The sequence below is a fragment of the Alosa pseudoharengus genome, unplaced genomic scaffold, assembly GCF_046254945.1.
Source record: "Alosa pseudoharengus isolate Yale_2024_CS ecotype anadromous, Long Island Sound unplaced genomic scaffold, YU_APseudo_1.1 YU_APseudo_1.1_scf_11, whole genome shotgun sequence".
NCBI classification, from domain to species: Eukaryota; Metazoa; Chordata; class Actinopteri; order Clupeiformes; family Clupeidae; genus Alosa; species Alosa pseudoharengus.
Genome location: NW_027468576.1, coordinates 21,401,005 through 21,473,093, shown reverse-complemented (window position 1 = coordinate 21,473,093; position 72,089 = coordinate 21,401,005). Strand labels below are relative to the sequence as shown.

Below are 72,089 nucleotides of genomic sequence, written 5' to 3'. Positions count from 1 at the left end.
GTGTGTGTGTGTGTGTGTGTGTGTGTGTGTGTGTGTGTGTGTGTGTGTGTGTGTGTGTGTGTGTGTGTGTCTATGTGTGTGTAATGGAGTATAGGGTTGTGCCTGCAGGCCTGGGAGAGACAGTGATATGACAGGTGCAAAAGCACACGCCTCCGTCACAGGAGCTGTTTACTGTTGTTTACTTTTACAAAAGGGGGAGCCATTGTTTGTTTTTATTTTCTGCTGGCCCCTCGGCCTGACCCTCAGGGCCCTGTGCTGTGATGATAACAATCATTGTTAAACCCAAAGTGGTGTGTTATTCACTATACAGTATCTCTATGACACACACACCCCCCCCCCCCGCCCCCCCATCAACACACACATTCATTGTCATATGATGAAAATTTCCAAATTTAGCTTCTAATGTATAATGGCAGCAAAAGTTTTAATTCCCTATGGGTACGTTCAGACTTAGCGTCTTTTTCTGAGAAAATAAGTTATGCAGACCGCTTTTCCAGTTTGGAAAAAATTCTGCCAGCGCTCTTGTTCCTAAAAGCTGCCGGAATTTTTTTTTTGCGATAGGAGAAGTGACTAACGTTACGTGTGGAACATATCGCGGAAGAAAAAATTGGAGTTGGCTATTGCTTTTGGTATGTTATGGTAAAGTTGTGAAGTCATGTCAAACAATTCCCTATGCTCAGACACTAAAACGAATCTCTCGACCGGTGTTCTGTCACCTCCATTTTTTACTTGTTGTCATGGGAAACCACAGGTCTCGGTAATCCGCTTGTCATTGGTCAGCTGTAAAAAAGACAGCATGATGTATGGCATTTTTCCGCTAGAAGTTGAATATTTCTCAACTTCTGAGCTGCAGAAAAAGACGGTTGTGGTCGCGTTTTAAAAGAAGCCGACGACTTTTTTGAAAACACGGTCTACTCCATAGGATTATAATGTAAAACGGACGCCGGCAGCTGCGAAAAAGACGCTTAGTCTGAACGTACCCTTAATGTGCGCATTTAGGTGTAGAGGTGAACCTGTATCCTGAGCTAAAGTGTTAGCGCTATTACAATGCCTCTCAGCTGAACTCCATACCTCATTGCCCTCATGTTGTTCGACTCCATCTCTAAGCCAGGGCTTGTGTGTGTGTCTTTTCTCTTTTGCAGTACCAGCTGCAGAGGCGGGCCGTGTGGAGAGCCGTGGCGCTGCAGTGGAAGACCTGGCCCATCCTGCTCTCGGCCGCAGCGCTGTTCGTCCTGGTGCCCTACCTCGTCTACCGCCTGCTGACCACGTTCCCGAACACCACTCACCACACGGTCTTCAGGGTGGCATCCGTCTGCTTCGGCTTGCTCTCCATCATCCTCCTGATCAAGTGAGTAGCCACAGCTGCTGCTGCCGGCGCTGCGTCGGCCATTTTGGCTCCTCTGATAAGATGCCTGACATTTAGTACACCCTGCCTTCAGACATTGTCCCCCATCATCCCCTGTTTCCACCCAGCCCAGTTCTGCCATTCAGCCTGTTGGGTTGGGAAACAAAAGGGTGAGAATGGCTTAAAAAAATAGAAAAGAGGACTGAGGCACAAAAATTAATTTGGGAATTGACTCAGAGGTCACCAAGAGGTGTGCACATCTACAGCGCTGTAATTGCAAGCAATGACAATACAGCATATGACAATCTCTCCTCCACACACACACACACACACACAGACACACGCACACTCACACACACTCACACACACACACACACACACACACACACACACACACACACACACACACACACACACACACACACATACCCACACGCATGCACACACACACAAACCCCTCCAGCTTGGTACTGTCCTGTGGCAATATGCCGTACGCAGATGAGGATTTTTTTTTTCTACTTGCCATAGGGTGCACAATAGAATGCAAAGAAACGCACCTGCCACTTGTGATAACGGAATCAGGGATAGAAAGTGTGGATTCCATGGTGTGTGTGTGTGAGAGTGTGTGAGTGTGTCAAAGCAAAGAATATGACTCACTACCTGGTCTGTCTCTTGAGGTTGAATTAAGCTCGTAGACTACACATTTAAATTCCAGTCCCATTCTCACCTATTTTCTCCACACCTAATTTTTCAGTGTAGTCCTTATTCTAACTCTTCCAAAGTGAAATAAAAGAACTAGTGTAAGCCGGTACCCATTGGGAGAAGTAAAGCAACCAAAAAAAACTAATTTCAACTCAGACCCCACACGTGTGATGGCTTCTCTTTATGTTTATCTGTGAAATCAGGTATTTATTTTGCCCAGATTTCAAAAAGCGTTCAATGCGCCTCTCTTAAATCACACCGTGATGAAATTTTTCAGAAATCTGATATGTGCAATGACTTTTTTCCCCCCTTTAATACAATCTTTCCAGCTCACAGAGCCAGCGCGTCGTAATCTCTCAGATTGTTTCGTTTTGGCCCTGAAATATAAAACGACTGGGAGAGAGGTTTTTTTTGCGCAATATTGACATAACCAATCAGGGGTAAAATTAAAAGCTGTATTGATCTCTGCCTTTCTCATTTTCCCTCCCTTTTGGCCCCTGTGAAGTATCGCAATTCAATTTTCAAGCTTAACAAATTTAAATACATTTTCCAATTGATGATTTGGTGTATTTAATTGGATGTTCGCTGGCAGATGGAGATGTCATCTGTGCGAGAAATCCCACCGACGGGCTGAGAAGTAATAAGAAATGAGAAACACCTCACCATTGCCATTAAACAACCAGTGTGTTCAAATAAGCCCTTTTATGTAATGCCATGCCTGTTATGTCTTTCAGGGGCTTTTTTGTCTTGATTATTTTCGGCAAAATCTCCACTATATTCTGCCAGCATCCTGTAATGATCTAATTAGTGGAATCTGGCTAAATCTGCGTCCCTGGAGTTAATATTAATCAGGAAGTTTGCCATGCAAGTTTTCTCTCTCTCTCTCTCTTCTCTCTCTCTCTCTCTCTCTCTCTCTCTTGCTGTCTCCCTCCATAGTCATATCTCACTAGTTATCTTCCATATGGCATTCTACAGAAGTTTATGTAGATGTATTCCACGGCTTGGCTTGTCATTCATCTAATGACAGACGCTGGCTTGAGGAGATTACAGAGCATATTAATGAAATTGTTTTGGTCATATTGCGCATATGCCTGTTTTTCTCCAAATTGCACAATCTGTGTAGTGACCACAGGGGTCAGCCTGAGGGTCAAAGGTTATGAGCTGAGATTCGATAGAATAGGCAGCAGTGGCGAGTCCCAGTGGAGAACAGCCCTGTGTTCTCTTAACCTGGTGAACAGCCCTGAGGATCACCCAGACATTGGAGGACATGTGTGTGTGTGTGTTAGATGTATGACTGTGCTCTGGTTCTGAGAAAAAGAAAAGAAAAAGTGAAGATCTGCACACTGGAGAGCTCCCATTTAAGTATTTTTTATTGGTAACGTTTCAAGCCCTTACGGCCCTTCCTCAGACTTCCTGTGCTCTGGTTCTGATCATACAACGATACTGAATGATGGGGCCGTGCCGGTACAGTTATTTGACAGGGGGTTCAGACTGCCTAGGTACCTGTATCACAACAGTGTATGAGTCACCACTATAAAATCAGCTTCATTCATTGTACTGATATGCGAAATGCAGTCATTTAATTCTTTTAATTATGTGCACTTTCCAAAACGTTTCTCATCTCACAAGAAGGACGATTTAGATTAATCATTATTCAAAACAAGGTGCATGCCATCCCAAGTTTGTTTTCTGCTCTTGAGGGCTGCACAAGTAGGGTGCTTAACCAACTCCCAAATTAAAATATGGTTTTCCTCATTTGCTCATTCAAACCTAATGCTCCCATTGTGTGGTGACAATGTGTGTGTGTGTGTGTGTGTGTGTATGTGTGTGTTTGTGTGTGTGTGTGTGTGTGTGTGTGTGTGTGTGTGTGTGTGTGTGTGTGTGTGTGTGTGCGCCCGTGTGTGTGTGTGTGTGTGCATGTGTGTATGCGCGCGTGCATGCTTTAAAAGTGCAGTAATCTGCTAATGACTTCAGCCTGACTCAAAATAAAACACTCCACCACTTCCTCTCCCTTTCTCTGCAGTCCTTCCTACTTGATTTTATTTGAGTCATTTTCATTTTTAATATGACTAATTGGAATAATGCCGGAGGTATTTTAAATCATTAGTAAATGAACAGCCTGCCTTTATTAGTGGCCCACTTGTAAATAATGTATTGAATTCTTGGCATAAACATGATCAGCTCTCTGCTGTATTCATTATGGGGTAGAAAAGTATTGCTTGATTTCCCCTCACTGAAGTCATTTTAACAAATCCAATGTGAAAGATGATATTTGTGGAAGCGGTGATACAAATATATATTCACCCGGGGCTTCTTTCCATGCTAACAAGGGAAATTAAAAATGGCGACATGTACTGTAATTCAGCGTGTCTCTTCTTCTTCCACTCTGTTTATTTTTTCTGCTTTGTTAAAAAAAAAAAAATCAAAACAGGCTGTTTTTGATTAAAGTCCATGCTCATTAAATGTCCATTTTTCTTACCTCCCGCCTTTCTTCTAAATCCATCTATTTCACTCTCCATCTCTCTTTCCCTCTATCCCTCTCTCATTCTTTCCCTCTTGCTCTCATTCTTTCCCTCTTCTCACAGGGATTGTGTCACATAGATTGGTAATTAATAATATGGTTGCACCCGTAATGTGCCATTAAGCTGTTGTTTCAGCCCTAATCCATGATAGCAATGAGCTGTAACTTTACAGCAGGAAATTGGTTTATATTTAAACAACAAGTTAAATTGCTCTGGAAGAGCTCCGTCATCTGTGCCCCCCTCCTCTCCCCTGCTTGGCCCTGGGTGCACAACTTGGGGTTTTGACCAGGAAACAAAAGGGCTATAAAAAATATGTAAGCACCTTGAGGGGAAGTAGGAAGGGTTGAAGGGAATGGGCACAGCTGGTGGAATGGCCACACTCAACTGGAGTGTTTGAGGTACACACAAGATTTATTCGGGCTCCATGGCTGCTGAAATGTGTTGAAGATATGTACACTGAACGCACCAATAGCTTAAAGAGTGCTCTGTAGTGTTACATTGCATTACATTACTTTACATTGCATTACATTACATTACATTTAGCTGATGCTTTTTAACCAATGCGACAAAAAGGGAAACAATCAAGTTACAGTGTGACAAGGACAACTTAGTGCAGCAATAAGTATTCCATAGAGTCAAGTGTCCGTTCTAGTCAGGTGGTAAGTGCTAGAGTTAGCGTTGGTAGCTATTGTAGTTGTGCCATTGCTCCTTGAGTTTCCATTTGATTAACAATACATTCTAAATACCTTTTATCCACTGTAACTTACTCCACTTCCAAAATGTCTAATGGCTGTTTATTTGGAATTGGAAAAGGGATTTAGTTTTTCGTGAGAATTATGAGAAGATGTGAGAATTGTGAGACGTTCCCAGTATTCCCAACCTCCATGTTCGCTAAAGGAGAGTCATCCTGAAAAGTCCCTGTCCATGTCAGCGACAGACTGCAGAGCTGTTAGGTTATTACCAGACTGTGCTGATTCATCGTTTACACCCACCACATGGACAGACCCTTCATTGTAGATGATTCACAGCGAATAGACAGTGTAAGAAATAAAAGTTAGAGGGAGGAAGAGAGAGAGAGCAGAGGGGGAAAGGGGGGAGATGGCTTATGCTGTGATGCAGCAGTTATTATCATGTAATCATTACCACACTTGTTACAGAGGCCACAATATTATCCAGCTGAAAGCAGCTTTACACACACACACACACACACACACACACACACACACACACACACACACACACAGACACAAACACACACACACACACACACACACACACACACACACACACACACACACACACACACACACACACACACACACACACATGTACACACTCACAAACACAGGCAGCAGAGCTGAAAGAGGCTAAGGGTGTGATGACATTGGATTATTCATTGTCTGTGGCACAAACTTAATTGACAGCAGAAACGGCAACGCTGGCGACATCTCTGCATGGACGCAGGACAGAGCAGAGAGTGTAAGCCCGAGAGCGAAAGAGGGGAGCTGAAATAGAATGGCTGCACTCTTCCACTCAATGGCTTTCCCACAACCCTCCATCTTCACATAAGACGTGGGCCTTTTTAAATGCAAAGTCCTCACAAAACCATACACTGCAAATCTCAGACATGAGTCAGTGTTTATAGCAGGAGTGACAAAAATAGACAGCAAGAAGGACAAAAAATCTCAGAACAGATGTCTGCGAAAAGGCTTAATTGTTGTTCAGTGCCGCTATTGTAAATGTGTTAAATTATAAGCCACAGCCTGTTCTCTAGTTCATATCTGTGTATTCATGTTGTTGTTTTCATTTGTGTATAACATATGTTCAGGTCCATATTCTGTATGTAGGCTATACGTTTGTGTGCCTCTATGTATATATGTATGTACGTACATATGGATGTATGTATGTATTCATGCTGGCATGTGTTAAACACATGGACAGTCGTGTGTGTGTGTGTGTGTGTGTGTGTGTGTGTGTGTGTGTGTGTGCGTGTGTGTCTCTGCCTGCCCTAAGCCGAGTGCATCCGCCTGAGTGCTGTTTGATACATTACACCCCAGGCACAGTCTATGCAAATCAGGCCCAGACAATTGCAGCGTGTTTGCATAACATATTCCTCCTCTTATTGATTGCAGGGGAGTTATCTATCCAGTGGAGCCCCCAAAAAAGCCCTGATATCTCTTTCTCTCTCAAGCACCTCTCGAATCACATGAATCATACGGAGAGCATGAGATATTATTACCTCTATCTTGGTGAAATATGACTGTTTGTTCCAGAGGTTCAGCACTGCTGGCTTTAAGGCCTGGGAGTCCCCCCCACCCACATCCCCCAGCCCATCACCACTCACCCCCCCCCCCCCCCCCAAATCCATTCCACCTGTTCCTGGTCACGGGGAATTTCAATGGAAACGAGGCCTAACCTTCAACGCATCATAGCACCCAGTGGATAACCATCAGTGCAGCCAGCTTAGCTTTCCACAAGGGAAAAAGAGGGCACTTGGGAGAGCTTCTTTGGAGAGAGCTGGGTAGTCACACACAGCATTTTTGCTCAAACAGATGAGCTGAAAATGTGTGAAGTTAATCATATTCTTTTGGCTACATTGCTGTAATGGAGGACAGCGATAATAGCAGGTTACATTACTGACGCTCCGGTGATTTGGCCGTCCAATTACACTGACCACGCAGGCTTCCAGCGGCCAATCAGGCAGTGAAGTGATGCCTTTGTCACCTGTCAAACATGCTGGGTATTTAATAGAGATGTCCGCTTGAATGTTTCCATTGACAATGATAGGTCGGGTTTTCCCCTCCACACAAAGCAATTTGTCTGTGGTCTTGCCCCAGCTCATTTCGTTCAGTTCAGTGTGTGTGTGTGTCTGTGTGTGTGTGTGTGTGTGTGTGTTTGTGTGGTGCCTGTGGTGGCACAGGAATGGATTTGCCCCCTGGTGCCCCTGTGCAGCCCGGGGTGTGCCAGCCTCCTGCTGCCCGCTGTCAGGGTGCGTCTTAGTCAGCCACCGACCCTCAGGGAGGAGGCCCCTTGGTGGGAGAAGGGTGGTCTCTGGGCCTGCCTGACATCCTAACCTTTTGCAAAAAAATGCTCGGAGACAAGCGTTTAGAAAAACAAAAGCCCACCAGCCTCCCTACACGCCCCACGCAACCTGACCTTTCGCTGCCGGTGCTATTGTGGCGGCTCCGTCGTCAGGGAGACAAATAAATAAATAAAGTGAAAACAGGAGAATGGATTCATTTATTTATTTGGAAGTGCTACTAATTGGGGTTAGTGTGGTACAGAGCTTGTGATTTTACACCCTCATACCGTTCGTTCTCGGCATGAGAGTGGGGACCGGCCTGTAGAGTGATAAAGAGTGAAAAAGAGATATGTAAAATAAATAAAGAATTCTACTTCTATCAAACCAAGTGTCAAACACTATTTGTTTACATTACTGTCAGAGATTTTAACCAAGGCATACTGCTGTATGTATATTGTGTATTGTACATCGATAGCATAATATGGTCCAAGAGATGAAGATAAATGCAAAAGGAACATAAAACAAACACTGTCAAATAAATGGCATCTGCCCTACGCTGCAAAGTGGTCTCTTATGTAATGGAACTATAGGAATTCTATGTAATCAGTATAGGACACTGAAAGCTGAAACAGCTTTGTTTTCTTTCAGATAAAAATTGATACATCTTGAGCACAATGTTAAGAGTGATTTGAAGATAAAGTGTTTTTAATCAAGCCGTCTTAGCAGGTTATCTCTTCCTAAGCATCACGGACAGGTCAAGTGACTGGTTCATTATGTCAAGAATTCCCAGGCACAGTTCAGCCTTTGATAACCCTCATTTGCATCGTCTCTCTATCTTTGAGAGACGATGGCTTATCTGCTTAAACCCCTTTTCTTCTATTGTTTTTAGCCCCAGCATCATCTCCACTGTAAAGGCAAACAACCAGAGAATGATGGCTGAACAGGACTGTTTGAAGCTTTTGTCACAGGCCAAGGTCCTGGTTTGCTCTGCCCTGGGGTGCGGGGTCAGCGAGAGATTGGGGGGGGTGTCAGGGTTGTTCCAGTTCATCCCTGCCGCCTTTAGTCCTGCTGCACCACACCTTCTGGCACAGTGACAGCAGACAGCCACGGGGCCGACACACTGTCCTCGTTTCTGTCAAGGGAGGCCTGAGCCCCGGCGCGTCTGCTCTCCGTCCGCAGCACACGCCGCTCTTTGACAGCACTGTGATTGGAGAGAACGCCAGGCTTTGATGTCTGATTTAGGGATTTTTCAGAGGAACGGATCTGACTGTAAAGCAAACTGATTTGCTTTTGTGCACTGCGCAAGCCAGAGATGTTATGGCTGCAGGGCAAACTGCTGGTTTGCAATAAAACGGGTGGCCCAGGCCCAATTTGCATTAGCCTCAGGTGTGATACAGGTAAAGAGTGTGTGATCTCTTATCAGAATGCAAATCACCTCTTAAGTGGTAGGCACCACAGGACACAAGTGTTGATTATCTGCCTGAGCTCCTCTGATGTGGGGCGTCACTTTGGTAGAGGCCATGTTTTATTTATACAATGTGTTTGTTAAATGGGAAAAAAAGGAATGTATTGGACAAAATATGGATGTGTTTCACAAAAAAGAAAAATATATGAATGTTGAGGAATACTATATTTTGTATTTAATTCAGAAAATTACAGTCATTATTTTGTTTTTCGTTTTTTTTTTGTCTGCCGAATTAAAAGGAACAAACAAAATACCACTGTTCAAAACATATTCTCACAAATAAGGCTGAGCTGAATTGGATTTGACATCACTTTCTGTGCACAAAGCACTTTTGACAAAGTGAAGTCATTCCATATTCATTGTGTTGTTGCAGCAGATTGCTGTTGACTGCAGAGACCCTTCGACTGCATTCATGGCTCACTCAGTTCTGCATGCACTCAGCGTTTCATAATAGTGGTAGCATGATTACAGGACGCAAAACAACATTAAGACAAATGTGTGCGGTTCGGCCTGCTTGGCAGTTATCGATGGCAACTGGATGCCCAAAAAGTCTGTCAAGTCTGGCGCCAAACCGAGTGGAGTAGCAGCAGACTGCTGCCACAGGTCGTTTTCGTCTCGCCGACCTGACTGTAAGTCACATGACATTTGTCGGTGCTATGCCACCTTCACATCCACAAAAAGCCCCTTAGTGTCACATAGTGTCATCCCCTTTCCTCCTCCCTCCCCTCCCTCTCCGACCCCTCATCTGCCATCAGGTTGAGGGAGGAGGATCCAAAGACTCTGTCTGCCCCGGCTGGGTCGTAGCTCGGCGTTGTGTGCTCTCGTACGCCCGTCGTCGCCTGGAGCTCCAAGACTCTCATTATGCCGCATGAGATTTATTAAAATAGATTAAGGAATTGTTAATTAAGTCATTAATTACATTATTTAAGCAGCATTGACAGATAAGGCAGCATGCAGGGTGGGGATGGGGGGAGGGTATGAAGCAGTGAAAGCATGGGGGGATAGTGGGGGGGGGGGGGATCTGGTGAGAGGTGTCAGGATTGTGCCGGAATGTCTTAAGAGGATTTTGAATGGTGATGAGGCACTTCGGAGTGTGCCCAACCAGAAAAGCCCAAGCACTAAAACATGCTCATACAGTACAAACCATGCAATACGTGACAGACATTGTCTTCTCTTCCTATCCTCTCCCCTCAGCACTAATGTATTAATAATACATAAATACATTAATCAATACCTCTGTAGCCGAAGTGCAGCTGAGGGTCCAGGAACAGATCTGGCCCTGGTCCGGTGCTGGCTCCCCAGACAGCAAAATATATTTGGGCCAGATTTGGTCCAGATCTTCATTAGCATTTGGCGCAGATCCTCTAAACGGACCTGCCCCGGGGTCATTTCTTCCAACGGGCCAATACCGGAACAGGTTGGATTTACGGATCAGAGACAGATCTGGGCCAGAACTGGCCCAGTACAGTTAATATTGCCATGGCATTTGGTGCGGATCTGGTCCAGACTCATATTCTACATCTGGGGCTCATCTGGCCCTGGTCTGTGATTCATTTAAGCTATCAGACAATTAAGACCCACACAATTTGTAATTTTCAAAATAGTTTTTTATTTTAAAAAGGCAAAAGAGAACACTGTGTCCGCTAGCCTGAGCTTAGGCCTAGGCTTACAACATAACAGAAACCAATATGTAAAATATAAGGCTTAGGCTATGTTGATAAACAAACTCCGCTAAACGCACTGAAAGAAAATGTCATGTTAACATAGTCCGTTGCATCTAACCGGCTGATGTCCCGATGATGATGACGACGGCGCTCAGCTGTGTCGCAGGAAGATTACTGGCAGTCTGGGGAGCACTGAAAGCACAGAACAGTTGGGCGATCCTGCAGATCAGCAGGTCGGTGGACTTTGACAGCGACAGTTTGTTGTTTCGTGAGAGTTCTTCGACGTTAGCTAGGCTACTCAATCCAGACTGCAGGGCAGGCTGCTATCATGGCAGCTCGCAGGTCAGCAGCAGTTCCTTGGTCGCGGCAGCGGCAGATCTCTCGCAGAGGCTAGTAGCTGTCCTGAGAAATATTTTCGAGCAGACGGTGAATAGCAGCGCCGTTCACGGATGGATGTCAGAGGACCAGGGCAAAAACTAGCCCAATGGACTAACGTTAAAGTTAGGCATCAACCTGCGATTCTTCCTCACTGCTCGTGTGAGACGTACAAAAAGCACACAAAGCAAAGAAACAAAGAGTAAATATTAGATTCAACATCCAAAGATTATTTATTTTATAACAGTAACGTTATAGTATGCCAACAACGCATTGCATCCCAAACCGGATAAACTGGAGGACAGCGACAATTCTTGTGGACCTTCGACAAAGGCTTTACAGCCAAGTTTTCCCAATCTAAAGCCATTTTAAACAGGCTTAAAAAACGCTGGCCGTCTAAAGCTACCTGCAGTGCTACTAGCAGCAAGGCAAGCGACAGACAAATGGCTACGAATTTGCAGCTAACACACAATGGACACGATATTAAGCGATTTTGGTGAATAATAAGCAAAGCTCACCAATTTAGCCTTAAAGCTCATGTTCACATACTTGTGGATGCATGTTTAAAAGAACCTAGACTACAAGCTAACCGTAGCTACTACCCAGCTTGTCTGGCACGTTTCAGGTTGTCAGAATTTCAGAGTAAACTAAGTTTGTAAACTTTCATGTTTAATACAGAACAGGCCTAAATATTTAGCAGACTAAAATGACATGAACACCAGTTTACATTTAAAATGATACTTGTATAATGTACTTACCAATAATCACAAAGACGGTGCAGCCTGTCTTCCACTCTGCATAATCACATAACGTAGTTGCAGTTGCTGGCTTATGTGGGGGAAAAGTGTTCCGTTAGTTGTGGCGCGTCAGGTCTGCGCAGCTCCTGAGGATCTGGCCCACACCCGCCGGGCGGACTCAATTCAGTTGTGGCGCGTCTGGTCTGCGAAGCTGCCCCGGATAGGCGCCGCACCCGCTGGATGGACTGTCACAGTCAGAAGCTACAGACAAGTCTGGCGCAAAGTTGGTGCAGATCTGCATAGTGAGTGCGACTGCTGCGCGAATCTGCCGATTCAAAAACGGATCTGGCACAGATGTAAATGCTGTCTGGGTCACCAGATCATGGTCTCCACAGCGGCCTGCTGCTGGGGACATACAGTCAGAAATCTCACCAGCAGGCAGACAATCCAATAATGCATTTAACACTTGGACCAAGGCTTTTCAATTAAATCGTAATTCTGGGCATATTAAATAATTAAGACACAGTATTGGTTTGCGGCTCTTTTCAAGGATCATACCTTTGATTTACTCTACAGTGACTAGGAGACGTTTATGCATTGTTCAAGTGTATCCGTTTCCATATTTAATGACCTTGACTCTCTGTTGCACATGTATTGACACATAGAACTGATACATAAAGCACAGACAACTAGGCCAGATTGTGCTCTAGTTCCTCTTTTGCAACTTTAAATCTTTCATTGTGTGAGCATTTGGAGGAAACATTTGGAGTGACATTTGGACGAAGGCCTCAAACCATATTTCCAAGCTGTTTAAAAAGAAAAAAGAGGGCAAAAAAACATGGGAGCGATCTCAAGATGGATTACCACCGAGGTGATCCTGTGAGCTTCCCTTATCTGTTGACAGCTTAGTTACCGTGAAGGACAAGAAATGTGTTTTTCAATTCACTGAGAACGGAGCTTTCTTTGTCCTTCGCAGACCTGCATTAAGGAGCTGGCCGATCGTCCTGTGATAAGTGCAAATAACTGGGCCCTGAAATGACTTGAGAGCTATGCCTGATTTGCTCCTCGCCAGTGATTATTTGTCTGAAAAAGTTTCCAGACTGTTTTGTCCCCTGTCCACCCAGAGTTCCTCTCTCTGGGTTTTATCTTTTATCTGTTTCTTGATGATTGGTTCAACTTGGCCACCAAGGCACTGCCATCCAGGGAGTTCTTGGATACCTCGAAACAGCCTTGAAAAACAGGGTTTGATATCAAGAAAGCTTAGTTTGCTTTATTTATCAAAGTTATTGATGTCTATAGATCAGTTTTTTATATGAAGGTCTATAGATGCATTGACATTTCTACTATACTGTTAGCGATAGAGTGATGAAAATAGGGCTTTTAATCCCTGTGTAGTTCATTGCTTTCTACAATCAGAATGCAATCATTCACTGAGGTAAATGCTTATGAAGAGGGAGGACACATACTCCTCTTGAACTTGAGAAAGGCCAATAGGTTATGTATACAGTATATTCACTCACACACACACACACACAAACACACACACACACACATGCGCTGTTACACAAAAGTTATATTATGTAAGTTTCTCAAAGTCATTGAAGTCAATTTGCTGTACATAATTTGTGCTGCGATGGAGGTAAACAAGTTATTCAAGCGATGCTGAAATGCCACTGTTACCTGAGGGCTTACAGCCTCGAAACAACAGTCCTCCATCTTGTCATCTCCACTACTTCAGTGAGGTTGCCGGGCAACCTGGAGTGACCCGACTCTTCATAATCAAGTGGCTCTTGATTGTGCGGCGGTTGACTGTTATGAAATGTGCCCTGGAGAGCACTGTGGTTTTCAGTGCATGCCGCCACGGCAACCAAGTGGGAGCCGAGTGTCCTTGCCCAGGTGAACGGAGTCATGAGATTTGATGACATGGCCATTTGAGAAATTGGTCTAGCGTTTTGAGAGTAGAGTAAATCAGTTAACAAAGCGAATTTGCACAAAGGCATTTACATGAAGGCAGGCAGTTGAAATCACAAAAGCAGTCAGCCAAAATATTTTTTTTTCTTCTCATGCTCTCTGCTTTTTGAGCAGTTTCTTGTTTCTTATCTTTGCAATTAATCAAATAGATTGGTAACTTTGAGGAATGTTCCTTTGTGGGCATCAATTCTACCCAAATGTCATAATGGTAGATTCAAAAACAAAGAGAGGAAGAAGAATATTCACACCTTTCAACTCAAGTCGCTATTTTTGTGAGGTATTCTGCCTTTGTTTTTAATGCAGTTTGACTTAGGTGCCGTTTACACGACGCCGGTTTTTGTGAAACCGGTGCGGTTTTGTTAACGGTTACGCCTTGCGTGTACACGACGCCGGCAGTTTAGGAGACTGAAACCGATAGCTTTTGAAACCGGCTTCCGAAGTGGGAACTTTTGAAACCGCCTGCTAACTTTCGCCATGTAGATGCCTGTAGGTGCGAAGCATGGTGCGAAGCCGGCAACTTTATGACGACATAGCCCCACCTCTCAACTCAGCCAAGGCACTCGACCTGACATGCTGCTTGTCAAAACAAACCAAACCATTTATTTATCATATTAAAATGTTTTTCTTTCCCCTGTCATGATTTATGTGCACAATGTAGCCTATCAGCCTTTAGTGGCTAAGTTAGAAGCACACGTTAGCTTAACTCAGTTAAACATTAGCTTACTGCATGTTAGTGTTTTCTCCAGTGGTGCTCAGACCTAATGCAATGCGTAGGCTAAGCATTTGAAATTTCACATAGCAGTCACATTCCCTGAAAATTAACTTTATTAGTTTAACAGTTGAATTGAAAACCAAATTGTCTGTAGTCTCCTTATTTCATGCGACTGCTTAACCAGAGCCCTTATTAGACATTCTCTGGCTTAACAAACTGTTTCAACAATGTTTTCTTCTACACGATTCACGCGAAATTATCGTGAAGCTTCTGCACAGCCGCGCCATCGACTGGTCTGGCATATGCACTACAGCACATTTAGCTGGTTACACCTCTGTGTGTACACCATAGACTGTGTACACGCGAGGTTTTTTCTTGCCGGTGTTGTTAAAGGTGTGAAAGCGGTAAGAGAAAATTCACCCGGCGGTTTCGTGTAAACGCCCCCTTAGTTTAAGAAGAGAATGTCTTATGTAGAGCTTTAGTGAGAATTTATAAGTTCTCTCCTCTTGACAAGTTTAATCACACTTCATAAATAAAGGCATTGGGAAAATGATTCATGTTTCATTCCAAAGGTGGTTTCATCTGATTAGATTACTCTGGGCTGTCACCTTTTTGTAACCACACATTCTTTCTGAAAATACATTACATGCCTCAGTTAATACTCAACCAATTAAATGTGTAAAAAAAATAGGAGTGGTGCTTGCCGTTTTGAACTGTCAAACTCCAATAATTAAAAGCACTTATGTAACACACTTCAGTCCAAGTAAGTAAAAACTGAAGTACACTTCACCAAAGTCCAGAATCAAACCAATAACCCTTGAAAGGTAAAATAGGCAAACACCATGCTTAACAATGCATGCCGTTGGTTTGGGAAATATATTTGCTGCTGCAAAACCATAAATGACTGCTTCACTCTGGCTCTACTCAGCAAGGGGTGCTGACATCTCAGATGAAAGCTTTATTGGCTGGGGAGTCTCTGTGATAAAAATGATTAAATATAAACTGATTAGTTTCAGAGTTTTGTGGCACAAGGCACTTATCTATGTATAATAAAGATATCACTTAATATGTAATTACTTACTCTGCATTTGTATTGATACATAACAATTTAGGATAATGCACATGACAAATTATCTCTATCATTGTGTCTAATGATTATACTTACTTGTGTGAGGAGAAATCCCAGTGCATGTGCTTTTGGACATTAAAGTTTAAAGATAAATATATACCTTGAAGCGGAGGTCAGATCTCTAGAAAAGCAGCATACAAAAGCAAAGGAAAATTCAAGCTTTTGATAATGCATAAGAATGACAATAATCGCTATATTTGGGAGTGCCACCTTACCATTAGTGAACCCTAGGTGATTCATAATGGATAATACCACAGAGAGCGGAAGGCTATCAATCACTGCAAGATGACTACAAGAATGTAAGTGTATACTTTTGCATGTTATATATGTAAGTGTATATATACACTTACATATATAACTGATTGGATTTTCAATTGGTTGCAAAGAATACATTTGATGAAACTGTTACATAGGCCATGAATATTGTAAATAGACTTCCTGTGTATATTCAAAGGAATACAGCTCTAATGTGGTTCACATTGTATGACAAGGTCCCAAGGGTCTAGGTCTCAGCATATGATTTTGCATATGTTGATGTGAAAAAAATGTCTGATGACATTGAATTATTTTATTGTCCCCATAACAGCAATAATCTCAATATGTTTGTAATTCCTTCATCAAACCTTAAAAAGACATTTGGCAAATAATTCAGCAAACACCATGATACTACAAAATGCATGTTCTGATGTTCTCATGACATGATTTCATACATGTGAGTTCTCACAACCGGTTTCCCCCCTTCCTGTCTCCACAGGTGCGTGGCGAGCTGCCTGGGCCGCCGCTACCGGCAGGCGCAACGCTCGGCGTTCAGCCTGCTGCCGCGGCCGGTGGAGAGGGAGGAGGGGGAGCAGGAGGAGAAGAAGAGCGACGTGGACCGCTCTGCTCCGTGGTGGGGCGGAGTGACCGAAGCCACAGCCGTTGCTCAAGGCTCCCGCACGCCAGAGGGCAAACAGGAGGAGGCCCACGCCAGAGCAGCCGGGTTAGGCCTGAAGCTGTGAGAGGGCTTCAGGAGGGTGGAGGAGGAGGTGAAGGGTGGGCTGGGGTGGGGGTGGGGGGGGGTGAATGGAGGTGGCAGGAGAAGTCCATTGCCCATCGCCATGGCCACCCTGGACGAAAAGGAAATAGCCCAGCAGCAAAGCAGCGTGGGGGACATGGGTGGGAGGGGTGCGAGGAAAACAGATTGAGTCTCAGTGACTCATTTAGCTTCTGGATCACACAGACCCGCACCCCTGCTGGCCATTCTGGCCATGTGTCAGTGGAACAGACATGTTGGAAAGAGGGCTGGGGGTTTTAGTGTGAGTGTGTGCGTGTGCGTGTGCGTGTGCGTGTGTGTGTGTGTGTGTACTGTGGGTTTGAAGGTTAAGGAGTAATAATAAGACTCAGGTGTTGAGCCTATGATGTACTTTTTGATTAACTGAGCTCATGGAAATTTGACAAGTGTTTCCATGATGTACACTTAATGCTCACTCAATGACATCCTCAAACTTAGTCAGTGCACAACTTATTCTCTTTTAAGTCACTTTGGATAAAAGCATCTGCCAAATGGGTAAATGGACAGCTCATGTAAATATAAAAATGCACATTTCAATTCAAACTATAATCAGAACACACAGTACAGCCCTAATCCATTTCAGTATTTTATATTTTCTACTTTTATATTCTGACATGATATGTAAAATAAATGTGTTTTTATTTTTATTTCTTGCTTTAATGCAAATATTTAACCCAGTTATATTATGCACTTGTCACTTTTTCTTTGTAAGTCATGAATATTTTTTTTTTGCACAGTGTGTTTCTTGGACTTTGCTTGGCCAGGTTTCTCTTGCAGTAGATGCATCAGTATGGTGGCCCTAAAGTACCTTGCAAAATTTACATTTCAAAAAACAAAATTGCAAATAGCAATACCATGATGAAGAGAGGATAATATGTTTTACTTTTAGTAAATTTACCATGTTCTGGTCACTACAGGATTAACATGTGTCATTTATTGTTCCTCGTAAGTGCAGTGGAGGTTCATAGTTGAGTTTGGAATCAGTAACCCAACACATCAGCAAGTCCCATTTCTAAGTAGACAATTCACAAACAACTGTAAAACAACTTTTCAGTGAAGTCTGATTCTACCAGCTCTTACCTGACAGCTGCTTAATTAGCCTGCATGCTTATGTTCAAGAGCTGCCTGTTCCTCTTACCTGTGCAATTACCCACTGAAGCCAAAAGGTCACTCTGCCTGTTTATCGGCAGTGGTGTGTGGTGTGGCAGAGGAACAACTGGATTAAGATTTCAAGATGGCTAGACATTGAGCCTTACACAGTCTTATAATCATATGAAGGTTGTTTACATACTGCTAGCAACCTAACTACATGTTGAGGCAATACCAAGTGTGTCCATGAACTCAAGCTTGGTAATGGTCTCTGAGGCATAAGTGTTTTTTTCTTGTGTTTACTTATTATACTTATACTCTAAGTACCACTTATTAGAAAGCCCTTGGGAGAGGTGATGGCCAATAACACAACAGTTGTGTTTCCGTTTCTATGCCAAACCCCATTACAGTGTTAGCAAGAGCAAGAGAGAGTGAGTGAGGTAGAGAGAGGGAGAGAAATGGAGAGGTGTGTGAATGGGCAGGGGACTAATATAAGAGAAGGTCATTAAACAGATTGGAATGTAGCCTGAATAGAATTTGCAAATGAAAACCCTGATAGGAGCAAATGGAGGTAACAGGTGAGAGAGCCTCCACTCTGAGTTCGGCATGGCCTCTGAAAGCATCCCCGCTGTCTGTGTGTGACAAAGGGAACAATAACAGCCCTGATTTTTTTGTCTTTTAATGCTCCTGTGACAAGCACTTCTCTACCTCTCTCTGTCTCCTTTTCTTTTCTCCTCCCTCGTCTGAAGTAGTTCACTGATGGTTCCTGTGTTCTCTCCCAGAGCTCTCCTCCTGTTTGTCTCTGACAACAAGCTCTGGCGATGCCTCTCAGTTCTCCCTGTTCAGATGAGAACTCAGCCTTGTTGTCACATGTGCTCCCCAACCGAATTCCCTCTATGTAAAACCACATGGGAATGCTACCCCAACTCTCAGAACCAAGCATGGTTCCCTTACAGAGATGAAGAGAGATTTATCCAATAACCAAGACCCTCACATAGCCAAAGTTAAGAAATGCCACAGCGAAACATCATTATCATGAACCTCAACAACAGCAGCAGCAGTGGGGAGACAGACCCCCGTTTGACAAAGCCAGTGCCAGTGTGTGGGTGTGGGGGATCGGCTGTAGAGGTGTGTGTGTGTGAGTGTGTGTGTGTGTGTGTGTGTGTGTGGTAGGAGGGCTTAGCTCACGCACAGAGGGCCAGATGGGCATGTTCATGAGTGTGTGAGCGTGGATTACTCCTGCAGCTGCGGCTCCACATGGCACAGCCAGACTGCGGGAGGCAGACACTGGGCACATGGACCAAGACCAGGGGGGTGGGGGAGGAGGTCGAGGCGCAGGACTCTCTCCCAAAGTCCTGCGCCCCCATGCACTGGCACAGATTGGGTCTCAAAAAAAGGGCACATGCCCCCACTATGCGCGCGACACACATGCTTCCGGACTCTTTGGGGCCGAAAGAGCAGCGTTTTGGAATGCTGCTGAGGGGTCGGACGCCAACTCTGAAGGTCTTGTTGAAGCTCTGAAGAGGGGTACTGTGTTTTATGCAACACACCCCCCCAAATCCAACCCGACCCCAGTTAACAGCCCTCTCCCCCTGGCTATGTTTGTGCTGGTCTTTTTTGAAAATGGTAATCTCACCACAGATGTGCAGCGATGCACACATGGTTCGGTGGTAATTGAAGACCAAATTAGATTAGACCATCTCCCAGTGAAAATGTATTTTGAGGTCGAACCTCTGCTTGTTTATTATAATGTCTTCCTCCAGTAGCTCCACTGAAATATTCTCAAGTGTATGCGTTCTTGTCATTTGAATTATGGGAGGCAAATGTCCAAATTATACATTTAGAGTATTTCAACGCAGCAGACAAGAGATGAAATGCAATCATCAGAGGATTTAAGAGGATATGATCCTGATATTTTCCTTTGTCCATGACACGATGAGTTATTATGTTAAAGCTCTCCGATGGGAATTGCCACTCACAACACGTGCAACATACCACTACAGCCCGCTGCGCTGCGCCATGCCTGTGCTACTGATAGGGCTGCATGAAGTGTTTTCGATTTACATGGGGGTCTGAGCGACCAAGCCTTACCTTTTTGGAAATGGAACAAAAATGCTTTCATCGTTTAAAGTCCGGGTCGAGCGTGTAATCTGCTCTTGGCCCGGCCAGGATCAGACATCATAACTAGCTGTTAACCCAACAGATGACAATCTGTCTCGGTGAAGGACAAAGCCACTCTTGTTTCCCCTTTCCCCCTGCGGTCATCCTCCTCCCTATCTATCACTCCTTCCCTCTCTTTGCTCCCAATGATCATGTTTAGCCAAGTACGCAATCACATCTCCAAAACATTTTTTTACACAGATATATGTATTGTGTTTTGTTAATAATATGTGTTAATAATAAATGCTGTGTGTTTCTTTGAAATATGTTTGTTGCTGAGAAACTGAAATAAAGTGTTCATACAGTAGAACCGAGTTTATTAGAGATTCTTTTCCAGTTATGTAATATAATATTATCTGTGGTGACTGTGAATTTCTACAGAGCCTGGCCAACAATACCAAGTTCTATGACCTTACGATCCAAGAATTCACAAAGAAAAAAATTTTGAAATATTTTGCACTTGGTCAGTAATTATAATCCCAATGACCCCGCTGCTCAGCCTCAGTTTCAACAAGGTTTAATTTGCCTCAACTTCAGTATTGCTATTCCCTAATGTCTCAGAGCTTAACCCAACCAAATAAACAACAACAACAACAAAGTCTGACTCCTGCAGTCGTTCCCAGGTCAGTGATCAGTACAGTCATCTGTGTGGGAAGCAGGGCCTGCCTTTTCAACAGTAATGAATTCAGTTCGTTTTCATGAGGTGGTAACGTGCCAAACACCTCTTGTGCTGACCACAGTCCAGGGGAACAGTCCCGCTGCTGCCCCTCATTGTGCACCAGAGCCCCATTCCTTTGAAGCGTCAGCGCCGACTTTGGCAGGGAGCACCCATGTGCCAAATGTCCCGTGACGTCCAGGATTTTTGATCTGCACGCGTTCAGCTACCTGATGAGTAAGATTAGACAAAAGCCAGGATGCCGTTTGCATATTGTGTGAGAAGGCCCGGCATGGCGCCGCGTGCCACTGAGGCACAGACTGTCGACGGGGTCGAGTGGCGGAGAACGGTTTTCAAAAAGTTCAGACAATTTCGGTCTGAAGGAGAAGTGTGCAGACTGTTTTGTGGCTCTTCTCTGATTGTCCCACCAGTCCAAAGCCCTGCTTGCCACACAAACACGGCAGATCAGGAAGCAGAGCTGATCCTTCTGCCATGAGGAAAATGTATCCATGCCATCATAAAGCTGCCACTTCCCGCTCTCTCTCTCTCTTCTCTCCCTCTCTCTCTGCTTAGCAAAAGCACTTATTGTCAGGGTTCTTAGAAAAAATAGGTAGACCCATAACCAGGATCCATTCTGGCAGCGGATGATTTAATGTCCCCCTACTCCTCCTCCTCTCCATCCCCAGTTCTCATCCTCAAAACTAATATCAAAATATTTAGCGTCAGGGTCTGGTGCACTGAAAAGGACCAATCCCTAATCCAAATTGAGCCGGTAATGTGTAGCCCAGACTGTCGAGGCAGGGCGACTTTAATGCACTGAGTTGCTCTAAATGCCTCTATTGTTCCAGGCAGCTGCATCTTTCCCTCGCTTTCTGTGGAAAGCCACAGATGCAGATCCAACCCCCCCCCCCCCCCCCCACCCACCCACCCCATTTTCTGCCAAGGACACAGCATCCAGTGGTGACATGGCAGAGGAACTATCTTCTAGAGCAGCGCCAGGTCCGAAGCCCCACAGGATAGCCTCTCCCTAGGCCCTGCCAGGGACGCTTATATGGATCTTGTGTGCTTGGGGGTTCTTCAATCTGGGAGAAAGCAGAGCTTAACACCCAATGCCACTGTGGCCTGGGTCAGCTTACGGAGAGCACGCTTACGGCTTTGGATCTGATTTAGAGTGCCTTTCGCTCCCCTCACTTATTTTATGAAACAACAAAGGCTCTGTCTTGTTGCCGTAAACTGTGGCAAGTTGGACGTCAGTCGGCTCTGCTCATGCCGGCACAAAGATGTTTTATGAGTTAACATCTGCGAGTCTCAAGCAGGATTAGGGTGTTTGAAACTTGTCAGAGCAAATCACACAGTAAACAGCATTTCGGAGAGAGGGTTGCTGGTGAAGTGTTGATCTTTCCTTTCCTCCACAAAAAAATATGTCACCAAGAAAATTTAGCCACGATATTAAGTTGTCATTAAAAATAAATTATATTACCATTCTTCAGACTGCGGAATTCTGGAAGATTCCACATATTGACACCAAAACTACTTAAATACAAAGGCACTTGAGCATGAGTACTCTAACTCTTGCCTCTGGCCTGAGTCACTTCCTGTCTGCATACAGACATAATAAATTCAAGACACACACACACACACACACACATACACACACACACACACACAAATCCCAATCATAGACTATGGTCTGTGAACTAGTGATGCAGTGTTGCTAGAATATAAATTGCCTTTGCGGTGGTTAACCACGCCAGACCACATTTCAGTTAACATGACCCTCAGGTCTAATGTATGTACATTTCAAATGCTACCACGACGCCATTAGCGGCCTACAGCATGACAAGCGCTGGCCGTCATTATTTCAAATATGCAAATGTCATAGAGAAAAAGGCCAACAACAACAAATTGCTTGTTGAGCACTCCAGACTCTGACCTTCGAATTGACGAACGTGTATTAAAAGAATTAGCCTTAGTGTTAGATTTGGGGATGTGCGGTGGCACAACCAAGACCATTACGGCGATGAGAGGACAACCAGCACCGCTTTGTGTTAAAGGAATTTCACATAGCAACCGCAGGCGTAGAGACACCATGACAGTTTTGTGCACTGTGGCAGCTTGCGGTGACAGTGAAATTGCGAGCCACTTCATGAACCACTGTCGAGCTGACCTCCATCCTTCCAGCGGTACAATTGGCCGTGTGGACAGGATTCTAAGAGCAGACCGCTGCCTCCATTGTGATGCAAAAGACCGTGGCATTGTGCTTATAGTGCGATGATGTGCGTGGCTGGCGGAGATCGTGCTGTGCCAGTTGTGGGCTAACGGAGGGTGATGTGTGGAGAGAGGGGCTTTAAAGCGATATGACATGGGGTCCTGACGTGGCAGAAAACTCCCATCCCCACCTGTCCTGTTGGCTTTGTTTTCCGGAAACAGACGAGATGGAGTACAAAGCTGCAGCTGAGTCACCGTTTGTGTGTGTTTGCAAAAAAAAGTAGTTTAAGTGCAGTCCTTAAGCTATGAACATAGTATACCATGCACAATACTTTTGCACGGAGAACTGTTTTCAGCTGCCCTAACACTGTCTCTGTGTTATGCTCTAGGGTATTGTTTACTCCTGGGACATTCAGCTCAGTGGAGGATAACCTGTAATCTGATGCAGTTGAGATGGGAGAGAGAGAGAGAGAGGGAGGGAGAGATGGCGAAGGTGGGCTCTGTGGGTGATTTATGATTGAGGACTCACTCATGAAAATATCAAAAGCATCGGGCCTCTGCCGAGGGGAGATACGGGCCCTCTGCGTCCATCATGGCCGACAGGCCTGCGCAGGGAGCCGCTCTCTGCCAATGATGCAATGCCTGTCCTCAGTCGCCGCCACCAGCCCTCTCCACGTGCCCAGAACTCTTCCTGCTAGCTTCACCTTCTGCACAAGGTGACCCTTCTCTTGGGTCACGTTCCACACAGCAGGGCACAACCACAGCCCCAGAGAGTGCAAAAACCGTGTCATCCTAAAACATGATGAGGCCCCACCAAAAAAATAGAGGAATAAATAGATAAATATCCTTTCTCTGAGACTGTAGCTAAATGTCATGTGCATTCAGAGCATTGGGGGCCTACCTGCCCTTTCAAAAATACTTTAGATTCAGTGAATGCCCAAGTCTCATCATCTTGTCCTGGAATATTTTGTTGTTTTGTGCTTTTTGACATTGAGGCAAGAGGCTCAGGGCAAGTTGTCCTGCTTGGTCCGAAGAGGCTATTTTTTTTCTGTAGAGCCAAAACATACATGGAGGTTCAAAGCCCCTGGTGGAACAGGAAGCATTTGTGATAGTCTCTCACAGGGCTTTAGAGTGTAGATCATCAAAATGGGATGTGTCCCTGATGGCTTTACATCAAACTTGAATAAAACGTCATTTAAATGTTAAAAGTATCGGAGCATGCAACGCTGGGTAATAGGCATGAAAGCATTCTGACTTAATTCCTCCTCCATCATTATTATTCCTGAAATCCCAATGATTTTGTGTCAAGTTGTCTTGCTTGCACACTGAAATCATCTTGAGGCAACTCACTCTGTTCTGATCAGACATTTTTCACTCAGCATGAGCTCCTTGACTTGGGCAAATTGTGTGAGTTGTGTGAACATCAGGAGAGATGTGTCAATTTATTTTTCTCCGTTTTCTCCACTAGTTCAGTGTGAAATTTGGTATTAAGTCAACCCCTTAATGAATTCTTTTTTTCTACACATGTTCATATCTTTCATCAATTAAAGAAATGAAAAGAGAAAAAAAAAACGACAGGTGCTCCAAAATAATCCACTGAGGTTTAGTCTGACACATTGTTCACGTTTCCCCCACTTTCTTCAGATGATATCAATGGTGTGATATCTGCGCACATATGCGAACACACAGAGACACTCAATTCCTTTGTTTCGTCTGTTCACCGCTGTCATAGTGGCCTTGGACCAACATCTGATCAGAGTATGAGTCAAACACACACAAACAAAGGCCCCACTCACTGCAACTTGACCATAACTCATTTGCCCTTAGAATCACACAAATGTGAGTACATGCCCCCACCCCCCCCCCCCAACAGACTAAATACAAAAATCAGACAAAAAAAACAGGGAAGAATGTTGTGTAATGAAAGTGCCTGCAAGGAACTCTCCAGGACGAGTGATTTGCAAGGTCCATTTCTTTCGAGGGATAGGCCAAGAATGAAGCCGTAATGGCACATTATTTACTATCTGAGCGGGAACTAGTTGCAGCCGTGTGGGTGAAGGAAGGGAAACAGCCTGGTGAATTCTTGCCTTTTGTGCGATTTTAATTGGCTGCACTGCGCAGCAAATGAGTGGAGAGGAGAGAGGTCAAGGAATGTCTGATCCGTCCGCAAACATCGGCTCTCATTAGGGTGGTTGGCAATCTTGCGGCTCCTTGCGTTCAGAGAGAGAGAGAGAGAGAGAGAGAGAGAGAAAGGAGGGGAGGGAATATATGTCTTTGAGTGTTTACTTGGCCTTGTAGGTTGAGTGCTGATGTTTTTCGTTATTTTTGAAGCACTCATGGACACCGGTGGGTTGATGGTTCACTCTCCGCCCGAGCCCTGCACATATTCGATGATGTTCTCTAAACCGCGGCGTTGAGTTTTGGGCGAGGTTAGGGGGCAGTGGTAGTGGAATGGAGAAGTGGGGTGGGTATGGGGAGGTTGTTCGTTTAACTGTCTCTTGGCAGTGGTGTGAAATACTTGTCTGCTGCGGTCATGGCTTCTCTCTCATTAGCCAAGCGAACCCCTCGGTTGGACATCTCCGGCTTCCTCAGCCTCCCCCAACCCCACCCCACTCCCTAGTCTGCATATCCAAGCTCCAAGCTCCAAGCTCCATCGCAGGCCCCTCTCTATAAATACCCTGGGTGGAAACAGGGCTGCTTGTGTCTCTGAAATGAAACCATTTGGCGGGTGATAAGGTGCTAATTAGCGGCTGTTAGTAGAAATACCACTTGCGAAAAAAGCGAAACTCACGTTGGCGTTGTCGCCGAATGTTCCGACGATGATCATTTCCCCTCTGCCAGCCGACTCCGCCACTTGAAAGATGTTCCTATTAACACTGGGAACCAGAAACCTGTTTCTTTTTTTTCTCTTTTTTTTACCTTGGCCCCTCCACCTCTCTCTTCAGACCAGGCTGACAAATTAAGTCCACAGAGTCATTAGATTAAGATAAGAACTTATCTTTTTACTTTGAGACAGACTTTTATATGTTGTATTTTTCTTCCCTCCTTTTCCCCTCTCTCTCTTTCTCTCTCTCTCTGTCTCCATTTGTGCTTCTTCCACCGTAATTAGAGGATGGTGTGTAATTGGAGTGCCTAGATTGCATTTTAACCCTGTCATGGGCCGACCTCAGCCCGAGAGGGTGAATAGGGTGCTGCTGAAAGACACCTTAATTTTCATTTAAGTGGAATAGAGAACAGACTGGTGTGGGAATAGCCATCATTCGTTTTTTCCCCCTCCTTTTTTCTCTTTCTCCTTCTCTCTTCCTTTCATTCTCTCTGTTCTTTCTTTGCAGGTAAATTTGCTGCGGACCCCGGCGGAATGGCTACTTTGTAAGATGCAGCCTTATTAAAGCGCAGAATGAATTCTTGGGGTCAGTGAGCAAGGCTGCCGTGGCACGTCCATCTCCACGAGCATCACTGAGAAATATTCAACAAGGGCCTCGCGGCAGGAGAGCCAAAAGCCATTTTAAATGCCCTTTTAGAGTTCAGCGCCGAGCATGCTCTGTTGCACTGTCTTAAATGGATTCAGCAGCAAAAAGCGCACCCATTCCCCATCCACCTGATTGTAGATGGATGATGTCGTACGCGTGTATGGGCAGCCGACACAACAAACAGCCATTTCCCCACCAGCCCGCCTTGGCCTAAACATCAATGCAGGCTAGAGCGACTAAAACTGCCAGATGTGTCAGCCTTTTAATTCATTATTAGTACTTTCACAAGCCATTCCTTGCTTGTTCGTATTTAAGTGCAGCTTAATATTTGATTATACGAGCCACACACTCTTCAACCCTTTTTCTGATCTATATTTCTTTCTTTTACCATCACTCTAATGCCAGAGGACCTCCATGCACTCCACAGCAGGGAAACTCAACACATTCTGACGCATTCAGATACTCCTCATCTCTCTTTCTTTTTCTCTGTCTCTGTCTCTCTCTCTCTCTCTCTCTCTCTCTCTCTCTCTCTCTCTCTCTCTCTCTCTCTTTCTATGTCTGCTTTGCTCTCTGTTGACATCAGTGAGCAAACCGCAGTCATTTGATGTGCATGTGTGAGTGAATCGCTTGACAGGGCGTCACGCGAGGCCGCGGAGCAGATTGGAGAGATTGGCGTGGCGATCCTCGGGCACCCGGGCCCTTTTGTCTCTGTCTGTGGTCATCGCGGCACCTTGTTGATATTCTGAAGCGGCAGGGCCAAGGCGGTATCTCTAATTACCACTGCATATACGAGGACGGAGCAGCGAGGAACACAGGAATCCAAGGCACTTGTTTACTCAGCTGCAAGATATCAAAAACTGTCCCTTTTTTAAGAGAAAGAGAGAAGCAGGGAGAAAGAAAGAGAGAGTGCTGCTTTTTTTTTTTTTAAAGAGACACATGGAGAGACACTCCTAAATAATGAAGCGCTGATAGAAAGAAGGAAAACACATTAGATTTTCCATTTTAACTGTCTTTAAGACAGGGGACGATGCTACACAAGAGGCAAAAAAAGCCTGAAAAAAAATTTAGCAGAAGGGAGAGGCTTCAGTGGGAGCTAAATGGCAAGTGTGGCTGGTGGGCAAGCCGATGGGCCTTTGAAGTACAGGCCTAACTAGCTTACAGCACAGCTCTGCGACACGACGCATCACACACGCATCCTGACTGATGAGAGCATTGTGTTTGTGCAAGTGTGAGGGTCTTTTTTTTTCCCTTCTCTTCCTCCAGCTTTACGTACCTCATTTGTACCTAATTTAATTAAATTTGACATTCTCTAATGTCAGAGACAGAGACTGCCCATTAGTGCAGGGTGGGTGTTTTTTCTCTCTCTCTTTTCATCTTCTTTTTTCTGTGGGTATTTGTTTGCTGGGTGGATCATGGATGCGGGGACTGCTGTCATTTATGTCTATACATTTTATAGCCTGATCAGAATCTATTTACATTTTGGATTTAAAAGCAAAAAAAAAAATCTGTCTGCACACAGAATTAAATATTTAAAAATCTACCCAAAGAATTAGAAAGATCACCCTATACTCTTCTTCAGTCACTGGTTTGATGTGTGTGTTGACTTAAAGGCCGTCGCCCCAAGTCCTGTAAACACCATTATTTCAATTTTGCTTGTCTTTTGGCTGCATGTAAAAAGGCTGACACTAAACTTGTAGTTATACTGCATCACAGTGGCGTAATGAGTGACAGAAGAGTAATGCAAGTAAAGTAACAATATTTATCCACTCGAAACACACAGACAAACACACACACACACACACACACATTCCCATTCTCTTTCTGGTATACATACACTCTTCTCATCTATCCTCTCATATACTCATACATGCTTTCTTTAGCACACACACACACACACACACACACACACACACGTGTCTTGCCAATCTTGTAATGTGGCTGTTGTGTTACTTGTGGTTAGTAAGTGTTTGTCAGGTAGGAGGAGCAAGGCTCTGCAATGACGGCCTTGATTGCTTTGACAAAGCTCCCTAAAGAGGTCACGGTCTTTGTGTTGCACGGTGCAATTGTGTGTCTGCCACGTTTGATGGATCACGCTGAATTGAGACTGGCTGATTCACAATTGGCAGTGAAATGCAGACAATTATACATAAAAATAAGACTCGGAGTGGACACAAAAGCAGCTCATAAATCAAACACAATCTTAAGTAAATATTGTCTTGTCATCGGCTATTTGCCTAGCAGCTGGGTGTGCGAGCGAGTGTGTGTGAGTGTGTGTGTGTGTGTGCGGGCACAGCATTGTGGCAAATTGATTCACAGTTCAACTGATGGTGAGCTTAATAAAACATTCTCAGAAGGAGAGGGAGCAAAAAAAATGAAATAAAGATAAATTCAAAGGAATCCTTGAGAGACATCCACTTTGTCCTCTGCAAGCCTCTATAGAGAGATAAGCAAATGGCAGATATGGCTGCACTCTTTTAGCAGGGCCCTAAATTGTAATTTGTATCTCGAGATGCTATCTATGCAAATTCCAGTCTGTAACGGCACGCAGATCCCCTTCTGCCACAGCTCCACAAAGGGGGGGGGGGGGGGGGGGGTAAAAACATACCCAGACTATCTGTTGTCTCGTAGTCCTATCCTAAAGAGAAGGCCATCAAACGCTTTATTCACGCCACTGCTTGTAAAAGTCACCTCAGCTGACCACCACAACCCACCCCACCACACCACGTTCCACCCAGCAAACGCAGGAATTTGCATTTGACAGTGCCCTTCTACAGTTGTCCACTCAGTCCTTATCTGTTTCTCTCATGCCATCTTTAAACACAGGCATGAGGCAAAAAGGAAAGAGAGACAGAGCACGAGAGAGCGATATGGACAAAGCAGTGTTGTGCTTAATTAGCCTCCTCAAACGATGAGCTAATGAAGTTTGTTTTGCAGATACGCCGGGGTGTATATATTAAGCATGCGGAGACGATGAGACGATAAGGGCGAGCTTTATAAAATGCAAACAGAGCCGTGATTTACGGCCGGCGAGCAGCCCTCCAGGTCAAAGGAGCTTCGCACCCAAACAGGGACCGCGCTGGGGAAACTGGCACACAACAAAACACATCACACCACCATCTCACTACTGGCGTTTTACATCTAGGCTGTCAATGTCATATCTCCTTCTCTTCCTCCCTCTCTCTCTCTCTCCCATTTTCCCATTGTATTTCTTATTCTTTCCCTCCGTTTTATGTTCTCTCTGTCTCTCTCTTTCGACAAATAGCTAGCAGTTCATACTGCGCAGCTAGGGCGCACAACTGCGCAGCCGTTAGCCTAAATAGATCTACCATGTTCATTTGGTACATTAAGAGAGGCACACAGTTAAAGAGTGTTCATTACAATTGTAAATTTCTACCCCGGGGCCCTTTGCCCTGTGCTAGATTACATGAGGTCTATGCTCATGGACAGTGCCTGCCATCTGATTGAGGGTCCAGCGCTGCTAATTAATTTCATTAGAAAGTGAAGTCATCTTCTAGCAGGAATTAATATTTGGAGCGTCATGTTGCTAATTCATTTCCAGATTTAATTAGCTCAGAGAAGAAATGTTGCTTGGGCAAGAGGACTTTTTAATTATCAGCTTGGATAAATTTGAAAATGTTGATGCCTAAGGGTTGAGTTAATTAAAACCTGCATTATTTTAACTTTAATTAGCTCCCATCTTTGTTTTCCTCCACCATATGGCCATGTCCTGTAGTCAAATTTAGTTAATTAAGCTAATTAAGCTAATCATTTTAATTACTCAAGACAATGTGATTGGATAGAGGATGACTACAAGTTTATGGCCAAGTACTTGTTTTTCATTAAGTTGAAGGGACAGAGTTATTTCTGATTGCAGTTGGCAAGCACAGCAGAGCGGTTCGGGGCTGTGACAGTCGTTGAGATATTAAAGCTGAAGCATAATTGCATTCCTGGGTAAAAACAACATGTCACTAGCACCACTCTTTTTAACGGGGCGAAATAATTTAGGGCTACATCCATTAGCATTCAGACAAGCCGTGCCTATTGGTCCGGGGGACTCCTTTGTCTCTGGCGGCAGGCTGGATGGCAAAGACCTATGTTGATGAAAGAGGCTCGGTGATCATGTAGCCCTTTTCAGCTTATGATCTATTGCCATGCTAAGGATACGCGGCCAAGTCTGAAATAAAATGTTATTGCTTACAGGAGTTGGGTATTGCGTGTACCTCAGTAGATGTGAGAAAAACGTGTGCCTCCACACACACACACACACACACACACATACACACACACACACACACACACACACACACACGTATTGCTGTATATATATTGCTGAGAGAGAAAAAGGAGAAAAAATGACATATTGTTTCAATTACATATTAATGGAACAGGCCCACATAGTCTAAAGATGAGTAGACAGGGATACTTGACAGGTAATTATATTTGTATTAGTTTGGATCATTTGCAGCCTGATGAGAGAATTCATATTCTTTATCTCTAAAAATAATTATTTTTCCTCTCTCTTGTTTTTTCTTCATTTTCTTGCTTCAAGTTGAAATACCCTTGATTAAATGAGATCACAGATTTTCCATGTCCCAAAAAGATTTACTGGACTTATCTTTCCTTAGGACTTATGTTTGGACTTATTTTTTGCAGAGACCTTTGGGGGGGGGGGGGGTATGCTGCTAGTTTGGGTATGTGTGTGTTTGGGGTCGGGGTGGGCATGAGGGCTGGGGGGGTCTTGCATTCCAGTACAAAGAGCGTGCATAGGGAATGGCACTCAACATAACTCGGCACTTGTCATTCTGAATCGGTCGGCTGGTGGCGGAAGCTGCCTGCTGCCACTCCAAATGACCCTGGTCTGGCATGGGGGTGGAGGAGGGAGGGGGGCAGAGAGGAGGGGGGGGGTGTCTCTCGCAGCCTGGGAGAGAGCAGCTGTGTGGTTGGGGCATACACATACACATGCACGGTCACACATACACACACACACACACACACATACTCCAGGCACCCATCGGCCGCGTCCTAGGCCGGACTGACAGATGCATCAGGGGCTAAAATGCAATAATGAAATAATACAGGCAGACATCATGTCCGTGGTTTCCATCATTGTTAAAGATTTTTGGTAGCTGAGTACCCCCACTTAGGTAATTTGTTTCCGTGTGTATAATCCTATTGCCCACTATTAAATTAAACCAACTGGCCATTTTGGTTTTGAAACCTATAAATATCCCAGTTGCCATGAGCATGGACAATATGTGGTGCGCCTCATCTGATTACAGGAAAAGCACTTAATAATTTCACTCCTACCCCACCCCCCCAAACATACGCACACGCACACACACACACACAGTCACATACACACAGCCCTTAAAATGTAATAAGTTAATAAATCTAAAAAGGTGACCCTCTGGATCAGGTGACCTTACTGCCCCCCCCACCGATCAAAAAACTGGAATGCCTCCTGTCTGACCCTAAACAAATGTCCTCTAAAAAGCACTCAGCACACATGGCTTCCTCCCTCTGAGCCACTACGCTGTTCATAAATGTGAAACCTGCATACACATGCATATACAGGAAATACAAATACTTGACAGTTATGAGCCTGAATGTGTTTGATCTTGGCTGTACTCATGGAATCTCCCTTTCGTTTGGTGAAAGTCTTGTGCAGAGTGCAGACATTACTTTTTGGCGTATTTAAATGATGAGAAACTATGAGGACTGCAGCTATAATGAAGCGTTTGGACATGGAACACTCCATACAGGCCCTGCTGGGAATGAAGACTAAGCTGGCATGAGTGTTACGGGAGGTGGACTGACTGGTCAGGGAACAGTGTTCAAAGGCGAAAGGTGATCTACTCACCTCAGCACTGACACGATGTACAGCACTCTGGAGCTGTTCCCAGTACAGTGAGCAGTGATTCACCTCTCCCTGCTTACACATCCAAAAAAGCTGATCTGAACTCCATCCCTCTAACCTATCTTTATTTTGAACTTAAATGCAGTGGACACATACTGTAGATGTTATGTCCTCAAACAAATACTACAGAAGTAAAACTTATTCCACACAGGGCTATCTGAGGGGGGTGTAAACACTGAATTATGGAGCATGTTCGTGCACACATTCATTTTGATCTCTCTGCACCCTGCAGCTTCTCAGCATGACCTGCAGTGTGAAGGTGAGGTAAATTCATTGATCAGTGGATGGAAAAGTCAGCCTGTCGTCACGACTCGCTGCTTACCAACTCCTAATAAATTTCTCTCCGTGACCACAGGGGTGTATTTGCGGCAGTGCTAATCCTTCAGAATTGAAAACAAATAGCTTAAAGGGACACCAGGCAACGTTTTCGTGTTAATTAATCATCTTTGTAAGTCGGCATATGGTTAAATGACTCATTACGGGGCGAATGAAGGCTCTCTTGCCCGCCCCTACTGCCTGTAGGAAGAATATCCCACTTGCAAGTTCGGTGTATCCTACCCGCCGACCGAAGCAGGGTCAGTTTACAGCACAGAGGCAGGCTAACGAAACGCTAGAGATTGTTGCAAACGTGTGTATAATGGCAGAGCCGATGAAGAAGCAGCGAAAACCCTTGACGGAAGACGCAAAGAAAAGGAAAAGAGCTTCAGACCGAGCGAGGGGGAGTTTCATAGAGAAAAAGCATCAGGCTTGCCTGGTGTCCCTTTAAATGTAAGACAGCGCCCATTATTGTTTTTTTTTCCTTTAAGTGCAGCGATTATTGTATCCCTCACATAGGCCTGTATAACAGTGAAGGAGTGAAATATAAAGGCATTATAATTACAGGGATTCATTTACACTTGACAGAAACTTTAGACATTAAAAGTTCATCAGAGCTGTGAACCCATTACACAGAGCTGCTTCAAATTCATTATCACCTGTAACACAAACAGAGAAAGAAGGGGGGAGGTGATCACGGCTTGGCAGCAATCTGAAGAAATCCAGGAAGAATTCACAGCCTTGTCATAAAGAGATGAACTCCTGCTCTCTCCTGCAGTGCCCCCAGGCTAAGTATAGAGGCTAATGGCTCGCTAACACAACAACAGCGCATGTAATGCTAATTGATTATTTTAGCATGGAGTACTCTGAAACAACATTTGATTCCAGCTATTGAATTTGGCGTATTTGTTGGAGTAGTTGTGCCTTAATATGAGATATACACTAATTTAACATTTACACATAGACTAATGTGTTTACTACCCAAATGTAGAAGTCCTATTTGTATGAGAGCTGATGTAACAGTGCAGACATCGTTGAGGTGCTTGTGTAACGCACAAGCTAAGCATCTCAGAACGCCTTGCTTAGGACAGAAGTCCCTTTCCAAGCTCTAAAATAAAACCTTGAAGAATGACTCAGTAGTTAGACTGCTAATGAGGTTTCTGTTGCATGAATCTCAGCCCTCTATGCTATTTATATGAACTGAAGTCATTTTTAGCTATCTTAAACTATTCATAATATTTCCATATGTTATGTTCTACTGTAATGTCTTACTTTTATATAATAATGGACACTTTTATAGTGTTACACTATATGGAGGCCAGAAAAAGAGGACTGATAAAAAACCTGATCGCGTTTATGAAAGCATTATTTCTTCAATGAAAACATTATGCTTTGTCATCATAATTCACTAGAGTCGTGTCTCATAATGGCTTTGGAATCCAATACATTACAAAGCATGAAGTTTCATACATGAGACTGCATTTCTGCAAGCAACAATGGATCCCAAAGCAGGCTGGGAGCACTTTGGCAGAAAGGCCGGTTTGGTGAGCTCCCATATGCGAAACGCAATCTATCTGCAACAGGCTGATGTGCCAGATCATTAGCCTTCGGTGGAGGCGAGAGGGAGCCACACCGCGACATCTCCCCATGCCAAATTCCGGTCGTGGCGCTGCTTCAAACCCGCCCCTCCCCTCCGCTCCTGCTTCCAGAGCGGCCCACGGGGCGCGGGGAGGGAGGCGCAGTGAGATGGGGCTTAATAGATTAGCTGACAGAAGGGCGACGCGGAGGCCACAGTCAGCGGAGAGCGCGGGCAGCATCTGCTCAAAGGCCATCTCCCCGCAACCAGGCCTCGGTCACCAGAGGAGCGCGGGCACAAAGCCTCCATCCCGGGCTGCCCGCTAATGCCACTCGTTCCTCATCCAGGCACACACACACATGCACGCACAGACACCCACCCAAAAACACACACACACACACAGACAGACACACACACACACACACACACACACTTACGCGCATAGACACACGTGTGCGTGCATAGAGAGGGAAAACTGCAGCAGCAGCCCCCAACCCTCCCACACACACACTCTCTCTCTCTAATTAGGAAAATGCATTTATTTATGTGCCCACTTACCAGGAGAGATGATGAGACCTTCACCTCACAATCTCACTGTTCCAGTGGTAAGTCTGTGTGCTGCAAGCAAGAGGTCTAGTTTACTTTCTGCAGTTTTCCACACTTACGGTTTCTGATGGTCAGAAGTCTCAAGGTCATCTCACCCACTGTTGTCTGGCATGATCTTTACAGCCACAGTTTACATTCATAATCAGTGCAGGTTTCTATAACAGCTTTCTGTATTGTGGCCTACAGATGCTAGCACACAGGACAGACCGGTGCAGCCACATATTTTGGCTAGTTCTGTCAAGTGCCAAGTTTATTGCTCTTTAATGCGTACTTCAGTTTCAAAAAGAATCTTCATTTGGCCATTTGTGAGTGGGTGAATGTCACCAATTTCGGACAATTTGGTGGTGTTGTCCTTTCACACCAGGCTATCACACAAAAAGACGAGACCAACAAACATCATCGAGGGAGATTTATCTTTGCCAAAGGATGGGGGGCGGGGGTTGCATAAACAGAAACTGGATCCCACAAGGGTGCAAGCGAACTAGTCTTTTAGTTATAAGTAAAGGTCAATGCATATGAGAGTGTTGAAATGCCAGCCTGGTTATTGTGGCGGAGGATCTGTTTGTGCTGTCGGCCAGATGGATTGTCTGCTCTCAAGTGTTCTTCCAGTCCCCATCGATCAAATGACAACTGCCTTGTGATATAGAGAGAGAGAGAGAGAGTTGAGAAATCTGGAGAGACTATTCTCTTATCAATCATTAAAACCAGGCTGGTACACAGGACTGTCTGAAACCTTGTGAAATTTGATGATCACTTGAAGTCTAATTCAAAAGAAACATGTGACAGTAACTGCACCATGACACACACACACACACACACACACACTCTCTCTCTCTCTATGTCTCTGTGTCTCTCTTTGTCTTAATCTCTCTAAACTGTTGCCAAACTTTTTACCCGGCTGTATGAGTAACGAGCAGGGGTCCTCATAAACGAAATGTTCGGCGTCCCTCTTCTCTTGGTCTCTCTCAGTCACCTACTCTAACGCCACACACTTTCCGTGCTCGAGTTCTCATGCTGGAAATTCCAACTATAGTACTCAGAGCGTGCCTGTGGATGAAGTGATAGTTCGTCATTCCACCGCCACACATTGGGTTACACGCACTACAGAAGGCCCGTGACGAACACCTTCTGTCCTAACGGCTGGCAGTCGAGAGCTTTTAAGTGTGGAAAGCATTAGCTTCCAGGGACATCTCCTCCTGACCTATGCAATCATTAAGCTCTTAAAGGTTGGGCCACGGGGCCAGGAGGGGGAACCCTTATGGGTTAAGGAATTCAGGCAGGGTCAAGTTCTGGCATCCAATAGATAAATGAAAAACATAAATTGTGCTCACGGTTCAGGGGATTCCATTGTACGGTGTGTGTGTGTGTGTGTGTGTTTTGTCAGAATGAGGGAGATGGAGCGAGAAAGAGAAAAGAGAAAGTATATTAGAGAAAGTGTGTGTGTTTGAGAGAGAGAGATGTGTGTGTGTGTGTGTGTGTGTGTGCACGCACGTGTGTCTGTCTGTGTGTGTGTGTATGTGTGAGAGCAAACATGTGCATGTTTGTGTGTTCTTTTAGAAGAAAGTGACTCTGTGTGTGTGTGTGTTTGAGGGGGGAGTGTAATGGGTAGGGGAATGGACGGGTAGATGTTGAACAGATCCCACTCCCTCCTATGTAATTGCACAGATAACAGAGCCTCATGCAGGCACTCTCGGAGTCGGGAGGCAACTCTGTGATTTACCGCACTTTAATGGCCCTGACTTCAAAGAGGCACAGGAGGGGAGAGGAGGGAAAAATCATTAATAGATACATTTAACAATGAGATGCATTGGACAGGGCCGTCTCCACTCACACTGTTGCTATTTGAGAGACATGCGTAGTGGACCCATTTCAAATGCTTTATTAATAGCTAATGAGATTACTCTCTCTCTCTCTCTCTCTTTCTCACTCTCTCTTTCGCTCTAGTTCTTTCTCTTCAGTATTTTGTTTTTTGTCCTTGCCCTTTCACTTTCTTTGACCTGAAGAAAGCCAGGGCTAAAATGATCGCTTGTAAAACACACCAATGCATTAGTTGAAGCTTTTAATGTCTTATTTCCGAGCCTGGGTTTTTAAAGGACTCGTATATCCATTTCTGATGTGCCCCTCTTTCCTGCTCTGGACTCAAGGTCTGTCATCTGTGCTTGGGGCGGCGGTGGAGTATTTCACTGAGATAACGCAACTCCACACTGAGGCCAACAAACACTTTGCTGCCACTTTTAAAGATGTTTGCCGACTGGCACAGGAGGGGGAAAAAATGGAAATAAAGAGACCAAATGTTTTGCATTCAGACTTTTAATCTGAGAAGCTGTTTCAGCATCTATTTCCTTACTAAGAGTTCTTGGTTGGCAATAATTCCGAGAACTCATTTCTTCAATCCGTTTTTTTTTTTAGCCAGCAGGCATCGAGATTTCAATGGCGCAAAATCCTGCCACTGTCAGACTACCAATAATGGGACTGACGGCTTGATTTCTCATGAGGGGGGCCATCAGAACACATTACGTGTGTCTCCCCCTGCATCAACACCAGCATATCAAAGGGAAGCAAAAATAGACACTGGGTGTATGTATTTATGTTCATGCTCATTAATGTATAAAGGCCTACTTCTGTAGGATGAAAGGCTGGGATGTATATAGGCCTTTGCCGTGTTGTGTGGTGTGCACTCGCAGTGCCACTGTGAACTTTGATCTTGCGTGTTTAATTAGGCTTGGCTCTGGTGTGCTGTGCCATTCGCTGGTCTCTTTAAGGGAAGCATTTGGTGACCTTTCCGTGTTAGCACGGCTAGTTCATCCCCTCTGCTTTGGAGACGCGCAGTACGGCCACACATTCGGCTTGGCTTGAAGGAAACACCACCTCCTGTCCTCTCTTTGGCATTAATATCCCCAAGAGCCCCCCACCCCCCATCCCACCCCTGTTTGTTGCCACTTTAATTTGGCCTTTAGGCTTTAACAAACTGACTAAGGTCCATGTTGTGAGAGCACTGTAATACCACGAAGACGAAGAAAAAGACGAAGAAAAAGGAAAAGAGACAGATGCAGAAAGAAAGAGAGGGTGAATATAAGGAACTGTTTTTTCCTTATCAGCGTTGGGTTGGCTTGTAGCACTGTGGTGTCTTTGTAAAAAGCAGGAGTGGCGATGCCTCTGGCTTGTGTCAGAGCATACATCAGAGGGGGTGAAGCAGCTGGCACTCTAAGGGCCTCTAAATGGCAAATGAATCACCACTACATCTGCCATTCGCAGCTCAGGGTCCACATCCAGGCAGGAAGATTTAGGTAATTTAAAACCAGGCAGAGCGGCTGGCCTGGAAGAATAACCAAAGGCAAAAGTTTTGACTTTTTTGCCAATTGACCAATTGCTTTTCAATTCATAGAACTCATTGCTGCATATTATGTCACAGAGTTGTTAAATCTCATCTTTTGTGTGAAGAACTTATCAGAATGCCAACTAAATATGGAATCAAACTGAACAGACTGTGACCAACAGTTTTAGTGTCTATGACCACAGAGCGATCTTGCATCCTTGCTCCTCTGTTGCTGAATATAAAATGTTGGGTTGCCAGATTGGCAGCTAGGGTTTTAGGGCCCTGCACTCCCTTTTGGCCTCCGAGGCCCCATGGCAGCAACCCCTGCTCTCTCCTACGTACTACACCCCATAGAGTTGGCAACCACATTACATTGGATTACATGTCATTGGTTCAGGTGAGTATCTCTGTGTTTTCACAATGATCAAATTCTGATTAAATGCTGCTTTGGCAGGCTTTACTGTTCATGTTACACTATTGTCATTCTGATTGAACACTTTTTCCTGAGTGGTGAAGAGATTAGTCTTTAAACAATCAAATTTCTGACTAGAAGAAAATTAATTTCAGTGTAATAAGCTCATGTGTCCTTCTTCTCTTTTTCTTATGTGCATTCACAATTTTAAGTTAATTTAGCTGATTTATTTTTTTGGTCAGGTTTAATGAACATACAGTAGTGCATATGGTAAAGGAGAATTACAAATCCTACAAATCCACTTCTAGCCACGTGTATGGACTGTCTGTGCAAATTAATGAATTACTGCACCAAACCAAACTACCTGAAGTATCACTTCTATATGTTAATTAAACAACAACATTCTGGTAGTACCATGACTATGGTGACTTAAAATGAAAAAGGCAACAAAAAAACCCTAATGATGTTTTTTGAAGGTTTGCTTTCAAAAGGGAGCTGTAGTTTGAAAAGGTCACATGGCCTTCCATATGTCTCTCATGTGCCATTTGTGATGGTTCATTATAGTGTCTGACCATCTGAGTCAGCTGTGACATTTGTCAGAAGCCATAAAATCTACAGCCATTACCGCAGAACCAGAAATGGAAAACATCTTACACTTGCACAACTCTGCATTACATTTATACATGTGTGGGGGTGTGAGTTCGTGAGAACTTGTACATGTCTGCGTCCTCAAGTGTGTATTTGTCTGTGTGTGTGTGTGTGTGGGTGTGTGTATCTGGTCTTCATCTGTAACTGTGTGCTGTCTCTGTGTGAGTGCATGTGTGTGCACTGAAAATGTGTGTGTGTGTGTGTCTTTAGGCTCTCTGTAGGAGTCTGCGAGCTAGCGAAGGCTTTCAGGAGCACACCGCCGGGCCGTGCACTTAAGAGGAGCGCAGAGGAGTGCAGGAGTGTGTTTTCGGGCCCTGCCGCCCGCTTAATGCATTATTATTGTTACCACATTCTTACGCACTGCGCTGCGAAGGGGAAAAAGTAGCCTGGAAATGGTTTTCAAGACCCCGGTCGGAGAAAATGTATACCACTATAAATACCCACTTAGAGACGAGCATGGTAACCCCCACCACCATCCACACCCCCACCCGTCACACCCCCAACCGATGCTTTGCTCATCACAGCCTTGTCTGATGTGGTTGGGGGGAAACTGACTGGCTGTTTGAGACCCATAAAGCTCATTTGCTCTCAGACGTGTGAAACAGCTTTGTGTTTTTAATCAAACATACACCAAAGAGGGCTAAGGTCATTTTCACACAATGAGCCAAAATAAACTTCTTCACCTATTGACGCTTAGGCTTAGTGTTTACTTGAATTCCTGCTCTTCACTAATGGCCTCATATTGTTTCAAACACACACACACACACACACACACACACACACACACACAAGCGTCCCTGGCTGAGTTTGAGTAAATGGCATTTCCAGGTTCTTGTTTAAGCGCTGTCACTCTCTGTGAGGGCCAGACGGCAAACCCTGTCCAGGAGCAGGTGAGAGGAGAGGAGAGGAGAGGAGAGGAGAGGAGAGCCTCACTAAGAGGGAGTAGGGTTACTAATGCGGGGAGGGTGACTTTTTTGAATCGCTGTTTGGCTGAAAAAAAGGCCTGTATCCCGTAAATGCCCCTACCTCTGAGAGTCCATCAAAGGCCCCAGGGGGGAAGAGGAAGAGAGGGAAAAGGAAAGAGCGAGAAAGGGAAAAGAAAGAAAGATACGGGCGGTGCCCCCCCCCCCCACACACACACACACACACACACACCCTCCCAATCTCATCGCATTACAAGTGCTTTTACACAATAGAAGATGCCTGTGCTTGAAAAGTGACCCCCCCCCACCCCCACCCCCCCACCCAGTAGCACCTCCCTGATAGCCTCTCTTCACCCCCCCACCACCCACCCCCAGTCACATCCTCCCATCTTGCGAAGCTAACCCTTTTAGCTGAGAAAAACCATACCTCTTTAGAGAGGCACGCAAGCAGGCGCTCAGAGTGAAAACACATAATGGCCAGGATTGGGTTACTCTCTACTTTAGGGCAAACAAGACTGGCCCCTTAATTGCCTTACCAATATTTGCATGTCCCTCTCCATGTTACTGAAAACCCTGCTAAGTAACTGAGCCCCGCCGGCCCGGCACTATTTTAAGTTGTTTGCGGATGCCTCGGAGGGCCGTCGAAACGGGACAATTACGGGCCAGATTTTCGCACCGTAATGGACGGGGTGGGTTGGGGGGGGGTTTTGGCTGAGTGGGTGATGGTGGTGGAGGGCCCTCTCGCTTTCCCCGCGATGGCCCTGCGATCTCGAGTGACAAGGAGTTGCCTCGTGTCATCTCATCTCACCTTGTCCTGTCTGCCCCAACGCCACATCCTTGATTACTGTCTGCAATTTACACACACACACCACACACACACACACACACACACACACACACACATACATACACCATCAGCATGGCTCTCCGACGTGGTCCTAACATGGTTTAAGAATGTGGAAGAAGAGACAATCTCCATAGGTTTTAATTATTGAGCTTTCCTCGTTAATAATTCACGCCCATATTATGGGCTCAAGCCGAAGACGAGGAGAAGGTAATATTCACCAGTCTGTGGATTCTAACCCCCTCCATCTCTTTTTCACCCCCCCTTCTTCCATTCTCTCTTTCTATTTTAGAAGAACATACCATGCCACTCAGACAACTGGCTCTAAGTGTATTAGATCCAAGGCAGAGTTTAGCTGGTAATGGTAAATGCTTGTAGCTTTGGGAAGCTACAGCTCTTGTGGAGTGTCCAGGGAGAGAAGTCCCATTATGAGGTGGTACAGCCTGTATTTACCCCTGAGTGAGGCACTCTGCTACTCTCCCACTGTGTGAGGGAGCCATTATGGCGAGCAGCTCCTGAGGTAAATGTAAGCCTTTTTATGGATGTCATGATATGCATGTTATTACTAAGTTTCTGGTGGGTTGTGTGCATGGTAAATGTAGTATTTTCTGTCTTTTGAAGCACAAGTGAAAATAAACAGTATCACCTATCTTAGTCACTGTGGTCTTTCTTGCCAAATAAGAAAGCAGAGGAAAAAATGGAGGCATCTGAGATAAAGTCTGTCTCCTCGCCAGCTGAAATAACAACCTTGAAGAGATTCCTCACCTGTTACTTTAAGTTTGAGTCAGAGTTCAAGTCAGAGAGAGAGAGAAAATCATACCTTTTAATGTTTAAAACCCAATGACATATCTCTGAAGGGACTGAATTGCATAGCATTCCTGCCCGATCATGACCCTGATAGCGCTGAAATGTTGGCCCACAATGTGACAGCGTTTACTCAATGAGCACATGACACACCCACAGAGTCACACATTCAACCCTCAAGATCCCCACAAAGCCTGAGGACATGAACAAATAATCCATTACTCAGTTCAAGAAAGATGACACACTATTGTGGCTGTTTGTACTTCACAAGTCTTTCTTAACAAGCATAAAGAATGTCTTCCTTCTCATTTTGCAGCAATGTTTCATGATTGTTTGCTCAGCTTTGCAAGTCATGATTAAAGACATTAAAGGTTTCTGCGGTCAACATGCCCCTCCAAGCAAGTATAATATTAGCTTTTATCGAGCAAATCCTTGAACACGACATATTCAGCCTTGTGCCTCCAATAAAATCAACTGTGGTTGCCGTGGCAGTTCTCTGGCAACTACTGGAGACATTTTGTTCTGTTTATCTGATCACTGATTGGGAACCAAAATGTGTCCCCTGAAACATCGAGTCTAACCACTATTCAGCGCATTCTGCAGAAGCTAATTTGGGGAGCATCGGTGACTGTGATCCTGGACCCCTCAGAGGGAATCCAATCAGGACCCCCAAACTTTGTATCAAGGTCTAACATCCAGTTTCGGTGAACTCCGACTGAAGCTCTATGTTGTTTTTCCTGACACTTTCTCTTCTCTTCTCTTCCTCTCTCTCTCTTTCTCCACCTTTGTTTAAAGATTTGCAAGCAGGCAATAGCTTGAGTTTATATCAGTTGGCAACAGGCTCAAACCTGCACTGACATTCTGTAGGGACAACTATTAGGAAACACTCTTCCTCTTGCTCTCTTTCTAGCTCCACACACTCACCTGCATAACACCCCGCCCCCACCCCCTTCAGCACTCCATCAACCTCATATTGACTTATTGCTCAATTCATAGTCACATCCATTAATTTTCACTTGTCACTCTCGCTCTGTGTCTGTCTTTCTCTCCTTCGTGCCATCTTACCCTCTGGTTTCGCTTTGGAGGTTGTTTTTGCTCAGTTCCTTCCACAGGAGTAGGGCTCCTTCCCTTAATGGCTCCAAACTGAGCCTTGGCTGAGGGGAAGTGGCTAAGTGACTTAGCCTTGTTTCGGTGCCTATTGAAAAGAGCTTTTTATGGGCAGAACATAAAATAAAACAAATGGCAGAAATGAAAAGCAACGACCCAAAATTAGCCCCTTTTCCAACCCAAACCACGACCACAAACCCACCCACATCGCACCGCGCATGATCCTCAAGAGTGAGTTGTTTGGGGCTTGTGGCAGGGCTTGTGATGGTGGAGGTGGAGGGGTGAGCTAAGGCTGTTGGAAAGTGTTTTCCGTCCCTGAGCTACAGGCCCGCTGTTGAGAGTGAGAGTCGCTCTTCGCTGTGAGTTCCATTGTTGTGGCTGAAATCCATTACAGCCTAGCTTTTGTGTGGCACATCAAAGACGGGGCCTGGCATATGGATTATGAGCATGGAGAATGACGACTGACAAATCTGTCATTTCGTGGCTCTCCCTGGTATAGGCTATTGGTGTTTAATAGGAGCAGATTAGTGCCGACTATCACTCCTCTTTATGCTTCATGGAAGATAAAAAGGAAACATAGCACGAGAGAGGGAGAGCAACAGAGAGAGAGAGAGACAAAGAGGGTAACAGATATGTAAATGGAAAATGTACTATCCCTATATAATACGCTCACATCATAAACGTGTCATGTAAGTCATGTAATAACACTACGACAGCAAGTTCATAATGAAGGCACTCTCGACAAAAGGTACGAACGGCCACGCAGCTCACTTTAATCACGGGTGATTAGAAAAGCCCCCATGATGATTACTTCAACATTATCATGAGATTGCTGGGAGACGGCTGCCCCTGTCACGAACGGAGCGTTTTACGCTGATTGGCAAACCAGATGTGTCCGTGGAGCCGCCGCGCTGCTAATTGCAGAGAGAGCAGCTGGGCCCTGCGTTTCATAACGGCCGCTTTATTTGATGTCGGCCCGCCGACGCGGACTTCAAAAGCCACTTGCTGCCATTACCAATATCAGTTCTTCTGCACATTCATTTCATCACTGATCATAATACTCGATTATTTGATGGAACTGATGGGGCTGATTGAATGCCCATTTCCTGATGGGGGGTGGGCGGCTTGTAGCCGGCCAATGGGTTAGTTTAGCTGACGACTCATCCCTTCGGCTCTGTTGCTAGTCTGATTGCAGGGGAGGATGGCTGGGCCCAGGGTTTTTAATGGCAGAACCAGCTGCTCTGTTTCGGCACAAACCTCACCTGTTGCTCATAAATGTATTTTTAAGATCATCTTCGTATCCATTACACATTTCGCTGGCAAGCCACTAAAGGAGGCAGAGGCTGTTCCAGGGGACAGTGCTCTAATGACCAGAGGGGAACGTGCTTGTGTGTGTGTCTGTGTAGGAGAGAGAGAGCGAGACAGAGAGAGAGTGGGGTATGGAAAGACAGAGGGAGAGAGAGAGAGAACACAACTGCGACCACTCGCGTCTGTCTGACAAGGGCCAGGTCACTGTTCATCTCATTGTTTAATGTAATCGGACGAAGGGCCAGGTTCTGTCCGAAGAGCCCCTGTCGATGTTCCGCGCTCTCTGAACTGGAGACATTCCACGTGGCTTTTACAAGTGTGGAACGGTCCGGAAGTTTCTGGGGAAACGCTTAGCTTAGAGATCTGTGTTTAATGGCGAGGCTTATTTCAATTCCTGATGCAATTGAGGGGAAGGGTTACCGCCACACCTGTTCTGTGGGGATTATTCCAGTGTTATCCCTGACAACGGCACAGAAATGGGGGGAAAAGGAGCCTAATTTTTACAGCAAATGATAGCATGGGGTAAACCATTAAAACCCCCACACTATATCGCCCCTGCACACACATACTCCAACCATTTCCATATGATGGAAAATGGTAAAAGGCTTCATAAAACAGATGGTCAGTTGTTCCATCGGCATTGTTCAAAATCTTTGCCAAAGAAAAAACAAACAAAAATAGAGCTAAAAGAAACAAAAACAAAATGAACAAAAGCAAACCTGTAATAATAACAGAGTTAAATTCAAGGCCTCTGATGTTACAGCGAGCTTCTCTAAATGTTTCCCAGAATGCCTTGAGCCTTGTCTTCTTCATCCCCATTATTGCTCAGGGCTTCAAATGGTGATTTGTTCGCCAAATAGTCCATTCACTTTAGAGCAAAATGGGAACGAACCCCCCTCTTTCTTTTCAGAGGTAATTAAATCTTCAAAGGACCATTTTCTGTCCATCTGTATCAAGCTCAGGCTGGGATAAATAGGAGCTACACGTTCCCAATAGAGGGGACACAAGGGTGATGTAGGAGGCATGCTTATCCTTCCTCAATTAGATGGCCGCCATCAGCATTCATAATTGTGAATATGTGTATACATGTACCGTGTATGTGTGTGTGGAGGGTGTTAGAAGGTGATATGGCTTGAGAGAGGCTGAAAATAAGAGCCTTTATGAGGACTTTAATAAGTTGAAATATGTATGTTGCTGGGTTAATAACACTCCACCTGAAGACAAAAACATCTCAAAAGGGGAATGTGATGAGACCAGGTGAGTGGCAACATGGGCCCACGTGATTGTATATGTGTGTGTGTAAGAGGAGCGAGGGAAGAGATCGGCGTCTTTGTCGCAAAGTGCTTCCCAGACAGGTAATCTAAGATGTGCGGTGCCACAACCGGGCACCAAAGAGTACAGGAATCGATGGAGGCAATTAAAAGTGAAAAGGAAGGACATTTGACGAGACTGCCGCTACGCCCGCCGCCGGAGTTTAATGTCAAAGGCGCAGAGCCCTGTCAGGCTGAGGGGGTCAAGTTCAAGTAAACTTGTCATAATTCCTCTCTGTTGGGTGACAGCCAAATGGAGGACTTCATATTCAATTTTTGTCTAACACACATACACTGACACGCACACAATGAAGTTGGCATCAAGCGAGCGAGGACAACAGTTCCTTTTGTATCTTAATTTTTATTAATTAAATACACCATACTGGAGCAAACGTCTCTGAAAATATCACAAATAGATTTCTCTCTCATTCAGCATTATACGTTGGTGAAAATTTCTACTTTACCAACTATGATCTTCATGTTTATATGTCTGTCTGTCTGTCTATTTGTCTGTCAGTCAGTCCGTGTGTGTCTGTCTGTCTGTTTGTCTGTGTCATGTTTGGAGTGGTTTCAGGATTGGAAGGGGGAGGGGTATGGCTAAGTTGTGTTTACTGGGAGCAGACTGTACTGTAGCCACATTGGACGAAAAACATTTACATGCATACATACATGGTAGTTTTTTTTTTTCTTTTTTTTACAAATACACCAAGAGTGTTCGTGATTAGATTTTCGCACAAAAGAAAAGCCACCGGGACTTCTTGTTAACCCAGTCTTTTGTTTTTTTTTGTTTTTATATCACCCCAAAATGAAACACATTCCCTTTTACAACACTTAAAATATAGAGCGAGAAGATACCATGTCATGAAAGAAAAAGGAGGATAGATAAGAAAGCAAAATGGTTAAAAGGAAAGGAATATGGTACAGGACAAGTCAGGTCGCCCCACCCCGAACAATTTTCAAAAACGGACACAAACAAGCAATTGCAGATTTTTGGGGAAACAAAAAGAAGAAGAAAAAATGCTGTAGTTGATTAGCTTCTTTTGTCTTCTATTTCCTTCTGCGCACTTCTTTTTCACTTTCTCTTTCTCCCTGCCTTATTTTCTCTCCTTTTCTCTCAACCAGAGATGTCCTGTTGTCATCCAAGTCTGGATCTCCATCCGTCCATTTATCTTCCTCTTTCTCTCTCTCTCTCCGTGTGTCGGAGTTCCTCTGGCTCTGAGCAGTCTCTTTTGAGTCCAGGTTCATGGAGTCCTCAGAGAGTTCTCTCCAGTGCACATTTGCACAGAGCCTCATGTGGTGTGTGTGTGGGAGGGGGGTCTGTTTGCGATTGAAAATGTGTGTATAGTTGGGGGGGGGGGGGGGGGGGCACTGGGAGAGAAGGAGGGGGTCAGGATTCTGCTGGACCTCGGCAGGCGATGGGACTCGGGGTAGTTGCCTGGGCGGCTCGACTGCTGGGGCTGCTTAAGGTGCTGAAGCAGCGGAGCTCTGTAGGGCCGGCTCAGGCGAGTGGCCTCTGGAGGACAGAGATTCTGGAGAGCGAGGATTTGACCAGAGACCAGGGCAGGGGGCAGGGGGAGCAGCGGATGGACTGCCAGCGGGCAGGCGGGCAGGCTGGGGTGGGGGGCAGGGGGTTCCGAGACGTCTTGAGCACGAGGGTGAGCGAGGGCTGAAATGAAGGCACACATCCTGCTTCCTGCTGCAAGCCTCCTCCTAACAAACCTGAGAGACGGACACAAGGGACAAGATGAAAAAGACGTCAGCGATCACTTGACCAATCATAACGTTCAGACAACAATTCAAACAATTCACAACAGTCAATTTCCAACAAATGAGTGGTAGTGGAATACACAGTAGGTGATGGTGGGAAAAGGATTTATCATTTCAGCTTTTTGTCTCTGCAACCTCTCCATCTAAGCACCTCCTCAAAGCCCAAACAGGAAACTGCTGCCCATCAGTCCAGACAGGATGTCCCGCCTCCTACACCTGGACACTTGCGGCCATCGACACGCCACCACCGTCCCGCTAGCTTGCCTGCCCGCTGCTGCTCCGTCGCTAATGAGACGGGGGCGTTCAACTGGGGGCCGCCTCCGCAATGACATCTCGGAGCGGTGGAACACTATCGCACCCCTGCCAGGCCGCCCTGAGCAGCCCCCCCCCCTCCACCCCCCACGTTACATTTATTGATCAGCCAGGCTTCAGGAGCCATCTGCCACTCTGTTTCCTGCACGTTAACTCAAAGGCGCGGCGTGTAAAGTCCTCCTGTCTCTCTCTCTCTCTCTCTCTCTCACTGTCTGTTTCGTGTAATTTTAACAACACTCAAAACACCGCCCCCAGGGTGTTGAGTTTCTGTGAAGCAGAAAAATGCTGAGAGAGAGTGAAAGAGAAAGAGAGAGAGAGAGAGCGAAGGAAAGAGAGAGAGAGGAAAAAAGGAACACAATTATGCTCTTGTCTGCCCCATTGTGCTGTTTTCACAGGCAGCAAGAATGACTTTTCCTTTTTTTCCTCCTACTGACCCCCTTCTTCTCTTCTCTTTCCCCCTTCTCTCTCTCTCTCTCATTCTTCATCTCCTTTCTTTTGTTTTTAAGATTCTAGGGGGCAATTTACTTTTCCCTCCTTTCCTCAAATTACTAAGAGGGTTTGCAGTCTATTAGTAATTGCAAACCCCCTCCTCCTTCCTCTCTCCCCTCCCCTCCCTCCCACCTCCACCTCCTCCACCACCCCCCACTTTCGGGGGGCTAATTAAAATGACGGAGGCTGGGAAGGTTGGGCTCCCCTGGGTGGAGGCTTGGCATGAGAAAGGTAATTTGTCTGTCCTGAACAAAGAGATTAGAGGCCAAGGAGCCAGGAAGCCCCTCTTAATAAATGAGCATCAAATGTCCTGTGCCACAGACACGGACAACACCAATTATGTCACCATGAAATCGCACATGAGAGGGAGGGAGGAGGGGGAGGAGGAGAATGGGGGGGGTGGGGGGGGGTGTAGAAAAAAGAGAGAGCGTTCATATCCGGCCAAAGAGTGTGTGAGTGTTTATGTGTTTATGTGTGTGCTGTGCATGTGGGTGTGTGGTTGTGTGGGTGTGAATGTCTGTGCATGTGTGAGTGAGTGAGTGAGTTTGTGTGTGAGTGAGTGAGCGAGTGTGTGTGTGTGTGAGTGTGTGCTGCCCCTCTTCACTCCAGTTCTCTCCAGTCCCCTCCTCTCCCTGCTGCTCTCCTGGCAGATCACTCTCCTCTCCCCTTCTCTCTTCTTCTACTCTCCTCTCTTCTTCTACTCTCCTCTCTCCTCTCCCCTTCTCTCTTCTTCTACTCTCCCCTTCTCTCTTCTTCTACTCTCCCCTTCTCTCTTCTTCTACTCTCCTCTCTTCTTCTACTCTCCTCTCTTCTTCTACTCTCCTCTCTCCTCTCCCCTTCTCTCTTCTTCTACTCTCCCCTTCTCTCTTCTTCTACTCTCCCCTTCTCTCTTCTTCTACTCTCCTCTCTTCTTCTACTCTCCTCTCTACTCTCCCCTTCTCTCTTCTTCTACTCTTCTCTCCCCTTCTCTCTTCTTCTACTCTCCCCTTCTCTCTTCTTCTACTCTCCCCTTCTCTCTTCTTCTACTCTTCTCTCTTCTTCTACTCTCCTCTCTCCTTCTACTCTCCTCTCTCCTTCTCTCTCCTTCTCTCTTCTTCTACTCTCCCCTTCTCTCTTCTTCTACTCTTCTCTCTTCTTCTACTCTTCTCTCTTCTTCTACTCTCCTCTCTCCTTCTCTCTTCTTCTACTCTCCTTTCCTCCTGATGGTATGGCTCACTGTTACCTCCTCAACTCCATAACCCTAGCACCCAACCTGAGGCTAGTTCTGGCCAGCACATGTCCAGTCTGGTTAGGACTGTGCAGCGCCTAAGCTGCTACACACCGAACAGCACAAACCCTCCAGCAGTCCACAAGAAAACAACATGGGTAAATAAACAAATAAAGGAAATAAACAAAGTCAGAGATTCACATTTAATAATACTTCCTCCTCCATCAGTTCCCAGCTGCCCCGGCTGGGTGGCAGTGTATTAAGGAGTGCAGCAGCCACCCCCCCCCCCCCCCAACCCACCCCACCCGTGTTGTTTATTTATTTATTTTTTCTTCTGGTGTGGAGGGAGGTGTCTGCGCATATTTAAGAATTCTCTCCTCGCTATAATTAAGGCAGCGTGGGCCAATATTCAGATTGCATTTTAGCATTAATAATTCAGGTGTTTTCACTACAATTGATGTCGGCACATAAATAAACAATGAGGCCTCATATTTACCGCGGCAGACGCGGTGCGGGCGAGTCAAGAGAAGAGTGAGGGGAGAGAGGGAACGAGGGAGAGAGAGGGAGTAAGTGAGTAAGTGAAATGAGAGAGAGAAAGTGAGAGAGAGAGAGCAGGGCTTAACCAGACATTTAAAATTAAGCTAGATAATGCAAAAGGCTTTCAATTTGAAACGCGAGGTGCTCTTAGCGCTGATTTGTTAAAGTGACAAGGCCTTAAAAGGCCCTCTGATGGCTGTGAGGGTGGAGAGAGGGTGAGGAGGGAGGGGGGCTTAATGGAGCTCTTTGCATCCCACTCTCACCACAACCAACACCCCCCCCCCCCGCCCCAACAACACCACTCTTCTACGCCTCCATCCCGCCACCATCCCCGCTGCCACTGCAGCATCACCTAGTCAAGGTGAAACACACACACACACACACACACACACACACACACACACACACACACACACACACACACACACACACACACACACACACACACACACACACACACACACGCGCACGGGCGGGCGGGCGTCTCGCCTTTCTCTGCCAGCCATCAGAGTCCTCCAGACATCTCCATCATTCACTCGCACACTTTTTGCGTCGGAGTAAAAGGGACGTTCTGCCTTGCGAGGCCTCGTTAGCAGGACCCTGTGCGATCCGATAGCCCAGTTAGCAGACTAAACAATCCATCCGCCACCACTGCCGACATTCCACCCTAAGCTACGTACACAGGCTTCTGCATGGCCAGCACTGCCCTCTCCTCCTCAGTCTCGTTCCTGTTCTACTAAGATTGCAGGTCTGTAAGGGCAATGCAAAGTCCACAGTACACAGACAGACAGAGAGAGATAGAGAGAGAGAGAGAGAGAGAGAGAGAGAGATGACGAAAGAATGACCAAAACTGGGATACGGGGTGAAATCAGCAAACCACATAAGACTGTGTGGCATATGACAAGCTTAGACTGACGCATAAAGTATCGTAAAGCTCATTAAAAATAGCTCCGATCAAGTGCTTTCTCAGGCATTCATCAGGCCAGACTTCTAAGCATCCGTCTTGTTGTTCTGAAATGCTTTGTGAAATAAATGCGATTTTCCCCCCTTTCTTGGCCCAGACGAGTGGTGCAAAAGCTTTCGGCGGCACAGTGCAAAAGGGGGCCGAATGCCACTCGGCTAATGCCCCAGAAGTCCGAGCCGTGGAAAAATCCATGGGCCATTCAAAAATTGTCTTTGGTCAATAAGGTTTAATATATATTTGCAGAGGGTTATTGCACTGTGGAGTGAATGAGTCAATGTCATCAATACACAATCAGAATGAGTCACGATGAACTTTTCCCCCCTCTCGACGCATGTTCATACACACATGCATGTGCGTATACACAAACAAAACCTTCACGCTTACACACACACACACACACACACACACACACACGCACACACACGCGCACACACACGCGCACACACACACGCACACACACACACACACACACACACACACACACACACACACACACACACACACACACACACACACACACACACACACAGCTCTGCTTTCTGGTCTCCTGCCCATGCTTGGGCTTGCGTTAGCAGGCCTCTCATTGGAGGTTGACATTAATTGATACAAATTAGCTCTCTGGGTGACATGGCTCGGCGTGGCTCGGCACTTCCGGGCTGTGGCCTGAGGCTTCGTTAAGCAGGACTGATGGGGCTGGACAGGTACAAATAGAGAGAGAGGGGGGGGGGAGAGAGAGGGAGAGAGAGAGAGAGAGAAAGAGAGAGAAAGAGGGAGAGAGAGAGAGGTAGAGTGGGATAGAGAGAGAGAGGTAGAGCAGGAGAGAGAGGTAGAGCAGGAGAGAGAGAGAGAAAGAGAGGGCTGCTCCCGTCCTGGCTGCACGCTACAGCGCTCACACTCGCTTAGCCTTACAAACAAACGTGTTATGTGTTAATGTGTCCAAGTGTTTTTATGTTCAAATCTCTGCTGTCTCATGGGCTGTATGAAAATCTATTGTTGTGTGATGATATATTTTGTGTATGTGATGGCGCTATTTTACAGATCTGTGAAAATGAATTTCCCCACAGGGACAAAAAACTAAGTAACTCACTAAAAAAAACAGCACACACAACCACAACTGGGCATCACCACCCACTTAGTATTTGTTTACATAATTATACATTTTAGTTATTCATGTGCGTTTGCGTGTCCATATTCATGGGTACATGGGCTGGCAAAAAAGCTTAACAAAAACGAAAGGAAAACACTCCAACTAATTCACCAACACACACAGTCGTGATTGTGCCTAATCAGATGGTGTGACCATGGCAGAGGAGGAGGAGGAGGCGGAGGAGGAGGCAGAGAATTGGAGGAGAGACAGTGGGACAGGCCACTGAGAGCAAGCTGACTGCCAGAGAGGAAGAGGAGGAGGAGGAGGAGGAGGCAGTTGGGAGAGGAGGGGGAGGGTTACCTTCTGGTCTGGCAGTAGTGGATTCGTCTGCAGTGAACTCAAGTGCCCGTTGATGAGTGCTGTGGGTCTGTCGTGTTCGCAGAACAGGCTGCCGTTGATGTAGTGGAACCGGTCACCGGGGACGAGCCGGTTCCGGCAGGTAGAACACGTGAAACACTGCACAGGGGAGAGAGAACACAAGTCTATGTTAGCCACAATGCCCTTCATTGCCTTCTTAACACTGCCACAGTCACAAGAGTCAGTAAGCAGATTTGTAAGTCACATATGCAGTGATGCTGAGAATATAGAACACTACCATCAAATGCAGTAAAGATGAAAAAAATCACAATAATCCTTTAATTAATTCAATCACCCGCCCACACCAAATGACAAAATTAATAAAACCTTGGAGATGATTGGAAATGCTTTGTAGTCAACCATTTTGCTTCCAACTATTAATATGGCAAAACACAATATTCTTAAGTTATTAGTGTAAGCTTTACGTATAGCTTAATGGCAGAGTCCTTATCATTCTAAAAAGGAGAAAACTATTCTCCACATTCACTTTATTTTTAATGGCTCTGCTACTGAACTTCCCTGTATCTGAACGTTATGCCAAAAAGTTGATTTCATATTCTCAATGTCAAACTGAATTTATTTGACTGATGGGTCAGTGAATAGCTGCTTTGTGAATGAATAGGAGAATTTTAGGTATGCTGTTTTGCTGTCAGTTTTGTTTTACCATGTTATAATCACTGTCCATACAATGCTGTAGAATGACAGGATATACTCAAATAAACAAGTAAAGTATATAGTTGAACTATATATAGTATATATTTTGTGTTGATTCAAATGCCGAGACAGAGCTTGTTTTTGCTGCTGTGTTGAATAAGGTAAAGTGAGTCATGGAAATTCATGAACAGCGTCCAGCCCGACATGTTGTGGTATCATGACAAAGTCGTGTCGCTTCCAAAAAAAAGACGTGCAACAAATGTCTTCCCGGGCAAGCTAAAGGAGAAAAAGTACTCTAATGCGTTCATCCTGGTGAATCATTTGCCAGCTCAGATACTCAGTGACTAATACATTAGTAATAATGCAATTATTACAACAGATGTACTCTATTTACATGTGAATTGATCTGCATAAGCTGTTTCCAGGCTCTTAACTTTATAACAGATAAATCCCCAGACGAGGGATTAATAAAAGGATTAAAATTAAATGTTCATTTCCTTTCGTCTTCCATGATTCCCATTTGGATTTTTTTCTCTTTCTCTCTTTTCGCTTGTTAAGGGCCCAGTTGTGTGTTTCTTTTTTCCGCCATGCTGGAGGTATGCTAAGGTGGGAAGGTGAGATTTCTGTGCTGCGCCCCATTCTGTGTGCTCTGATTTATAATTTAGGTTTGTGCTGTACTAACACTCTAAACTATGCAATTTACTCTGTTGCAGCTGGGCGAGTCATCTGTGCTTCACAACGCTACAATGTGCCACGCAGAATCTGATAGTTGCTCTGCTTTATTTCACCTTATCTGCTTTGATAGCCGAGGCCGACTCACCTTGAGGTGGTACACGTTGCCCTGTGCCCGCATGACCAGTTCGCTCGCTGGGATGGACTGTCCGCACGCACTGCACGCCCCACTGTTCCCAAATAACCTGTTAACACACACAGAAACACACACGAGTTAGGACCGAGTAACTGTGTATACGTGTAACTGTACAGTATAATATACACTCAACATATATACGTACAAAGACTACATAGCCAGATAAACAAAGGCCATGTTGATGAAATTCGACTGTGTTACCGCAGCAGTGTATGGTATTGGAAAGTTGACGTCACAAAATGACTAAATCAGATGAGCATAGAGTACATGCATGAGTCGTGTTTGCCCATAGAAACACATTTGTGTTTGTATGGGCTGAAAGCCCTCAGAGAGTCTGGTCTTTCTAAAAAGAAATAAAAAAAAAAAACAGCCCAGCCCAGCCCTCAGCCCTGTGGTAACTGATGACGCACACCAGTACATAAATGCATGTGTTCTTTTTTCAAAAAGGAAAAAAATACATAAAAATCCACCCATCTCAATGCCATTTCCAATAGTAGGAAATACGAAATCACAACAATACCAGGAAAAAAAAGTTCAAATCCACCATTCAGTGCTTCTGGAGTCCATGCACTAAGCATTACCTTTGACACGGGCTCTCTCTCCCCCTTTCTCTCTTTTTTTGCTACCTAATAATAACCAGGGAACATAAGCAATCAGAGACTAAGAGGATTTGATTGTACATCTAGGCAGAGACACCACTGCTTTGGCCATTAGGGCTCGGGCTGGCGTTCTGTCAGGCCCGTGTTTCCATTAGAAGCCTCCAGCTCCCCGCTGCTGATATATAATGTGCATGGGGTTAACCTTTTCAATCATGGTGTCAACACTTTAGATTTGCTTCTGCTCATCTCTTTCGTCCCTAACCTTCTCCTTCTACCGCTCCCTTCCTCTATCTCTCTCTCTCTCTCTCTCTATCCCTCCTCTCTCTCTCTTCCCCCCTTCCTCCTCCTCCTCATGGTGCCACTTGATAATGAAATGCTTGCTCCGGCTTCCCTTCTATCTACCTTCGGAGTCCACAATTTAGATTACTTCATCTCACCCAAGCAACAAACTGAATGAAATTTCGATTTGAGCAGAAAGTAATTTACCGGGATCTGGGCCCATTTGTCATCATATCTCACCGGGTGTTTGCTCTATCACTGCACTTTTCCTATGCAATCAAATAAGACCACAGCATCTGACATGCTCAGGAAGGAGGGGGAGGGAGAGAGGGAGAGAAGGAGAGAGAGGAAGTGAGGGAGAGGGAGAGGGGAAGAAGAGAGAGATACGGGGAATAGAGGGGAGTGGTTAGTTTGAGGCTGGTGTGTGAGTGTGCCTGCACATGAAGACATTTGGCTCCTACGGCTAATGAGCAATTTGAGAGAGAGAGAGAGAGAGAGAGAGAGAGAGAGAGAGAGAGAGAGAGAGAGAAAATAAAATAACAAATGCCAAAGAAATGAAGGTTAATTATGTACAACACTGACCTCAAAATTCAACACAGGTTTCATGCAGTTTTTACAATAATTGTTTTTCTTTTTTTTCCATTATTATTGTAGAATTTGCATTCCGTGATTTAGCTAGCTCTCCTTCTGTTCCATTACACCATGAATTGAGACATATGATGAGGGCACAAGCATCAAAGGAATCTTGCATGTCTGTATTACCTTATTTGGTCTCACAGTAACACATGCATAAAGAAAATTAAACGTTCTCTAAACATACTCAAAATGTAAGAAGGCAGAGTTGAGAGGGGGAGCTGTGACAGCATCTCATTTAAAAAAAAAAAAAAAACCTCTTTACAGGGAGCCGGAGACACGCGTTGCCGTGGCAATCGATTGGAAAAGCTCAATCAAAACTCAATTTCAAAAGTAATTAGTTGGAGGTCCCGACGACAGCCGTGCGATTCCGCTGCTCTGGCTCCAGTGCCAGATGAGGTGGCAAACGTCAAGCCAACACCTCGCGGAGACGCCGCTGTTGTGCGGAGAGCGTTTTTTTTTTTTGCCGCGCGGATCTGCCAACTGGCCAGCCGCAAATAGGAGGAGGAGGAGGAGGAGGACACGGTTCCCTCAGACAAAACCTAGCCAGCGCCTCCACCAGACGAGGGAGAAAGACCTCAGCGCCTCAGAAACAAACCCACTGCCTCGTCTTGTTGGATAAAACACACAACGGTAATCACACATGATCTGAATGATCAACTTACGTTCCTAATTTAAAAGAGAACATTCTAAATTTCAACTAATAACTCAACATATTTTTACACTCCATTTACTGATCTGCATACCTCACTGTGTTTACGATTGCTCTGTATGTATTTCTTCATGGGGGAATTTTCAACAGCACTCTTACGTATACACAGAAATGTTAACCAAAAGGACTCAAAAGATTAGCTTAGTCAGTAACCATTACATTTTATCAGGGGAATTCTAAACATGACAGGTTAATGACTTGACCAGGGGATGGCTTCTGCTGATAGTGTTTGATTTAAAGGCCTGCAAGCTCCAGGGCACTCACTCAGGTTCCTATCAGTCTCCATGGGTTAGGGCTTAAAAAAAATATACCCCTCCTCCACTGAGCCTAATGTTGGGGTAAGGGGGGGTGGGGGGGTTCTCTGTTTGATGTTATTAAGGCCAAGGATCTTTCAATGCAATGAGGAAAATAGATTTGCAGATTGCCTTTCTGGCCCCTTTTCAAATGGGTAGATTTCAAAGGGTGGCCACTTGTTTTGTTGTTGTTGCTCTTGTTGTTTTACACCCTTTCTGAAGGCCTGCCTTGTCAAAGGATTGTTCCATTTGACTAACAAACAACAACTACTTGTCTCTTTTCAGAATGACGGGTGGGGGTACAAGACTTCTTCTCGTCAGCACATACAAAGTCTGAAGCAATGCAAGCAAAGTCTCTGCTGCTTGCCTGTGATAATAACAGCAAGGAGGAATGCAACAAAGTGCAACATGGAGCAACATCCTGCTCGGCCATCTGGCATTGGCCCTCCTGTCCGACGGAACCTCTCAGCACAGGGTGGTGTGTGTGTGTGAGAGAGAGAGAGTGTGTGTGTGGGGAGGGGGGGAGCAGAGTGGTACAACAATGATTCCTGCGACACAGTCCATTAAAAAATGCCTTTCTGCATCAGCAGCCAAAGCACCTTAAAAGCACTAGGCCATATTGATACTTAACTAAGGGCTTTGCATAATGGCAAGGCAGCATTAGGGCTGGGGAGAGAGAGAGAGGGAGAAAGAGAGAGAGACAGAGAAGAGAGAGGGAGAAAGAGAGGGGGTGGCAGGGAAGAGAGATAGAGGGGGTGTCAGTAGGAGGGGTTGAGGGCAGCAAAAACAGCCAAATTACACTTGGTTAATTCAGAGTAACAGATCTGGACCCCAAGTGTATTGAGGGCCTTGAATTAATTCTGTTATGACAAATCAAGATAAACGTTTCTCCTAAATTGCGTACGATTTAATTAATTTTGGCGGTCCCAATTTTATTCCCCCCCTTCCCCTCCCTCTCTGGCCTTCATAGTTCACATGCTCTCATGCTGTCACAGTCCTGGAGTGGGCAGGCTTCAAAGTGATATTAAATAACCCAACTATTAGATTTACCTAGCACATTCTATTGGAAAAGTGCCATTTAATTACCAAGGCCTATTCAATTAAAGGGACAACATTTTCCCCCTCAATCTCCAAGCTACATGATTGCTAGCTACCTAAATTGTTTCTCCTCTCTCTGTCCCCCTCCCACTCTTTCAATCTCTCTCTCTCTCTCTCTCTCTATTACAGTAACCCCACACATATAATACCACCTCTGGCATATACACAAAATGATCCAAAGCAATCATGGCTTCAGCTCCAACCCCCCCCCCCCCCCCCCCCCCCCCCCCCACACACACACACACACACACTTTAAGGCTAAAGCTCACCAAATCTGTATCATCTGTGGGCCTCCAGTGGGCTGGGCCTCTGCTTTGCTTTGCTTGTTTTTGCACACGCAAACAGCCCACACACACACACACACACACACACACGAGTAAAAGCGGCGGCCTTGTGCGTGATTGATATGTGATGGCTATCATTCCAGGTCATCTGCAGCATCTCCCATTAGGCGTAATGCAATGCATCTTCACTCATGTGTCCAAATCAATCCCTCCACTTTTTTTATCCCCCTCCTCCTCTTCTTCTCTTTGCTTTTTTCCCTTTTTTTAACAAAAAAAAACAACACTGGCAGCATTTGTGACAGCATGGAGATATAACACCATTATTTACACTGCGAGGGCAATTTAATAATCCATTACAAAAATAAGAGTGGCTCCTTTAAAGCCTTGGAGGCATCTGGCCTTTGCAATAATCCTCCCTCTCTCTCTCTTTCTCTCCCTCTCCCCCTCTTCGTCCTTCATTCTCTCCATCTCACTCTCTCTTTCCCTATCTCTCACTCCCTCCCTTCCACTCTGTCTCAAAAGCCAATTTGGTTAATTAAATGTTTTGTTTGCAATGTGGCTCTCATTCATTTCGGACACGTCATTGGGAGCAGAGTGGAGCCAGGGACCAGATCTCATTAGATAAAACCCATCAGGGCTAAAGGAAAATGGAGGGGGACTCTAATTAAAGCTTTTAATTGTGTGGACTCACTGTCAGATGTTTTCCTTTGTGTGTGTGTGTGTGTGTGTGTGTGTGTGTGTGTGTGTGTTTCTCTTATCTCTTATCCAGATCACAGGCTTGTGCCGAGCTGTGTTTTAGTTCCATTCTTCCAGCAGGGCACACTCATTACAAGTGGAAAGGTGTATGCACTGTCTCTTTCTCCCTCTCTCTCTCTCTCTCTCTCTCTCTCTCTGTCTGTCTCTCCTTTTCTCTTCTCTCGCTTACCCTCATTTTAATTAGGTTGCAGGCCCCATTACGAGCGAGGTGTCCCTTTGACTTGATCCCATGCAGATAGTGGAAGGAGTGAAGGCGCTCTTGAAAGTTTTGGGCTCGTCCTGCTACCTCTCCCTTTCTCGTCCTCCTTCTCTCTGTCTCTCTCCCTCTCTCTATCTGTCCACTGACATCCATCCATCTGAGCTTTGGCCAACCGTTCAGGAGCCTGCTCCTGCCAAACAGGCCATTCTTCGACGACGAGGAAAGTTCAGTTCACGCTGCTGCTCGCACATGGTCCACACGGCTGCCATGCTGTTTGTGGACTTCCGAGGTATCTTGAAATATCTTAGTCATGGCCTCCAGCATAAAATAACAAGACTATGATTTCTTGTGGGGTAGTGATTTCTTAATTAAATATCAAAGTCAGGATTAATACCATCATATATAATAATATGCTAAAATAAATCTAAGTAAAACTGAAGTGTGACTATCTTCTTTGAAGACTTACAATATCTCTACCTAAATGGAACAAAACAAACTTCTTTAAACCCATCGCAGAGTAAGCAAGTGTTACCAAATACCCCCACCTACAGCCTGGCCCTCTTCTCCCCGACTCCCCTTCCCGTATGTCCTTCTCGGGATAAAGTAGTCGCGCAAGCGAGCGGTCAGGCAGTCAGGGGTAGCCATGCCACATTAGCTGAATGAGAGAGCCGTCACCGGCCTCTGCTTAAGTGTCAGATGCACTTACATAAATATTTAAAAGGGTCCTTTTTGCTAATTAAATTGTCTGTTTCAGATACACAAAATATGGCAGACCAGGGCAAGCAAGCCCTTTTAAATTCCACCTGAGCTGAAGGTCAGCGCTGCCCGACACCGTAGAAGTCTCTAGCGTCTGGTAAAATAAACAAAAGAATGAAGAGGCTATTCTTTTCACTCTTGCTAAATGGAGAGATGGAGAGAGAGGTAAAAAAAAAAGCAAAGGCCAGCAAAAATCACAGATGTTCAGAACAGAGAATCTTCTCCTTCTCAGGCTGTCAACATGTCGACAGTTTGAACTCGTTCTCTCTTTTCTCTTTACGAGAGGAGAAGCTTCTAGGAGTTCCCTTTTAAATAGACATGTCAATGGCAGAGTTTTAACATGTGCACTCTCCATGGAAAGTGCATTCCAAAGTCCAAAATAAGGTCATTAAACCTCCTATAACTTTTCCCTCCACCATATTCTTCATTCCTTGTGTCAAAAACAGCCGTCGCCACAATCACACACACGAGCACACACACACCAGCCGATGAAAGCTCATCTGACAAATTGTCCAATTTTTCCAATGCAGACCATGCATGCCATCTCTTTCATATCAGATCATAACACTGTCATTACCAAATAATGATCTAGCACCAGCTGTCTATGTCCGTGTCTATCTTTACAGATAATGCAGCAGGGTTTACGCATTGTGTCTAAAAATATCTAAGCGAAACATCCAATCAAACCCACTTGCCATCACACACACACCTGAGTGTGGAGCTGAATCAACTAGTACCTCACAGACACCCCCTCCCCACACACACAACCACACACTCAAATACACACCCACACACACACACCTGATGTAATCGTTTCTGCAGAGGATCATGCCGCTCTTGGTGTAGCACGAGGTGCCGATCTCGCCCAGCTGGGCCTGGCAGCAGGAGCACTTGAGGCAGCGACTGTGCCAGTAGCTGTCCATGGCGTAGAGCAGAAAGCGGTCGGCAATCTTGCCTCCGCAGCCAGCACAGCGCTTCCACGAGAGGGAGCCGGCTCCCACGGGCGGTGGCTGGGTACTTCCTCCTGGGTTCACCATTGTCCCTGTTGTGTGACAGACACACACAAATGACATTCATACATGCATCCATGCATACCAGATGCATCCATATGGACAAAAAGACGGGTATATGCATACCAACACAAATGTAAACATACAAGCATGCCCACAGATACACGCACACACACAGAAAGAGAGAGACAACAGAGCTACGGTTAGGGGAATATGTACAGAGTCAGGTATGTGACAAAAGTTCAAGCAACAGTCTCTTGTGTTTGAGAGAGGCCACCACACATCCTGTGAAGCTCCCTGGCCACTGTATTAGTTTCCACAGCACTGAGGCTTATTGTGATTAGGCCACGGTGCTAATCAGGTCCTGTGGAGGCCTCAATTATTCAAACAGTCGGAGAATTAAAACATTTAGCAGGGCCTCTCTGAAACCTGCCTGTCACCTCCAATGTCCTCAAGGCAGCAATGGCAGGAGATCAAAAGCAGGGCAGCACATGTATTGACTATGCGTAGCCTACAGGCGCTCAGTGAGGAAACAATGAGGAAGGAACACTTTGCTTAAATTGTGTGTGCACTATTTGTCTGTTATATACTAAGGCACTCACTCCTTCTGAAAGCTAAGCTCAAACATACAGCGCAAGTCAAACTGGATTAGCCCTTAAAGCCTGTTGCCTAATTTGCAGTCTTTGTTCCTTTTTAACATTTTGAAATAAATACTTCAATGGGCCTGGTTTGTGACTCTCCAAATTATTGCCCTGACAACACATTAAAAAGTGGTGAAAACTTATAAACTTGAGTAATTTTGTCAGGCTGCAGATCAGCCTATGTCACTGTTCTCTGAGGCACATCTACCCAAGATAAAGTCTTGCTGTCAGACGTCGGGGCAAACTCTATGACCAATCCTTTGAGTATGTGTTATAGTTTTGAGATGAAGTGAAATAAGAAAATGCCTTGAGTTGACAGCGACTTAACCTAACTCGTTAATGTTGGAGGTTTAAACATCGTTGGGCGCTCTAATCTGTCCTTGATCCCTCATCTGGTTGCTAAGGTCGGCTCATTGCTTGCTCGGTGATGAATACTCTCTCACTGATAACACGCACTCGGTAAAACAATTAAAAAAGCATGGGGCTTTTGTCCAGTTGTCTAAATGACTTTTAAATAGCGCAATGCAACAAACACTCCGGTATGTTTTCGCTCAATGTGTGTTGAGGATGTAGCCTTGACTACTTGTTATCGCTGATAATAGAAAAGCCATGGAAGTCATATGAACAGAAAAGCATGCGCACCCTAAAGCGAGTCCCCTATTCGTGCTATGGGAAAAGCCCCCTTTCAAAAACATCCAGGCCCAGACAAACATGCACAGTTCGATCATATGCACGTCTGATGTCATATGGTTGGGTCAACAACGTAGCCTAAGCTACATGGTAAGATACGGCGAGTCACTATAATGTAACAACAAACCAACACGTCCTCAATGATTGCAACACTGTAACATTCTACGTCTTATTCCCCTCTCTCGCCATTATCTAGGCTACTGTTGTTATTTATATGCAGTGCACGTATGTCTGTTTCAGTCTTCAACCGATATTTTAATTTTTAATCCTTTTCCAATTTCGTAGGGCAGGCAGTCTTCATGGCGAGCTAAGCCAAATCTTTGTTGAAAGGTAATTAGAGGAGAGAGGAGAGGAGGGGGAGAAAAGCATTGCACTGAGAGAAGCATTCACTAACCCCATTAGGGAAGGCTCTTAGGGACAAGCAATACCTCAGTGCTGATTAAATCTAAGAAGAGATGAATCAAAAAGTCCGCCCCGAAAGTGACTCCTGAGATAAATAAGATCGGACCGTCCTCAAGTTTCATTCCGAGTTGGGTAGAGAGGGGATTTGGAGAGGGGGTGGGGGAGCTTTTAACTTAAATGGTCTAAGTCAAGTAATTACATGGGCAGACAATTTAGGCATCGTCTTAGAAGTAGCCAGGAAAATATAGAAACACCGACGAGCGGGGATTTCAACGGATCCCTACAAATGAAAGGGAAGGTTAAACAAAACAAGAAGGGTGTTGGCAAAAATCACATTACTATCCGTACACGTTAGCAACAATATCAGATAGGCCTAATATATATTTAGGATGACGGTGCCCTTTGTAAATAGTTGTGTAGCGAAGCTCTAAACCTGTCTACATTTTTACACTGGTCTTGTATTTCGTCTTGCTGAATTTTAACAAAGTAACGAGGGAGTTCAATTCACATAATCGAGCGCTCATTATCTTGTGCAGTCCTGAAATGCTGCCAACCAACAACAACTGTGTTCGTATGCGCTGTTATTTTTGCATCATATGGGTTGCATTGATATTAAAGTAACGTTGACATTGTTGGAAAGTTCAGAATATATTAAACATTACTCTGGTGCACACCCACCTCTTTTGTCCCTTTTTAGTGTAATGATTGGATCTTTCAGTTCACGCCGGGTAATACGAAAATGTAATAAGCAACAGTCCCACAGAAGTCGACCGACGGCTTGTATAGCAGTGGTCCAGCAGTCCGTGAGGAATCGCACTAAGTCCGTTGGATAGTGCGCGTCTGAATGGTGTTGAACTGCGGAGGGAAAGGCAAATGGAGCTTTCAGATTATATTTCCACTAGAGCAGTCCTGGCTTTGCCGTCTTTCCTGTTCTTTTCACAGCTGCTTCTCTACCAAAAATGACAAAGTTGTGACGCGAAGTGAGTTATTTCCAGGTAGTGTCTCTGCCATACAAATGTGACCAAAATGCGCGTTAATTAATTATGGACGTCTTTCCTCTTGCTCTGCTCCCGTCGGAATGTCTCGTTTGCAGTTGGCCGTCGCTGTACATGTGTCAGTGACAGCAGAAAAATCCTAACTAAACCTCCTCTTGGTGGATGACGTCAATCACTCGCTAGCCAATACCGACGCGCTCCATTCAAGCGGAATAACAAATCTAGCCAATCACAAGAATGCAAAATAGGCTTGGACACTTCGGAGTAAAGAAGGAAAAATGCAGTTGAGTGTGCATGCTTCTCGCAGTTAAAACACTGTCCCTGGAGCCCTAAGTCACAACGGCACGCCCTTCTATAGCCAGTGTAAATAGTCTGCATCATACATTTTACTCAATGTAAGTAACCAATTCACTATTGCAGCGTAAAATACATTGCTACATTCAATCATCCACATGACCCTACAGAGCTACAGTTGTATTCGTGGTCTAATTTCGTATTTGTCTACCCATTGGCAATGTTGTTTCAACACGTAGCCTATGTCGTAGGACACAGCGCACAAAATGAGAATGGCAATGCGTGTTATTTTTAGTACCCTACTGGATATGTCTTTAATAGCGCACGCATCCCTCTGAGATTTGTTTTATTTTTGTTCCAGATGCATTATTTTTTCTAATATGTTTTATTCTACATTTACATGTACATGGAAGTGGACATAGCCTGACAATCGTTTGCTGAGAAAAAGATCCACACGTGTTATGTTGTCTGACTGACTTGCTGTTTTTCGAAGCTCTTGCATAGTGGCGCCATCCTCTGAGCACTATAATAATTGCATTTTCGACTCGAAGCTTTCAATGGCCATCAACTCCAAAAAAACAATTCATGACCAATTATGATTAACAGTCACAAAGAGAGTAGTTATTTTTTTAGATGTGTACTCGTTAAGTTGATTGGACAAGCACATGCCAGTTGTCACATAGCCTAACAGTAGACTATGCAGTCTTGCTACCACAGTGGAACCACAGTTCAATCCCTGAAATAAGTGAAAGTGAAGTCAAACCCTTCGACAGTGAAAAACCAGAAGGTTCAAATGACAGAACTGGCCTGTATGTTATTACCCTATGATACCCTATAACAATGCCTACAGTTAACTGCAATAACTGTGTGTTGTCTAAATTATCTATTACCGCTGTTTAGTGAGACAGATATGAATTCCATTGTTCAAGAGTGTCTAGATGTTAGAGTTAACATGCTCAATTTGCAGGAAAAAAATAATGAAGAGAAAAAGAAACAGAGTAGTTTTCTGGATATGAAGACAGGAGGAGTCAACACACTCTCTTATCCTTCTATGGTACACAATTGTGAAAATCTTGTTGCGACCATTGGGACATTCTTTCACTGTCAACAAGCATAATCAGTCACTGTTGTCATTAACAGAGAAAGGTGATTGGTGTAGACAATACTCTTCAGCCATTCTTCACTCATGTCTTCATCAGATTGAGCAGACATCCACTTTTGCACATCACACAGGAATGATTAATGTCTGAGTGATGTCAATCATCCTCAGAGAAGACAGAGTGTGGAGCTCTGAAGATATTTGTAAGAGACCAAGGCTCTGGTTGTAGGAGGAAACCTGGCTCGGAACTGGTTTGTTGTTCTTATGTGGAACAGCTTAAATAGCCATGGTTAAAAGAATGATTTTGTATGCTAGCGCTAGCTTTAGGAGATAATATACAAATCTCAAACATGCTTCACCTTCTGATGGATAGAATAGAATGTTTACAGTGGTGTGCACATTCCTGGTTCATTAATACCAGGCTTTGTCTTTGGAAACAGAAATTGACCTATATGATCCAATAGATTGGGCAGAGTAGAAGAGTTACTTGAAAGTGCCAGTGGCTTTGTGACATTGAACAAAGTTGGACAGGGCAAAGAGCCTTTAAATGACAAAACAGTGCAATTATGTGCGGCCCCTTGATTCAATAGAGGGACATATAACATTTAGAAAGGCCTCCAAAAGCAGATACTAATGGTTTAATTGTCCCCTACTCTTGGATGATTGCACTGTGCAGTCTTCTATCCCCATAGCAAAGGCAACAATATTCCACCTAGGGATGGCTTCCATTCTCCTGGCCTACTCATCAATCCATCCTGCTCTCCTCAGAATGAAAAGAGATGATGGAAAAGACTGTGTTTTCCACGGAGGAATAATTAATTTATCTCAACTATTAAAACTGGAGGGAAATTATGGGACGACTTTGAATGGTGGGCGTCTCTGAGGAGAAGCTTTGTTTGTTCTTTGCCTGTTTTAATGAGCTCTTCAGAAATGGGCAAATGACTTACTTCTCTTTCTCCTTCTTTCTTTTTTTGCAATATGATAGTCCCTTACAATGAAAAGAGGCTGCCTGGGGGATCCCCATGGAAATTGTGCACCTCCCTAGCACTGCGAGCATACACACACACACACACGCACACACACACACACACACACATACAAGCTCTGTGATCCTCCGATGTCCTCACATTATGATTACAAACAGTGCAGATAAAAGTGTGCAACAATGTGGAGCAACGCTATTAAAATCTTTAGGCATAGGAGAGGGTGGGGGAAGGCACAAACACACACAGTGTGCTGCATTGATACCCCTGACAGGTCCCGTCTTTTAAGAAGGAGAGAAAAAAAAGTGACTCCACCTCATAATGAAGTTTCTGGCCCCAGGGGGTCAAGAAGGGAGAGCTGCTAAAAGACTCATATTCAGTGTGATGTTTCACTTCAGATAGTCACTCTTGACAATTCTATTATCACATTATTGTGCTGCAAGACAAGCCCTTGCATCCAACTGTGCTGGGTGAGACCAGCCTCTATTACTTACCGTTCCATCACATCCCAGACAAAAAAAAGTATTACTTTTGGATATCTTCAGTGAGGGAAATAAAGGTGGTTAAATACTATGTGATTCACACAATGGATTGTGTTCTTATGAATAAGTTGAGTCAGTTCCTAGCATGATGCATTATGTAAGTACTCTTTACCTTTCAGTTTGAGCATATAATGTTTTAATTGCTTGGATAAATTTACAAATGCCTGCACTCAATGCGAGAATAGACTCTTTTTGTATTTACACAACCTGCAATAAGTCATGTGGCAATAGTGTCATAATCTTAGTGTAATAAGTCATGTATCTTATCATTTGTGATAGTCAATGTAAATAAATGGTGTTGGTATGAACAACTGTGATCATTGATTTACGGTTGGCCAGTCCAATCAAGGGTGAATTGAAATCACCTCCAATGCAATGGCAATTAACTTGTTGTAAATAATGTAATAAGCAATTATTTAAAGCCGTACTGGAAGGGCTTTACATAGCAATGTATGTTCAGCAGATGTTTGGTGTAAAATATGGCTGTTTAAAAGGTATGATAGATATGACACTCCCTTTCTTTCCTTCTTTCTTTCTTTCTCTCTCTCTAGAACCACTGAGGAAGTCAAACCCAGAAATGGTTGATTGCTACTGGATATGCCTGCCAGGTACTTAAATTCCCGAATTTGCAGAGGTATGCCTGGAAAAAACGTGTTGGCATCTTCATACAATATACAGTAGAGGCCTAAATCCACCCTTAACTCCCAGTGATCAAGCTCAATGTTGGGACATTTCAAATGATAATTGAAGTTCGATTGCTTGACTTGGTAATTTACCACTTGCGAGCCGCTCTGGCCTTCTGCCTACCTTCCCCAAGTGACGCAAAAACTTAATAGGGTGTGTAACTCCAAGAAGCACTGAATGGCAGATCTCAAGATGGATTGAGTTCTCCACACTCCTCACCGCACTCACCCATAGCCTCGCCTCGTCCCCTTAATATGCTCATATTGATCTCCTTGAGTGATCTGTTGTCAGAGGAGGGCAAATAAGTGAGTTTAATTAAACATAAATCAATATATTCTTAATAAATAGCCGTATTGACTGAAAATGAGGGGCAAAACAACAGGCACAAAAAAAAAAAAAACCTTGTCGAGACATCTCTCAGAGATGTCGTGGAGGGGAAGGGGGAAAAAACAAAAAGAACAAAACCAAAGTGCTCTGTTCATTCTCACTCCATCAGAACTTCACCTCTTTTCTGTGATCATTAAGTATCTGTGTTGAGTAGAAAATGGGAGACGGATGATAGGGCTGCTCAGCTGCAGGTCCCTGTAATGATCTGTTGTCTGATACCTTCTTTCCGCTGTGATTACATTTTTTGTAAGGGATGGTAGCGCCATGCTCGGGCATGGTATCGGATAATTGGCTATTCTCAGCACAGTTGACTAATCTGGTAAATTGGCCTAGTACAATTATCAAGCCATGTAGTGAGGAAACTGACGGCAAGGAGCCCATTGATCCTTCATTTCCAGATTAAAAAGCCGGAGAAGATATCGAGTAAACAAAGCAAAGAGGCCCTTTTTCTCTTGGAAAAACACTCTCCGCCGTAATTGATGTTGTAGTCTTTTGTCACAGTGCGAAGCAGGCGCCTTCATATTCTTCCTCCCATTGGTAGGGCACGGAATCCCACCCCAAATGCTCTTAATTAAAGTTGGCACCTGACTCGGCAGGCGAGCGTGATTATGTTTGTGAGTGCTGCCGGTGGAACTGATCACGCGATAATTTCCTTTGTCAGAGAGACACTGATTTGCCAGCAGCAGCAGGAAAAATGGATAAAAATGAGTGGGATGAAAAGGCGAGATGGAAAACCACAGAGCATGCTCAGAAAACGAGCAGGGAACTTTGATGAAGATGGAAGTCAGCAAGCAGCGTGATTACGAACACAAAAAACATGGCTCAGACATTCACCTTGCCTTGAAGGCTCTTTGTGTTAAGTGTCACATCTATATGAGGCTTAATGCTCTGGCATGCACCACACCAACATGTTTAACAAGGCAAATTTGCTCATGTCAGAAGAGTGATATATTCATTAAAATGCCTCGTGAAATATATCTGAATAATATTCAGATATATTTCATGAGCCATTTTAATTGTGCTTACATTGCTTACAAGTCATTTGGATCATTTCCAAGGGTACTCAGTGATGTGATACAGTGTGTGGCTAATTTAAAAAGGGTTAATTTGCAATACTCCAACTACTTTAAACTGCAGCATTAATAAGTGACTGATAATTAATGACACCTCGTAGTCTATTTGTCTAATATCCATGACCCAAGTATAAGAGTATGTCAAACAGCATATAACTGCAGTGCATCAGAGTGCATCAGTGCATCAGAGTTATGGATGTTTGTGTCAAGGCTACATGAGACGTTCAACTGTGGCGTATACGTAAGGGATAAATGGTATTAGAGACAAGAGCAGTTATACAAAGGCTCATGAGTGGTATGATGTAATTTATAGGTGTATCCCTCTCTTGGGGCCAAGTGTCTAAATGGAATGCAAATTAAGCCATAATACATGGAGTATTTCCATACTTAGAAAACTGATCAGTAGTCACCTGAGCCTGCTTCTCCAGTTGCAGGCCCTCTGTAACAGAAGTGAACAACAAAAGCCACCAATGTCACTTTCATTACGAGAGCACCGGCTCAAGAGGACAGGACACCCACTTTTAAACACACACACATACACATACACAGAGAGAGAGAGAGACTTACTCTCTCACACACACACACTGAGGGAGCATCTACCCCAGCCCTCGTCTATGGCGCCTGTAATTATGCTGATCAGTCCATGCCGTCTCCTTCCTCGGCATCACTCTAATGAAAGCTCGCTAATCCTTAATGAGTCGCTATGTCTTGTGATAAATTTCATAATTATTCAAGCCAGCGCGACGGGAGATGAAAATTCATCAGTCAAAGCAAATTAGCCCGGGCTCCATTAGGATGCCGCCTCTTGTAGGGACACTCGCTTTATTAGCCCCGCGCACCCATTGCTGTAATTGGGAGCATATTTCACTTGGCTGTGGACCCACTTCACTGAAGGACTGCTTTTATCCTTTTTTATTTACAATGTCACTCGTCTCGGCACGCCACGACACTGTGCGGCCTTCGGTGTAAATTGAATCTGAGAGCCGGGTAGGTTTTTTCTCTCTCTCTCTCTCTATCTCTCACTCTCTCTGAGCACATACTGAACATGTAGGTGGAAGGATGTGATTATTCTCAGTGAGAATTTACAGGGCATTAGATAATGAAAATGTTCGGAGGAGGAAATGCACTGGGATGGCACAAGGACTTTATTTGTACGTGCCAGATACTTTTTCCCTGTACATCATCATTAGCAAATTGTACAAAACGGATGAGGGAACTATGCAACATCCTGGGCCTTAAACAGTTCCCATGCAATCCCAGGATTCCCAGGGTCCATGACAGCGCCAGGCGTCGTTGGGCCGCCTCTTTTCTCCCGACTCAATTACCATTCTTCCTGTCACTGCGGCTTCAAATGGAGAAAAAGATGACAAAATATGATTTCTTCAGCTCCTTAATACCAATCAAATGGGCTGAGCATGAATGGAAGGCATTGTCCTGGTGCGTGTGAGTGTGTGTGCACTCAAGGGGGGGGGGGTGGCTTCCTCAGTTCCTGCAGGTTTCTGGGGATCAATGGGCCGGTGCTGAGGGGGTAATTTTGGCAGGATGACTGACATTGGGCGGCCCTCACAGATGCCTCCCTTGTTTGTCTGGGGGACCTGGGACAGCCCTGAGGGTGCGCTCTGTGGCATACCTTTCTCCCTGTCAGTCCTCATCTTTGCCGTTTTCATTCGGCCTCTTACTTCGGCTGTCTTCTACTCGGTGACAACCTGCAGACATGTCGGATGAGAAAAGCATTCTTCAGGCCGAGGGACCGTGCTGCGGGGGAGACCGAGTTAATCCTTTGCTCCTTGTTCCTCTGCCATCGCTTCTGTCATGTCCCATGTTGCAGTGTTTCTTCTGGCGATACGTAGCGCTGTGCTGCTATTATTGTCACAGTTGTTAGTGCTTCAACTACCGCTACTGCTACAACACACACACACACACACACACACACACACACACATGCTTTACCTGGGCTGAGGTTGTTCTTACTCCTGCTACTGCTTTGACAGATGAACTAGTACACCACACACACACACACACACACACGTATGTGTGTGTTACTTGCCAGCTCTACCACTACTGTGTGTCATTGTTACTTTGACTGTTATTTGCTGTCTTGTTCTCTGAGGTCTCTCCCTCACTCTCCCATAATAATGTGCACATGTTATTGCATATACTGTCTATTGGGTGAAAGAATCTTACTAAGAATAGTGAGTGAGGTGAGGGAAGGTGATGAGAGGAGAAGGACACTGCGGCAGGCCTGTCCTGTCCTGTTCTGCATCCTCTTGAGACACGAGAGGAGAGATGCAGAGATGAGCCGCCAGGCCAGGTGTACGCCAGAGGAAATGGTGCAGCAATAACGCGCTCAGGTCAGGTTACAACACAGCTCCTGATGTGTGTGTGTGTGGGGGTGGGTGTGTATGTGTGTGAGACTGCAGCACTGGTTGTGTTCACTGCTTGTAACCTTGGTTCGTGGACAGAAAAAAAAGACAAGCGGATCAATCTCCAATCAAACACAGAGGGCAGCGGCGGCCAGGCCACCGGTCAGACCTAATTGAATTAAAACACTCTCAAGTTTACGGTGATGGGCTGATGATTGGAGAAAAGTGATAAGGAGATTGATGAGCTGTTTATTACATCAGGATGTGAGGGAGAAAAACAACGTGTTTCCCTCTGGAGACAAATAGTTAATGTTTAAACCTGCTGACAAGTAAATCAAGGGTGGGGAAAGAACTCTTCAGTGGCCTGGGTGCTTGCTTCGGAATCATTTTCATTTTATTTGTATTTTTGTGTATTCCCAGGGCCCAGCAGTTAGATTGGATGGGCCTATGTTGTCATTCAGTTGACAGAAGTTAATTGGCTTTGCCAGCAGAAAGAACCTGAGCCCCAAAAGAGGGGGGGACGCGAGGCCTCGTGGAGATTTCAGCTCAAATCCCCTCAGTAGGCCCGTGTCACACCAGCGACCTAATCTCTCCATCTCGGACCTCATTACAACTGTGTTTGTCCAAAACAATGGGCACAGAGTAATGAAAGAGGCTGCCATGCTGCCAAACAGATTGGAAGGTAATAAAGAAAAAATCAGCAGCACAGAGTGAAAGGAGAAACACACACAGAGATATACTGACAGGGGTTTTACACACGAACACACACACACACACACACACACACACGCACACAGTTATACTGACAGGAGTTTTACACACACATACACAAACACACACCCAACCTAACACACAAACCCCTGGAAATAGCACCCTTATCATCCCCTGCTTCATTTAGATTTGATTACTGTCGGATTATAATGCAATCACAACACTGTGTGAGGGGTAACCATGGCAACCGGTTTTTAACTGTTTATCTTGCCACAGATCTTAATTTAAGTTTGAACACTCCAGATCACTCAGATGGGAGAGACACGGGAGAGGGGGAGTGAAGGAGGAGGGGGTGGACAAAAAAGGAGAGGGAGAGAAATAGAGAAGGGGGGGGTGAGACGAAAGGAGGGAGGTACAGAGGGAGAAGGAAAGGGAGGGGGGTTAGTGGGAAAGAACATTGCAAATGAAAAAAGGCAAAAGAGACAGACGCTTTCTTGTTCATCCTGTTGTATTTCATATGCGATTCAATTTGTCTTTCAGAGAGAAAATCAATTTCTGATGACAATCCGCCGCACGGGAATGAAAGCCACAGCGCTCCCCTGCCCTGGGAAAGAGAGGCAGAGGGAGACAGCCGCTAATCTCAGGCCGAATGAATCATTCGCACTTATTTGGACATCTGTGTTAACTTTCCTTTCTCTCTCCTCCCTCGCTCTCTCTCTCTCCTCCCTCTCCCTCTCTCTCTCTCTCTCTCTCTCCCCACCCTGTGAAAACTTTCCCTCGTCTTCAGTGGTTTTATTAGAAGTTGTGGCAGGTGGCTGGGACTGTGACAGGACAGCAGGAATGCTGCGGAGAGACACAGAAACTCATTTAGTCCTCGGACAAGGGAAGCGTTGCACTTTTCAAAGTCTTTTCACACACTCCCAGCACCACTGGGCCCGGAG

The 72,089-nt window shown here is 45.0% G+C and overlaps 2 protein-coding genes across 2 annotated transcripts in view; one reads left to right on the top strand and one right to left on the bottom strand.

The window, feature by feature from the left end:
* LOC143116995 (uncharacterized) overlaps positions 1 to 20,254 on the top strand; it is a 111,299-nt gene extending 91,045 nt beyond the window's left edge. Inside the window, exons 4-5 of the mRNA XM_076278421.1 lie at positions 1,143 to 1,348; positions 16,399 to 20,254. Of these exons, the coding sequence (XP_076134536.1) occupies positions 1,143 to 1,348; positions 16,399 to 16,642 (450 nt within the window). The 3' untranslated portion in view covers positions 16,643 to 20,254. The remainder of the gene's footprint in view (positions 1 to 1,142; positions 1,349 to 16,398) is intronic.
* Positions 20,255 to 46,716: 26,462 nt separating this feature from the next.
* Positions 46,717 to 63,115, bottom strand: LOC143116988 (LIM domain transcription factor LMO4). Its single transcript, XM_076278409.1, has 5 exons — positions 62,696 to 63,115; positions 60,076 to 60,316; positions 53,618 to 53,714; positions 52,087 to 52,242; positions 46,717 to 47,082 (listed from the first exon to the last, which is right to left on the bottom strand). Exons 2-5 carry the CDS (start codon positions 60,309 to 60,311, stop codon positions 47,074 to 47,076), a joined length of 498 nt encoding a protein of 165 aa, XP_076134524.1. The 5' UTR covers positions 60,312 to 60,316; positions 62,696 to 63,115; the 3' UTR covers positions 46,717 to 47,073.
* Between the last annotated feature and the right edge of the window lie 8,974 nt (positions 63,116 to 72,089).

What these genes read in the sequence shown, in the direction of transcription:
- LOC143116988 (XM_076278409.1), bottom strand. Translation starts at nt 60,311, where the DNA reads ATGGTGAACCCAGGAGGAAGTACCCAGCCACCGCCCGTGGGAGCCGGC. An exon ending in TGCAGAAACGATTACATCAG is followed by an intron (nt 53,715 to 60,075) that starts GTGTGTGTGTGT and finishes GTGTGTTAACAG; the next exon opens with GTTATTTGGGAACAGTGGGG. An exon ending in GCAACGTGTACCACCTCAAG is followed by an intron (nt 52,243 to 53,617) that starts GTGAGTCGGCCT and finishes TCCCCTGTGCAG; the next exon opens with TGTTTCACGTGTTCTACCTG.